The 72,089-nt window shown below is 38.7% G+C and overlaps 1 protein-coding gene across 1 annotated transcript; it reads left to right on the top strand.

Moving 5' to 3' along the window:
• Nucleotides 1–1,606: 1,606 nt before the first annotated feature.
• On the top strand, nucleotides 1,607–44,999 carry DKK2 (dickkopf WNT signaling pathway inhibitor 2). Its single transcript, XM_032686959.1, is given in 8 exon segments — nucleotides 1,607–2,154; nucleotides 2,156–2,375; nucleotides 40,360–40,510; nucleotides 41,185–41,224; nucleotides 41,226–41,332; nucleotides 41,866–41,975; nucleotides 41,977–41,994; nucleotides 41,996–44,999. Coding segments are annotated over 8 exon segments (801 nt in total). The 5' UTR covers nucleotides 1,607–2,122; the 3' UTR covers nucleotides 42,119–44,999.
• The last annotated feature ends 27,090 nt before the right edge of the window (nucleotides 45,000–72,089 follow it).

The following is a 72,089-nucleotide window of genomic DNA, read 5'->3' on the forward strand; positions in this document are numbered from 1 at the left end:
GTCACTTTTCTGTGAAATTGCAAATTTCTTTCTGATTTTAGTAACATTTCCTTACAAATGTCTTCAGGAATTATTGGGGGTGAAGTCAGAAAGGTAATTTTAATTTTTTAAGGCTGCACAAAGAAGAAAAGGAAATGTTGTGAAGAAGGAAAAAACCCAAGGTGGTGTACTTTCTGAAGCATTCCCTGCAGAGAGCTCTTAAGCCCCAGAAGGGCTTCTACTCACTGCAAGGGAGCAGCAACACTGGAGGCTGAAACAATGCCCGACTCCTTTCTGGGTTTTCTTGCCTTAGCAACTGCCTTTTGCACAGCAGTTGAGAGTAAATGAAATTTCAGGTGCACATTTCTTCTTCCACGCTTCTGCTGTGTGAAACTGTAGAGTAACTGGAAAGGACTGATAGATTAGAGGGGGGACCCTTCAGAGGAGGGGGGGAAAACTGAAAATTCTCCGTATTGTTCCCAGACAAGGTAATGTTCGTACACAAACCTGTAGGATAGCAAGAACGCTGCTTCCCTCACCATCTTTTGTTCTCTCCACACCCCTTTCGGATGTCCAGGGGAAAGATGAGGGTTTGTAGCTGCTCCACTGCAGTAACCAAGTGTCTCACGGTGATTTCTCTGCTCTGCACTAGATCTTTTGCAGGTAATAGGGAAAAGTTAGGATCTGGGTTTCCCACAGTTCTGCTAATTTTATACTCTGTGTTGCAGTTTACCTTCCTTTCTGAAATGCACCGTTTTGGATGCTGTAGCAAGGAGATGCCCTGAACCATGTGGGTGTAGTTCTAGCACTTGGGAGTTTTACAGCAGTCAGATGTGTGCTCATGCCAAGGAAATTGAGAAGATGAATGCAATGTAAGTGTCTCGGATTGATGGTGGCACTGTGGCACTGGGAAGGGTCAGGTGTGGGAGCAGTGCAGCGCAGCATTCGTGGCTGGGCACGCCCTTTACATGGGCAGCAGACTCTGCCGGCTCAGGCACCACAGTTGGGGGGATTTGCCTGACAGCCCATGCCTTCACAGGCAAAAACGGGCTTTGCACTTCCCAGCTGTCGGGGAGCTGGAGCATCTCGACAAACGTGTCAGTCTGGCAGCCCGACGCCGGGGAGGGAACTCGTGGGGACTGGTACGGCTGGGCTGAGCCCTCGCCCTGGGGCTGGGCACCGCAGCGGAGCGGAGCGAGCTGCGGCCGGGAGAGAGACCTCCGCCTCGGGGAGACCCACCGGGGAGACGGGGAGCCTGCCAGGCTGCGGGGAGAAGGGAGCACGGAGGAGACGAAAGTCGCTGTGCGGCGCGTCCCTCCTGGGGGGGGGAGGGGCACTCGCTGCTGGCGGCTGTAATAATAATAAGGGGACCAAGCAGAGACTGCAGAGACCACCGAGTGCGAGGGGGAGCAGCGCAGGAAGCCCAACGGGGGGTCTGCCTCTCGGACCGGGTTCCACCGCGAGTGGGGGCCAGTCTCGGGGCTTCCCCACGTCGTCGGATGCTCAGAAACCCCTCACGTCGCACCGACCGGGTTGGAGGAGGAGGAGGAGGAGACCGGGTGCTTTCACTCCTGCTGACTGCAGAGGCTGAGGCAAAAGAAAAAGGAGGAGGGGAAAAAAAGTAAAGAGGGGGGAGAGAGTGAAAGAAAACTAAGCCCAGCTTTTGCCGGTGCTGCTTGGATTGGATCTGGTTTGAGTTTCCTCTCTGCTGGCTTGTGCAGCAAGAGAGGAGGAGTGGGGGGAAGTAACTCCTCAGTCTTCCTCTGAAGCTTAAGCAAATGTGCTGTGCCTGCGCTGGCGGGGAGCTGCCCTGGGTGCAGTTGCCTCGCAGCCTATTGCTCTCAATTACTAAAGAATTGCCTGGACTTCTCGAGGACCTGGAGGAAAAAGACATCACTTCACAGACCTGATAGTTGCTCAGTGCCTGTAGACTTGAACATTTTGGTTTTTCCTAGGGGATCCTTTTAAAAATTATTTTTCTCCTCGTTTTTAGAACACCATTTCCTTGAGTGTGTGGCATTGAAATCCATTGCTTTGTTAACAACGTTGGGAGATATTTTTAAAAACTTTTTCCCATCTCTTCTATTTTCTTTGAAAAAAAAAAAGGCAAAAAAAGAAAGGATAATCATTTTGGGGGAGGGAGATGATCGTGCTGATGTGGAATAAGTGCTCCTGGTTCTCTTACTAGCCGCGGTCTGATCGTGGAGAGCTCCCAGCTAGACAGCTCCAGCTCCAAGGTGAACTCCATCAAGTCCACCCTGATGGGGGAGGCTCCAACTCAGGCAACCAACAGATCTGCAGGCATCCACCAGGGACTGATGCTTGCTAGCAGTAAGAAGGGCAAAATGCTAGAGCAGATGGGAAAACCTCCCAAGCACTATCACCGGCAAGGAGAGGTAGGACATCGTTTCGTTGCTCAAGTGTCTGTCCATCTGTGTGCTATATGCGAATGATTGCTAATTCCCCTCACATTGTTTCAGAGCTTTGAAGTGCTAAATTAATTACTTACTTCATTAGGGTTGTCTGGGACCATATCATCTCATAATTGGTGTTAAGAACTCTACAAGTGGGAGGTGGGAGGTTTTAAACCATTCATCTTTCTCTGCAGGGTTAATAACTGATGGAAGAAAGAGCAATCTAAAAAATTATATCTTCAGCATTTCTTTGTTTGACTCCTTCAAAGGGCTGCTAGAAGTAAAAAAAAGAAATTTCTTGTTAACTCTCAGATGGTAAATGAGTTGAATTGAACAGGTTAGGAAAATTTGAGCATGAAGTAAAAACTATTCATAGCAACGAAACAAACTTGGTTTTAAAAATCACACCTAGCAAATTGATCTGGTAAAAAAGCATGATGCCCCAGTGGTATAGTTTAAGGTACAGTTATTTGCTTAATATGACAGGAAACAAATTCTAGGTTTTTTCCCAGAATATACTCCATTGGTTGTGAGAGTTTTGTTTGGTAATGAGAGTTTGAATGTAAAGAAGAGAGAAAAGATTAGAGAAATTTATGGAAAAAAAAAAGACCCTGACTTGCTTGTGCAGTCTTCTTTTGTCTCTACCCTGCCTGAAAACTTGGAAGTCTGATAAAAAGTAGTCTTCATTCAGCTATCTTTGTGGTAAACTATAAAGCAGCATTTTAAGCTATCAGTCTTCTTCCCTCTCAAATCTGACTTGGATGGTATGCATGCTGTACATTGTGATGGTTTGAAGGAGGTAGACTTCTTCAGAAATACAGATTTTATACTATTGGGTATTATTAGGATCTCTAAATACAGCTGCTTTTCATAAGCAACAGTGTAGCAGCAAGGGAGCTGCCAACATTCAGCACTAAAAAGGCAAAATACTCAGTGCCTGAAGGGTCTGTATCTTGCTTACATTTTCCTTAAAGCAGAAGAGAAGCTGAAAATTCAAGTAATTAACTGAATTTGCTGAAGTGTTCACATCAGTTTCTAATAATTGAATGTTATCATCTGGTTTATGTGCAGGCGTAATAACAGTAGTGGTAGTTTGGTTTTTGTGTGTGAGAAATTTGCTTTTAAATCCTCCAAGCTTTCTTTCCCTAGCCACTCAATTGTTTTATAATTTACCCAGAATTTGGTTGCTCCTTACCTCTCAGCAAAGTTTAGTAACAGATGCTGTAATGAAGTTTCATATTACTAAAGTACTGTGCTTTTCTACTTCGCATTGTAACAATTACTCTGTTGAATCACCTTCAGGAAATAGAGGAGCCCAATACACCTTCTTATATTCTCCTTGGATTTTCTTTTGTTTTCTATGTATTCACAAAATGTCAATGTACAAGTCCTAGTTTCCCACTGAGTGCTATCAGTCTCATGAGTTGTGAGTGCTGTACAGCCTTTTGCCTTTTTGGGAGGTCTTGCCACCCTCCCCTATGTACATCATCCTCAGCATTTCAATGTGTATTCAGTGCAATGTAATCAGTAATCGATATAATTCACCCAGTTCCTGAAAAACAAGTTGTACTGCCCACCAGTGGCATTTGCAAGATTTGCCCTAACTGGCCAACCTGGACTGGGATTTGCTGGGGACTTCTGGTTACTGGCTTGAACTCACAAGGCACTCAAGTGAGAGACAGCACTGTAAGTATCTGTAGTGGTAGAAGAGATGTCATGCGTGTTAACATGTCGTGTTTGTAGCACAACCAAAGACCCTCAGAGAACTGGTGGCTTTGACTCCCAGGGAGCGAGGCCTGACCCCCATCAAGGGCTGTCAGCACTCATTTCCCTCTCTCCCTGAGACTCCATACCCGGATCCTGCATGGCCTCACACAGATGTATGTGAAAATGACTCAGATTTGATCCCAATAATTGTAGATGCTACTTTCGACATCCATCTGAAGCAACACAGTTAACATAGAATTGCAATAACAAGAAGAAAAGACAAGTAAAGACAAGAAAACAAAGTGAAAGAAAAGAAGAGAAAGAGAAAAGAGAGAAAAGAAGAGAAGGAAAAGAAAAGGAAAAAAAGAAAAGAAAAAAGAAAAAGAAAAAAAAAAAAAAAAAAAAAAAAAAAAAAAAAAAAAAAAAAAAAAAAAAAAAAGAAAGGGAAAAAAAGAAAAAAAAAAAAGAAAAAGAGAAAAAGAAAGAAAACAAAAGAGAAAAGAAAAAAGAAAAAGAAAGAGAAAGAAAAGAAGAAAGACAAGAAAGAAAGAAAAAAGAAAAAAGAAAAAGAAAGAAAAGAAGAAAAGAAAAGAAAAGAAAAGAAAAGAAAAGAAAAAAGAAAAGAAAAAGAAAAGAAAAGAAAAGAAAAAGAGTATCTTTTGTGATAATGTTTTCTCTTTGATGATACTTCCAGTTGCAGGGTTGGTAAGCCCCTGCATTTTTTAACAGCGGGTCATGTATATCAACCAATTGAGACATGACTTTTCATAATCTTTTTAAAGTACTCTCTTATTAAGTTAGTTATTGATTTGTTTAGATTATGGGACTTTGCACTGAAGTTTACCATGCCACTTGCAAAAGAACAGGCATATTCTTTTCTTTCTAAAATGATCTGTTGAATTAGTGAAATTTATAATTTCTCAAAAGTAAGAGTATCTTTTATAACTTGGCAACACTGAGTGGTGAGTTGAGTGTCTTGCTTACAAACTAGGAAATAGTTTTAGTAAGGACCAAGGATATACAAGTTAAAGGAAAATTAAAAAATTTTGCTGTTTTGACAGCTCTGATCTGTGCTTTCAAATCTGCACGTACATGTACTGAAAATCAGAGTGCTCTCACCAAAACTGATGAAAGGACCATCAGCCCGTAACCTATTTGCTTTTCAGTTACGTTAATTCTCAGGACTGGGACTAAGTTGGGAGTTTTAATCAGCAATAAATCAATGGATACAATAGTTCATGGCTTATCTACAGTGCTGATGTATTTCAGCTGGTAGTTACAGTGCTTCTGCCCAGAAAGGGAAGATCCAGCGCTCCTTTGTCGGGCAAAGTTCCAGTTCAAATTCATGACAATACATGAGCAAAGCATGCTTATCCGGCTTGCAGAGAGACTAGCAGGGCAAATGTGGATTTTAGTAAGACACTTTTATGTCTTTCTAAGGAATATTATTTATTTTCTGTTCTTATTCCCTTTACTGCCTTGGATCAGCAGTGAATGAGAAGCACTGATGTGCTAAATCGGTGAGATTCACTCTCTTCACTGTTCTTCACTGTCTCTCTGTTTTCCCCTTTCTGCAAACTGTTAATGTTTTCCCATTTCACAGAAAATCAGAAAGTATCTACAGCATTTGCACAAGGGAAAAATACGCTCAGAAATAGACTAACAGTGCATGTTAGTCTAGGTTACTTTGGGGGGGTTGTCAGTATTGTATACTGTCTGCCATGAATTTCCTTTCAAAGCTTGATTTAGAGAAATGGCTTCTAGGGACATCTAACACAGTAGTGTAGCTCTGGGAAATTGTTCTGGATATATCATCTCTCTAGATAATTATGATACAGTGAATAGGTTCATAATTGGCAATGAAGTTGAATTAATTTTTCTGCGTGTTAGCTGTAGCTTCCACTGTGTTTGGGTAATCTCTCCCATGTGAGTGCTCTAGCTCAATGACAGAGATGTAACTTGAAAGGAAAAATCCCACATACTGTAGCTGTGACTGAAAAGAATAGCCATTCCATAGATTCCTAGTTAATGGCTCTGTAGCCTCTTTAACTCACTTCACCATCTTTTTGACTTCTTGCCTCTGAATTATAGTCCCCTCTCTCCTCTGAGGCTTGTTCCCTCTGTCAGTGCTGGGCTTTACACTCCTTCACACTCACCCACCTTTGATGATCTAGTAGGCTGTGACCTACCAAACTTTATTTTTAACTGTTCTCCTTCTTCAATCTCTGGGTGCTATTATCTTTTGCCCTTTCCATGTCCTGGCCACAAGCCATCGCTTCAGCTCTTTCCCCAGCAAGATGTGTCTCTTATTCCCTTTGCTGCTGCATAGCTGTTTGGGTTTGTGCTTCTCATTGAAACTGTCCCTCCCCCTGTGCACATGATGGGAGCAGCAGCAATAAGGGGAAGAACTGTGACAGCCAGGAGAAGGGACCAGCACAACTGTGGGGCTGACTAAGAGATAACGTGGTCTGGAAAAGGGAGAGAGGAGTGAAAATTTGGGTCAAGTTTTAACATGGCAGAGGTATAAAAGATGGCTATCAGATAAGCCTTATTATTCCAAATACACTTGATTTAATGTTAAAAATGTATTTATTCTTTTTAAACTCCATTGCAGCTTGAGCTAAGAGGTTTGAGACCAGAGAAGCCAAACCAAAGAGGCATTAATTCAAATCACTAATTTGATACTGATCTCATACCTATTAACGCATGGACATACGTATGTTGCTTGGACAGGATGTAGTTACCCACAAGAACTTGCTAGAAAATGTTTGGATGATGCTTTTAGCAAGTAAAACAGCATGAGATGTAGTAATTGAATGCAGTGCCCTGACAATGTTACAATAAAATGTACCAAAGACAAAAAATGTAACCACAATATCTTAAATAGCTAGCAACCAAGACAGTATAAATTATTTCTCCATGGCATTAAAAATAAATTAATTACAATACCTAGAAATTACATCCAGCAATAGCTGCCTTTTTTTTTTTTTAATTAAAAAAATAAATACAGAATTGCTAATTCTGCAGAGGTCATCAGAGAATCTATTCTTTGCTCCTGCTGTTTGTTGTTAGGAATCTGGGAGACATACTAGTTTAGTGGCAGCAGTCTTGCTAAATAACTGAGTGACTGGTCTCTTAATTGCAAAAATGAGATGCAGAGTATTATTTCCTTCCTGGGTCATGCTTGGTGTCCCCTTCAAAGTGTTATTATTAATCGACTTCTTAATATAGAGCAAAGGCTCCGTTTAAAGTAGCTTTACTACAACTATTTCCTATTAACTTTGCAACAATGTTTAGAAATTTTCTACAACTCTCTTGTGCTGCTGGGTGTGCAAGTACTTCGGAAGAGTTAGTTTCTGTCTGGAAAGTCTGTCAGAGTTTAAGGGTGACACAAAAGATGATGAAGCATGATTACATTTTGCCCTCAGAAAAGTGAGTCTGATTAACTCATTATGTTTGATTAACTGATGCTTTGCAGATGCAAATATAGCACAAGTTTAATTTTGATTTTAATTATCTCAACACCGGATGTATCTTGCAAGCACTTCATCTCATGGTTTGTCAGCTGAGCCTTTGGTCCTTTAACAGTTGTACTTACAAATGCATCATCCTGGAAATGTCATTTAAGAGGAATTTAACTTTGCAAAGGAGGAGTCCCATGAAGCTTCTGCTTCTGTTTGCTTTTTGAGCACTGCTTTCCTCTCCGGGTTTTGTATATCTGTTAATTTTTTGATTATATCTAAATATGTCTTATATAGATGTAAAAATGTTAATTTGGAGAACACCTTCAAAGCAGAGAGCTCCCCTTCCACAGTCCCTATCAAGCTCTGCTATCCCCCAAATGCACACACTGGTGGTGGCTGGCAAGAGTCAGGGGGTGGCACTAGACTTGAATCCAGCAGGTCCTGCGTGGCCCACTATTGCCATGTGGCTTGTCACCATGTCCTGATGCTGTGGAGCTTCATGTCGGTTTTAGCACTGCAGTCATGAAATATTTGAAAATGTGAATTTTATACGACACTACAGAAATGGTGAAGAAAGCTAGAAGCCACCATTCTGCTATTCCTGCATTTGTAAAACTCCATGTGTATCAAGAATTCTAGGTTTTGGGTTTTATTTTAGTGACTGAGGATAATTCTTTTAAAATCTTCGTCTTTCATTACTGTGTTCTAGGCCGTGTTTCTAGTACCTTTAGGTTGAAACCAGCTTTTATTAGCTCCATATCCATGGGTATGAGAGATCAACCCAAAGGCCAAGAAGATCAGAAGGTTTGTTTCTTTTTCTTTTAAAATTAATTTTGCCTTCAAAAGTCTTAATTTTCATTCAAGAACATGAACCTTCATCTCTTCTTTTTTCATCAAGTATAGGATATGTAATGACAGTGTATGCCCCAAACCATCACTTTTCTTCAGTGAAATTTTTCCCTTTTGGATTGAAGGGCAGATTTATTTTAATGGAAAATTTCATGAACACTAGCAATTTTCAAATTGCAATGAAATTTATTATACTTCCAAGCTAATTGCAGAATCCTTTGCTCTGGAACGAGCTACATAAAGTAATGTCAGGGGGAGAGTGAGATGGCTTAAAAGTATACACATGTTCATACTAAATGACTAAAGCACAGCAATCTTCATAAAATAGTGAGTTTTGCTCATCTTAGTTACAGTTTTCTTGGAATCGGCCTTGAATCCATCTATGATTTATACACTTGTGTTCACAGGAACAAAACTTGAATTATGAAGATAAATGGATATAAACAGACAGTGGGAACATGGAGTCCACTCATTCAGCAGTTATTTTGTTCTTACTAACGGAAAGAGCAGGGCAGTGCTACAAAAAGAAAAAAAAAGCTTAAAAGTTGTTGGGTTTTCCCCCTCAGAGCACATAAGCACGCAGTTCAGCCCCTTGGGACTTTCTCAAAGCTTAGCTTTGATATGATTGAATTTTCATATGCATGGTAATGAATCTTTGAGACATGCATGTTTCACATGTGTAGTGCAAATGGCACTGGTTTACCATTTTTAGCCGTAAGCAAAGACAGACTGTTCTGCACATGCTCAGGAATGAGGTGTTGCTTCACTCTGCAAGCCCTCTGCCTCATTCTCTGTGCATCATGTAAGTGTGAACCAGGCTGTGCATGCTTTTAAAAGCATATTTATCGGTCCACTGAATGAGAGGACAGGGTTCAGTTCTACGTGTTTTGGCAGCTTGCCTTGAGTAAAGCAGTGACTTGCTGTCAGCATGATCTCTTCTCTGCAAGTCTAAAGTGACTATAGTGAAGATCTCCTAAAGAAATTGGGAACAAAATACATTTATGTTGCAGCAGGAAACTTTTATTCTTGGAATCTCGTTCTTAAATAGAACAGCATCAGGGGAAGTAATGAATCTGATGGGGAAAGAACTCCTTTACTTTTCCTTTTGCACAAAGCAAGGCAGCTTCCAGAACTGGGTTGGGGGGTTTTTTTGGTGGTTTTTTTTTTCTGTATGTTCCTACAGAAAATGATGCATCTCTTTGACAGTCTGAAAAGATACTGAACTGGACATTTTGTTGTAAAACAAGGTCTATGGAAGGAGGGGAGAGAACTGTATGTAAAGCACTAGCAGAAATGCAAAATGCTAAGCCTAAATAATGTAGTTGGCATTAACTTAGTTCAATTCATTTTCAGAAGTATCAGAAAGATTTAGGCTGTGTCAAAAATGAAAAAAAAAGGGCACTGACAGATGTGTTACCATCTTGTATTTGACCCTTTTGCTTTCATTTGACTTGATTTTGTTTTGGTTGTTGCTTTTGGTTTGGGTGGGGGGTTTTTTTGTTTGTTTGTTTGTTTTAACTGCAAAACTCTAGTGTTTCATGAAGTACGGCCACAGTATTCTGGATGGCCAGCATCAAGAGCCATGGGCTGGCACAGCATTTGTCTTTGCAGAGTGTCTCTTCAGTAACAGCTGAGTGAAAAATGGCCAAATGAAGCTTCTGTTGGCCTGGCCTGGCCTCTCAGGGCTGGTACATACTGCAGAGCTTGCCATATTTCTTTGATTATTTTCTTCAGCTTGAAAATGAGAAAGCAGAGCCTGCCTCCTATCCAGTTCATTGTGAATTTCCTGGGAGACTCAGGATGTTGTTTTCTATCCTAAAAACCAAAAAGTTTGTGTTTTGCTCTATCCTTTGGGGCTCCAGGTTGCCCAGGACACAGAGATTGAGCTGTGTCTTTTCCTGTGCGTACTGGCTGCTGGATACTTTCTTTTCAAACATCATCTCCCCTGTCATTCTTCAGGAAGGAGGGAAGGAGAGAGGAGATGTCAAATGGTCATGTTTTACCAGACCTATTATTCTTAAATTTCAGTTTCATCCACTCAGGTAGCAATAATGATACCATCTGAGTCACATAACCAATCATTATGTGTGAGCTGAACACTATGGGGTTGCCCAGCGAGACTGAATGTTGTGCTTCCAGACCCTTTCAGTTCCCGCTACTCCTCGAAGACTAAATTTACAATGTATATTATTCATAACCAAATCCTGTAGTGGGGAGAGAGTCAGTGTAGATCAGAACTGAAAAATGGAAATTTTGGGAACCAAGGAAGGACTGGGAACCAGGAGGTTGGCATCCTCTCTCCACACTTTCTCCAGGGTGGAGCTAAATGTTGTTGTTGCCTCATGTGTCATCTTACAGGTAAAGGGGAAAACTGCCTAGGCTTAAAAGTCTATTTATTATTTTGGTGGTAGTACTAAACTACTTAGCTGCATAAAATGTTTTGTAATTGCTTAAATAAATACAGAGTTTTAAAAATGCTCTTTAGGAATGCTTGTAAACGCCTGTGCTTGGTTTTGTCCCCATTGTTATCTTCCAGACATCCCACCCCTCGCCAAGAAAATAGTTTTTTAACAAGAAGAATCCTCTGGAAATTACTTTCTGAGGGGGTCCTGGCCACAGCAGCTGCAACAAATTGCAACTGAATTTCAGTCCCAATTGTTTTTTATTGCTAAAAGGATAAGTGACCAAGTGAATACTTGTATTATAGCTTCATGACAATTTATTAAGTATCAAATTGTAGTGTGTGATGTTGTCTAACCAGAAGATTAAGGTTTTCTCTGTGGAGGGAAATTCTCTCAGACTTTGTACCACTGCTTAAGCTGAAAGAGGCTGGGAAATTTTTGCCAATCCCAAACTGTTCTGTGGTTAGGCTGACTTAGGGTTTTTTCTGCTGAGGCCTTCGTGCTGGGGCCTGGTCAGCGATGCCAGCGCAAGCAGAGTTATAACCAGCACGAGGCAGACGAGAAGAGAAGTCACGGCACTGCAATCTAATGCGTGCTGATCCGCTCCCCCGCTGTGTAAACAAGACTACAGGGGGCATTTTCTGAGCAAGATGTTTTTGAGTAGCAGCATAGCTTCAGCATAGCTCAGATTGTGCTAACTGGGAAGCATTTTGGGGATGGTTTTCCAAAAAAGCAACACAGAGTCCAGGAGGGACAATAAAAGATGCAGCAAAATCTTGGGATGGTACAGCGCTTCCTTGTGCCTTTCAGCAGGATATGCCAGCTGGAAAGGGGTTGCGGGTCTGCTTGCCTTCCCCTCAACCTCTCTGCTCTAACTTTGAGGCCATTAGGGAGGTTGCCTCGTTCTCCAGGCATGCTGGCCTCACTGTCACTGCTGTATGTTTGGGATTCGGGTTTGGTTTTGTCCACTACAGTTGCAAGGATGATGCCTTCTCTTAAACACTGTCCTCTTAAGTTATCAGTGAAGGATAGATATGAGAATATTATTACAGGAACACATGTGCACTGCAGGTGTGAAGGGAACTCTTAAACTGTTTATGAGTGCACAAAGCCCCACGAACAAAGAAGGCAGAAAAAAATGTTGTCATTTTAAGGAAAAATATGTTTTAAGGCCCTGTTAAAAAATAAAGCCAAAAAGCACTAATAGCAAATGGGCTACAGATTGTCTGTGTAACAGGGATTAGCACTCTGAAAATCTTCCATTTTTCTTAACAGACGTACCACAGACAGCCCCAGTTAGCTGAGATACTACTCAACAACAGAGAGGGTATCTGCTTTCAGGCTCTTGTCGCAGAGAGTTACCCACAAAATCCTCCTCCATTACGAACAAACAGATGAGTAGGATAGCATTGTCTGAACTCTGTTTTAAAGGTTTGAGATGACTAGAAGTCAGGACATCTATTGTATGAATAGGTATGATAGTGGGGTGTGAGTCCTAGGTCTGGAGTGCAGCTGTCACTCTTGAGTTTGGTGAGACTGAGGTCTATTTTACAGCTAAAGGATCGGAACAGAAGGATCAAGGATGGCTAAAATGAGAGAAAACATATTATCTTCTGCAACAGCCATGTAATGATGTCTTGTTTGGAACAGCTTTCAAGTACATTGAGGGTAACATCCTTTATGGTCATGACAATTCAGTACTCCCCAAAAAGTGATGTAAATCACTCCCCTCCAGCACTGTTTTCCAGCAGATGCACCAAAAGAATTTGGCCACAGACACAAGTTCATGCTGTGAAATTCTACACTTCAGCTCCTTACTTTGTAAAATGTGCTGTTTCATTGCCCTTCTTATCCAAGAAGCGGCACACACTTCTGCACAGGAAGGTTTGGCCCTGTTTATAGATAGGATGAATTTGAAGTGTATTTATGTACCTAAGTCCTTAAATGTTTTCAGTGGGAATTAGGTTCTGCATGCATTTAGGGAGTGGGATCGTGGCCTTTTCCACACAGGAGAGAAATTCAGCTCAGAGGAAATTGTCTGTCTGAGACTCCTGCAGTGTGATGCATGCTCAGGGACAAGGACTTCTCTTTCAACACCTATATGACAGTGTGAGTTTGGCTGTCAGAATAATTGTTATAATTATTGTTACAGAAAACTTAAATCAGAAGAACTTATAGTGTTCCATCAACGATGAAATAATTGTATGAAAGGTCAGGGATGCATCTGTATCTAATGTACCGAAGACAGTTACTCTGGCCTTTCTGTATGGGTTTCAATCTTCATGAAGAGTAACCCTTTTCTTAAACCAGCATCTTTTTTTTTTTTTTTGGTGTAAAACTGGACAAGGATGCAGAGATGTTGCAAGCAGAGCTGTAGTGCTTGTCTTTAATGAGCCTCTTCCTGACCCACCCTATGTAAAGCAGTTGACACATCATGTGTTGTGCAGCTGGGACGGCTACTCTGGCACATGTATCTGATATATGAACGTTTTGACTTTGGCCTTTTGGAAGCACTGATCCCATGCTGTTCTCTGGAGCTGTGTTTAAGTAATTTCCCAGATACTGTGGATATAGTGGCGGTAGGAGCAAAAGCTGAAGTGGAATTCACCAGTTCAGATTTAGCTGATTCTGTGAAAACAGATTGCACAACAGAGACTGACACTCAGTTTCTGGATTTGATTCTTTCCTTGGTTTGACCTCCAAGTGCTCCTTCTGTCTGTTGGTCAGTATTTGGTTCTCAACTGGTAGAGTGAGTGTGTGTATGTGTATGTGTTTGGGGGGGGGGGGGTTATTTGGGATTTTTTGGGGGTTCTTGTTTTACTTTTACCATCTAGCCCTTTAAATTCCAATTTTACCCCTTGGCTGAAGGGCAAACCAGTTTCTGTGAGATAGCATCTGTAGAGCTTGAAGGGCTGCTTGAGTGGTGCAGGGCTAAAATTCAGCCAGGGTGATCCACACTGCTGAAACAGTAGGAGCAGGCAAGGCCAGCCACGAACACAGTTCATGTGCTGTCAGTGATACAACGCCTGTGTGTATTACTGTGGTACCAGGAGCTTGACTGCTCCTGATACTGTTGGCTTGACTTTGTACTTGTATACTTTAACCATTTGTTAGTAAAATATCACACTGCTTTTACTTTTGATCCCCTTCTGTCCTAAATGCCCCTAATGAGAGGCAATTAGTTGAAAAATCAGCTACTAGAAGACATTTTGTGAACATTTGCTTCTTCTGAAGTTCATTTTAAGAGTATTTCACCTGAGTATTTTTCAGAACAAAAAAAATCTCTAACACTTTTCTGTCACGATAAAACATGTGAGGCTGAGGCTTCCCTCTTCCTCCCAGCCTACCTCATAAAGTACCCTCTCAATACTCAGCCTTAATCATGTATGGAAGTACAATATCAAAGTTAAAGTTTCAAAACAACACACTCCTACCAGGCTAATCAGGGATCAAAATCAAATTACACCATTTCTGCTCTTCGAATACTTGTTCCAGTGGAGCTGCAGCTCAAATACAAAAACTTTAGGGAAACTGAATTGCCAAGAGATAACCCATTTCATAACTGATTAGAATAACTAGTAACTGATCAAAAATACTGCCAGGTTTCACAGTGCAGGGACGCTGTCAGCAAAGTTTCACAAATCTTTCAGGACTGATGCTGTTTAACTTATTCTCAAATGTTCTGGAAAATGAGGGACTAGTGAGGCATACCAAAATGTATTCAGAACTTAAGTAAGAACTTAAATGGTCCACAAAGAGTTGCAGTAAATGCCAGGATACTGAGCATCTGAGAAATAAATCCATGGGTAAAATTCCATTTCTAGAAGTATAAAGCAATGTACCTGGCATAATATGATGGCAGTTAAGCACATACAGCGATAACCTGTAAATTAGAGTCAATTTAGCCATCTTTAATGGTGAAGCAGCAACAGGAAGACAAAAATTTAAAATTAAAATATTAAGAAAATAAAGTTCAAGTGGAATATCAGGAACTGAAAACAAAACAGGGGTCATTTTTAAACTGGTTCTAATTTCATGGTGCTGAATAACTATCAAAAGATACAAAGGCAGTCGGGATTAAATGGAGAAGGACAGCATGGATGATCAGAATAGCAGAGCTACTTTAACACAGGAGAAAGTAAATAGTGTGCAAAGACTCATTGGAAAAGGGATGCCCAGTGGGAGAATAGGACAGAGAGATATAAAGTAACTAAGAGTCAGGAAAAGATGAATGGGGAGCAATCACTCAGTATTTGCTGTAGAAAAAAAAGAGCAGATGGTGTGAAATTATCAGCCAGCCAGGAACTACTTTTCATGTTGTATAGCTCATTGCCACATGATGTTATGGAAGTCATATGGAACTCTTCAAACAGAGATGAGACAGATGCAGAGATGAGAGATTGCACTGATAGGTACTAAACTTCCAGCTTCAGATGCATCTAAACTAAACACAGTGGTAAACCAGCCAACTTCAGATGTGTCTGAACTGCTGTTGACTGAAGCTGGGAGAATGCATCTCGGAGAAATCCTTCTGTACTTGCCTATGATCTTACTCCTTTGAGTATTTGCAACTAGCAGGATGCTGTCATATTCACTTTGCTCTCATACATTATAGTGACTTTTATGTACTTATTTAGTTTATCATTTTTATCGACATAGAAATCATTAACAATTTATATTTTATCAGTATCATAAATAGCCCAGCTTGTTAACTCAGCTGATCAGGAAACTTAAGCATATCTGGTTCAATGTAAGCATTTGTGTTGTCTTGTTTACCTCAGTTATGATGTGCATATACAAAATATTAGTCAGGCAAAAATTTAACTACTTAGCTGAACTCAACCCTTGGGTTGAGCATTGATTTTTATATTCTCTCCAATGCCCATGGACATCAATGTTAATATCCCATGAACTCCAGTGAGGCTTTGTTATCCAGAAAGACTTTTAGTCAAAATGTTAAATAGTCCAAAGAGATGCTGCAGCAAATGGAAAACATGACTATGTTGAAAAGGAAATGGAAAAATGAAGATATAGACAAAGAGGCTTAGAATAGATTACAAAGTATGTAGGATGCACAAGTCAGGGAGACTTTTCAAAGATTTTTACTACCATCTAGTCAGCTACAGAAGTAAATACCTTAAATTTTAAAAAAAGGGTCAGATTTTCAAGTCATTTATCATTCAGAATGAAGGTTTGGGTTTTGGGAGGTCTTTTTGCTTTCCTTTGTTATTTTCCTGAGTGTTTTCTTTGCTCATGAGTAAATTCTTCCCTCGCAAATTATCATTACACACAAGGCTGAGTATCTTTAAATGTTTGAAAAGTCGAATGTTTCCAAAGTTGTTATGGTTTTGATGGAAACTCTCATGTCAGGGAAGTATAGGGTCAGTGGGCTCTTTGTACAAATTGATACAGAAAGCTGAGGACAAAGAGCAACTCAGGATTACAGTCAAACAAACCAAGAATCTCTGATTTTGTCTTTCAAGTCTATTTGTCCAAAGATTTTAGAAGCCTAAAAAAAGTCGCAATGTTGTAAGTGTTGGCATGTGTGTGTGCGTTGTCTTTCCCTATGTGTGTGTGCACACGTGTGTCTTCCCCTGTTCGCCAGATCCTCCTCTGCATAAGGCACAAGTGGGAGTTTGCTGAGTGTAAAAAATATTGGTTTCCTCCACTGCTTTCCCCTAGCAGCAGTCTCTGGTTACCATCTCTCACTAAATGAATATCGATAGTATTAAAAAAACCCAGTTAAACCTCTCCTTTGATCTCCTCTTCCACCTGCAAACTCCAAACCAGTAAAAGCCATGGTTAACACACATGTTTAAAATACCTTGGCATTCAGATCTGGATTCCAACCACCTAGGTTCAGTAAAAAACTTGGCAGAGCCACTGCCTCTCCCCTGGGCTTGAGAGCAAGATGTGATGTCTTGTGACTTGAGTCACAAGTGAAGAGACTTGTCGCTTTATCACTAATGCAGTACAAGATTTTTGGCAGATGTGACCAAGTCCAGTCTGCTCCTTCCTTTAAAGATGTAGAAAGGAACTTGCTATCCTAAACTTGTCTGCTTGTTGAAATCTCTGATTTTGGCACCATTTTTGCTAGGAAAAAAGAACAAACCAACCAAACTAATTATGTATTTTTTCATTCTGCTGTTTTTGTGCATATAGCATATCGGTTATCAGAGCACACTGCTTTTACAGTATTTACAAGGGTGACAAATGCATTGTTGGTTGGTTAGTGGTTTTTTGTTTGGTTTTTTTTTTCAGGCTAATGTGAGGCTGTCAGGTCCCTTTCACAGTTTTAGGTATGTAGTCTGATATTTTTAAACTGAGCTTCCAGCAATACTTACAGTTTGTAGCTGGAAGGGCTGGGTGCTTAGTCACTTTTGAAAGTCAAGCCACTCCTCTAGATGTCTAGAGAAAGCCTGGGCCACAGCTCCACTCCATTGTCTGTGTCAGTTCTCATTTCAGTGTTTTCACAAATTAATCAAAAACTTCCAATAAAAAAATAATGTATCCCTTCTATACTGATGGGGTCATGAATGGAGACATTCCTAAGGCTTTTTCAGCCTGTGCACTGTCAGCTGCCCAAGCCAATTCTGTTCTGCATTACCTGGCAATAAAACATTGTTTTGCAACTTTCATCTTGATATCACAGCATTGCTGTTGCTGTTAGAAATGCACTGGTGAGATCAACGTGGATTTGGGTGGTGAAGATTGGTTTTGATTTTGCAATGCTATTTTTCTTGATAAAAAAAAAAAAGATCGTTTAGAAAATGTTTCTGTGAGACCTAATTAGAAATAAGAAGTACACACTAAAATTTGCTTGATTTGGAGCAGAATTCCACCTCTTCTTTCATGAAAGGCATCTAGCCAGGTCTATGTGATTCAGAAAGACTTTCTACATAGGCAAAAAAGAGTATTTTAAATTCAGTGTCATATTACCCTCATGTATTATTAATATTAAAGGATGCAGAAGCACAAGTTAAACTGAAATAGAAAGCTGAGTCTTTCAAACAGTCGTAAGTGCACAAAATATCAGAGAAAGAGTGGAATTGCCTTCTCAAGATGGTTCACTGTTTCGTGAGCATAAATTTACCTGAATATAATGAAACTTGCTTCAAGAACTGTATTTAATGGATGACTATCTCATTCAGAAGCATGAAGGGACCACTTAATTCACCCATGAGTGGAACCTATGACTTTAAGCATAATGTTTGATTGGCTCAGTCATCAGTTATGCTAAACTTCTATGGCATTGATTTCAAAAACTTGTCATTGTATGCTATCTGAATTTCCCCATTATGTAAAATGCTCTTCTCTGAAACAAATATATGATATTTTAAGGAATTCAAAACATTTGGAAAATGTCAACATAGACCACAGTCCAAACATTTACACAATGGGGAGTATTTTCAGAGAAGACAAACACAGAAGTTAAATGTCATGAAGCTTAGTAGGAAGTACACAGGTTGAATATGATACTGTTTAAATCGATGTTTCTTTAAACAGTAGTTTTTCTAAACTTGACTTGGGAATATTTGTTTTTAAAAGATGCATACTTGACATGTTTTCTACTTTTGGAACTCTTTTTTGACAAAAATATTCTGCTTCCAGGATTCCTGGAAATGTCAGAACGTAGGGAGTGCTTTTAGTGCTTAAAAGGAAACAGAAAAAAATGTAATGGAAACTGTAGTGTTTCATTGAGACTGCTCCATTTTCACATAAAAATTCTTGGAATAAAAAGCTGCTTTTTTCTTTCTAATTGTCTTATGGGGGAAAAAAAAGGTGGTATTTTCACAATTTGTACAGATTCTAAGCAGGAGAATATCACAATTTATTGTAGATGGGAAGAGTATTGGTTTTAGGAACCTTCATTTGCTCTTGAACCAGCAGGTTACTGCTGCATTTATTTATTCTTTTCAGCTTTCATGCTCTCTCATCCATCTCTTTTAGATATTATAATGAACTTGTAAGTGTATAGAAATTTAAGTTCCCAGAACTCTGAATTAGACTGGAACTCAATTCATCTGACAGACTTTTGAAACTGGGACTGTAATTACCAGTTCATTTAGATACTTAATGATCATTTAATCTCCCATCTGTATTTCTACTTGCTCACTCACTTTTTAGGCAGTAGAAGTCAGTCAATGTTCAGATCAGAAGAAAATGGAACCCCTCAAGCAGACAAACATTTTCCACCAATATTTTGAGGAAAACAAAAATCTAAATAAATAACCAGATTCACTAAACAGTAATTCCACAGGAAAAATAAATGTTCAGCAAAGTGATTTGAAAATTGGATCCAGATTCTACAAACTGAGAAGGGTGAACAACTCTTCATACACAGTGCAATGCAGTTTGTCTGCAAAGTATGCTGCCACAAGGTACTAATGTTCTGCTTATGGAGAAGTGCAATCTGAGCAAAAATTAAACAGTTAAACAACAAACTGTTGAAATTATGGTACCATGAATGTTACCCCTCATGAATTACATACAATTAATGTATATGTACCATCTACCAACTAGTTCAGAAAGATACAATTCAGCACAGATTCGTCTTTCAACACTTCATTTAGAAAATTAAGATTTCTATTCTTTGAAGAAAGGTAGTAAGACTATTGTGTCTGGAAGGCAACAAAAATGAGTCTTTTGATCAAACTACTGATCAAAGAAGATCAGACACTCAGGTCCGCGTTCATCTTTGTTCCAAAAAGATTGTTTGTCTTATTGTTGTTCCTTGGTAAAATTCATGATTACTGCTTTTATTTTCTTTTCATGAGGAAAAGAATTCACTTCTACTATGAAGCTAACTTTAGTAGTACTACTATCTTATTGAGGATGGAGGAGTGTAGGAGTGTAGGGACTTAATGGCCAGTTATCCTACTAAAATGCAGTGTTATAACTGCTGTCTCTTCAAACAGTAATGTCAATTTGAAATCCAAAATTCGTTTTCTGGAAAGAAAAATCACTGTAAGCTGTTATAACTTGGAAAACTCCTAAGTTGCACTGATTTTTTTCCACCTATGCAAGTTCTCTGAATTTGAAGGAAATTTCAGCAATACAATACTTTTAAGTTGTAGTATTTATAAAAGCTAAATCCAGTATCTTTGTGCTCCAGGCTAAGATGAATTTGTGCTTAAATGGACCTAGCAAGTAATCAGTCAGGCTGTGGAAAAAGATTCTAAAAAGGTAAAATACTTTCAGAATTTTAGCCAAGGATATAATTTTAGAGATGGTATAGTAAGGAGAATGTCTCTGGTTTTCCTACTGTAAGAGCATATCCTAATTTGATATGTTTTACATTAAATCTGACATATATCTGTATATATATGCATATATATACTAAGACCATTTATGGTACATAGATTAAGCAGGAAGGTTGTTTCTGTTGTTTTTACTAATATTCTGCTGTTATTAGAACTGCTTTTGCAAACTCTATTATCAGGGAAAGGGAAAACATAAAAAAGTTCAAGAAGTTTTGATAAAGACACAAACCTTCAGTTCTTCTTTGGGAAAAAAACCTTCAAGAAATTAGATCTCTAAACTAAATTATTGATAATTTAAGTTTCATTTTTCAGTCTTATTCACTGTTCAAAGCACAGCAACTTCCTTTTTCTAAACAGTTTTTGAAGATAAATTTGGAGTTGGAATTAAAGTAAAATTATTAAAAAAGAATTTCCTTTAAAAATGGCATTATGTGCTTTCTTATGTATTGTTTTCCAAAGTTTAAATTTAGTCAGTTCACAAACAGGATGAGAATTATTTTATCTTTAGGAGATAAAATCTTTCCTGGGATCAGGCTGTACACTTTTCTTGTTCACTCATTGACAATAATAATTTTTTGCGATTGTCTTTGCTCAAGAATTTTGCTTTTGATGTACTTGTTGGAGGAGATTTCAGTCATTTAGCTGGATTCAGGTTAATAGGAGTGACAAATGAGTCAAAATTTATTGTATTAAGGAAATTGAGAAAACAGGTGATTTTAGATGGATCTGATGGCACAATGTAACAAAATCCCTTACTTCAGTGAGCTGATTTCAGGTGGAGAGAAAAAACTTGTTTTTTCAGCACGATGCCGAGGAAAAAAAATAGTATTTGCCATCCTCTTTCCCCTAATACTGTTGCCTTTTGCTCTTTCTCCCATTAAGTCACTCCTCTAAGACTTTGGAAAACCAGAAGCAGTGAAAGAATTTCCTGAGGACTTTTGTATCAGATATGATTCCTATAGAGTTGCAGCTCATCACACTGCCTTTGTTTTAGGGGAAAGCTAACACAGGTGGCACTAAAGGTGGCTAAGATATATATTCTGCCCTAAAGGCCTGTTGAAGATAGCCTAGCATAAACTAATTTCAACTTGCAGGGACCACTTTGACTTTGACTAGGATCCCCCAAAAGAAATAACCTTAGTAATAATAAATGCAACATTGTCTTGTATAGCTGTGCAAGAAATCTGGATTGTTAATACAATCACTAATTTTCATACTACTTGACATAGGCCTGTGGAAATTGTGGAAATTACCAATTTCCACCAGCAGAAAATCTAGCCCTGCAAATAACTTTATATCTTTTAACTCCTATCATTCCCAAACTAAAACAGCACAAACCAAAACTGCATTAATTATTTATTGTATAAGTGTGTATCTTGGCATATCTAATATACAGTAGCTAGGGATGCCAGCCAACCTTCCACATCTCTTTTTGTAAAACTGTATGTCAGTTGAAACTGCCTTATGTGTTGTCTTTGTCCTATTCCTCAGCTTTTGAGCCAAATTTTAAAACATGGATATAATGCTTGCTTCCCTGTCTAGACAGATCTCTTAATTGGTGTTTCTGTCTCGTGTTTATCATGAGAACTCATTGGGAAATACAGTTGGTTATAGAATTATTTCTAAACCACTTCCTACTTGGTAAGGTAAGGATGGGATTGCTGAAATAAAGAAATGTCCATTTGACATGTGGCTTTGTGACTCACTGGGTAAAACTATTCGTGCCGTGTGACATCAGTAGGTTTTCAAACTACATCGAGATATTTATTGGCACTGCTGTTTTTGCGGCATGGAGTGAAGGATAAATAGTGTAAAGGAAGAGCTGCTTGACGTTCTTTTAGGAGAATTTAAATCCCATATTTTCCAACAATGTGAATGAGCATGCATTTGAATGCTAAACCAGAAAGGTTTATAGTGCATCTGGTACCTATTTGAATTTTTAAATGTCTAATTTCTGCTGTGGAAATGGAGGCCAGCTTGAGTTATTTATTGTGGGTGCAGAAGGAAATCATGACCCTTTGCAGGGACATGTTAGAATCCCTGCACCATTCAGCCAGTTTTCTCCTGTCACACCTACTTAAATTTTCAAAAAGAAGCTTTAATGTATTGAGTGTGCTCTGGATCATACTAGTTCCGAGCACTTACGACAGCTTTCAGAGATTGCTGGTGGCTCCCAGAAGATTGTAATTCTAGAAACAGGAGCCTGATGCTAAGCATCACCACCTGTTCTCCATTATTTTCCTTCAGAAGAAAACAATGCAAGTGTAAGATTACATACTAATGGAACTCATTTTCACTAAATAGGTACATTTGGTCACATGTAATTTGGTGGCCCATTAAAGGAAAAAAGGAAAACAGTACGCTGTTTTCAAAAGGGAGAAGCAAATAAAACTTAAATTAAGAGTTTCCTAACTAGGTTAACTAAACTAAATTCTTACATGGCAGGTATACCAATAGGCAATATGTAAGTATATACAACATTGCTTGTTGGAATAGCTCTGTTTTTAATTTGATTTGTTGACGTATCCTAAAAGACTTTGGACCTCATTCAGCTCTTTTTAAATCCACTACAGAGCTGCATTTGAACCTCTCTGACATTTGCACTAGATTTCTATTTCTACTTCGCTTAGAACAATACAGGTCTTGTCTCTAACCAAGGTTTCTCTGCTGCCTCTCGGTAGAAAAAATTATAAGCAGATATAACATGGTTATAATGATACTGGCAAATTATGTACTTGCTGTCATATTCTGTTATCATTTGCCATACACCAGAATGGTCCCATGTTATATCTCTCCTATATTCATATAATTCAGCTAGATAAGCGAATGTTATTTAAAATGAACTTATCAATGCTTTTCTTATATTTTTCAAGCATGGAAATATATGTATGTCTCCCTCCCTTGAAATCCTGAGCATGTCAGCATTCATATAGAACCTGTGACAGCCTGGCTGGCTCGCAGTGCTCACCAGTCCTGGTTTTGGATGCAGACCAGTCTCTAAACTGTACCCCTGTATCTGCTTCTTAGCACTTTTTGTTGCCGTTTCTCCTTTTGTTAGTATCTTATTCCCAAGACCATTCTAAAAACAGACTTTTTTTTTTAAGAATTTTTTTCCTACTTGTGATGCTTGGAGATTCTTCGAGAATCCATGTTAGACTGCTGGTAGCATTTCAGTAGTCCTCAAACTCTTCAGCAAAAAGCGGTGGGGTTTTCGAGACAACATATGTTTTCTGAAGCATGTTAGTTCCTGTTTTATTCATGGGAAGGCATCCAGCAGGGACCTGTGGAGGAGCAACGCTCTGCACTGAAGTTAGATCTGACAGTAGGTGAAAGCTCTGGCACTCTCCTCAGCTGGGTCTTGACTATAAACCTCTGGGTGTTTTCTGTTTCAGCACAAGCAGCCTTATATTGAAAATACAAAGCTCCTTCCTTTAGGACAAAACCTTCAATCAATAATCCTATCAGGATCAAAAGGGCCACGTGTGAAGGACATTCTGTAGCTACTTAAGGTCGTTTTCTGGAGTAAGTTTCATGGCTGTATGGAGCAGCCTAAACCTAAGCACTGTCTCAGCCATAACTACCAATGGAGAAAGGCTTAGGATCAAAAAGTAGTCTGGTTTATTCTCTCAGATGTTTTGTTCTGCAGTATTGAACTGGAGTCTTAACTCTGAAATTGGAACAGGTTTTGCTCAGAGGAAGCAGATTTATGGAGTGCTCTACAGCTGCTTTTTCTGAATGCAGTAATGGTCTAATGAAATATATTCATAGACTTGGTTTATCTGCGAAAGCAGATTATTTAAACTTTGAAAGTGTTTCATTTCAGTCATACAAAATGGATTTTTGAGGACATTGTCAGACAATGACATTACTCGGTATACAGATGAGTGGAGTGGATGTGGTGCTTCAGAAAAATTGACAGACATGGTCTTAGCTTTTCCATGAATAAATCTGACCATTTACATGCCTCTTTTCAAAAGTTTGTCCAAGTTGCTCTAAAATAACTGAAAGTGAATGCTTCCAACTAACACAAAATTTACATTTCAATAGTTTTATGCTGTCAGGTATTGATGACCTGTTCTTGAAATCTTGACTCATGTTCTAAGTTTGTAATGCGTAAATCTATTTTGAAGCCCAGTGAAACCATGGGATCACTGTGAGGACTACTCACATTAGGAAGAGATTACAAGATCACGGCTTTTTAGCCTTTGATTTACCAAGTAACTTTAAATATTCGTTCTGTTTTGTCTGGGAAAGCCCCTTTGTTGACCAGACACAAAATTTCCATTCATTTGCATCAGGTTTTTTCTCACAGAGCAGATAACAGCAGTGCTGGATTGAACATCTAAAAGAGCTCTCTTGCAGGGCAGGAGTCTGCACCCAACCCGATGAGTGCTGTACAAATAGCTTTGCTGTTATTCATGTAGCTTGCTAATAAAAACAACGATCTGGGAGAGTCATGAACAGAGTTCTGCCTAATGGAGTCTCATTTAAACAGCAGTTTGCTGCTTCTTTTGAACTTTTCAAGTCTTTCTTGAGTTACACTTGATAGGAATGATAAGGGTACTGCTGCACGTTCCTTAGCAAATCTGTAACACACAGGTTGTTTTTCCATTTAGATGTGTGTGTATTTATGTGAAAGATGGGCCTAGGAAGAATCTCAGTTCCAGACCAGACCAATGTGCTTAGACTTGAAGACTCTAAGATCATTAGCTTGGATTTTTGGTGTATTGTAAACAACTGTGGCTTAGCCATGAGTAAAAAGCAGCTGACACTGAAAAGAAACAAGGAAAGAAAGTCAGCAAAGTTTTGTATAAATAGCTGGAAGAGGTGCTGGGGAGGATCCAGGCATTTGTATTTTGCTCCTAGCATACAGTCCCTACTGGCCATCACTCTACAAACAGCTGGGTTTAAGTGGTGTGACAGATTGTTGCTCTGCTGCTAATGCTGATATTTGTCAGTGCCTTCAATCTCCCTTCACTGAGTTTTATAGTGAGGACTTAAAAATACAGGAGAGAAATAGGTCAGTGATTGTAAGGTATGCGTAGACCAACTTTGTCATCTGTTTAACAAATGGACAAGCATGTGTCTTCTTCCTTATTTTTCCTGGGCTCATGATCAAGCATGTAAGTCTTGTTGATACAAGATGAAGTAAATAAGGAAAGATTTGAAAAGGGGTATTTTAGAGCAGAATTTATGTTCTCTCAGAATGTGCTAGAAAAATGTTGAAATAGCAATGCAGTTGGATTTCATGTTCAAGAAATATTCTGAAGTATACATAGGCCTAACTGATGGACAGTACACTTGTATGACAGTCTACTGAGGGACTTATCAGTATCCCTGCTCATACTCTTTCACACAGTCAGCCTGTAGGTTTCAGCATGATTATATTGGTTTAACTGAGAAAAAAAATCTCTTCTATTGAATAAACCTGGATAAATATATTAGATTAAATCTTTGTAAATACACTATGTGCTATCTAAAACTTGAGTGAAGTATTAAGTAATTCATATACGCTATTGTTGCAGCTCAAGATAGCCTGACACCCTCAAACCAAGAATTTGACTGATCATTTAATGATACTGATGTAAATTATGTTTTTCCTTTATGACAAATCTTACCTCTCTGCAATATATATCCTAGCTGTTAACTCTTTAAGGTAGAGCACTGTCTTGCCTTCAGGCCATGTCCTGAAGTGTCATGTTTAAAGGAGTTTTTACTGATTACAGTGAGAACAGTTCACCCAAACGATCAATTACGGCTTTTCAGGAATAAAACGGTGTTTGCTATGCACCATACCATGTATGTCCAGAGTAGATTAATTTGTAACGCGTAACTCTAGCAGGCCTCAGAGAGTCCAGGCTTTCAAGCGGCCTTTATGAGAGTGTTCAGAGCAGCAGTTTCCACAGTGGGGAATGCCTTCTCCCACAGGCATTGAGAGTGGACGGACTCATTCCTCCTTCGTTTAGGCTTTGCCACACTCAGCATGTGGAGCTCTAACACCTGTAAAGCAGGCTGCAGTAGACTGATAGCCTCTGCGCCACTGATACCAGGGAAACTGAATACCAATGAAATGGCATTTCACATTTCAAGGGAGGGGCAGTCTACCCTGGACAGGGGTCAGAAGTGAAGTTGTAGCAGCAAAGCACTACAAGGTCATGTAGTCTCTCTCTCTTCCCCCTATGCATGTAGGAAGGCCAGCAAGAGACTGGCCTTGGAAATTATGGAAAAGCTGATGTTCACCCCTCTCCATTGTATTCTGGTGGTCATTTTCCATGACTCACAGGAAGTTAATTCCTGAGTTAACGAGGCAGTAAGTAGCAACAAGGCTGTGCCCCAGTGCTTCAGTTTAGAGAGCTCCTCTTAGCAGGCAATGTGCCTATCCTATCCCAATGATGCTTTGAATTGGCTTCAAGGAAAATGCATCAAATTTAGGAAACACTAACACTAAAGTGCTTGCTTAGTTCTTTATGGGCCGATTTTCCTACGTGGGAGAAACTTCTGAAGACAATGGGAATTGTACCTTTTTTGAGACTGAGTGGCTGTGGGAAAGGTATTATTCTTTGGTCTGGTTTGGTTTGGTTTGGTTTGTCACAGGTTTTTCCCTTGTGTTTTCACAAAATGCAAACACTCAGGTGAATTTAGACACTTGGATATGCAAAGAGCTGGCTGGTTTTGCAGCTCTTTCAGCAGAGCAGGTGTGTACACCACCAGACAAACTATTGTTTCAGTGCAGTGGGTGAGAGAACTCTCAAGTCAAAGTGCTCTTCAGAGCACAGTGCTAAAGGCTATGGCACAAAGGGCACCTTCTAGGGAAATATGCTGTCGCTCGTTTTACTGTGAAGTATTCTGAATAGTCTTGTCTCCTGGAGAATTAGAAAGAGCAGGAAACTGTCTAACTTCTATGTGTTTACTTTCATTACTTTTCTGTGATGAAGTACTTTTAATTTGTATCAGTCTAGTCTCCTTTTCTGCCTACTTGCCCTGTGACTAGGAAAATAATCTGTTGCCTAAGAGGTGAACCATGCTTTGTGAACAGTAAACTGTCATCATCATCATCACCATGACGAGGCTTCGTGAACGAAGATTGGGGAGGGCTCTACCCACGTTTGTTGCAAGCACGTTGGTGGCTAAAAAGGCCAATACGAGATAGACATATCCGATTGCAAAAGGCACAGCAGAAAGACTCCTTAGGTGGTATATTCTGCAAGGCACGATTCTTTCTGCGTTGTCTTTTCTCCTCGAGAGTGATCCCGCGTGCTTTCTCAAAAGCATCAGCAGCGTTATAGATGGTGTGTCTCCAGGCCTCCCGATTGGAGGCCAGAGTAGACCAGTTATGTTGATCAATGTGGCCAAGGCTGAGATGTTGTTTCAGGGAGTCCTTGTATCTTTTCTTCAGGGCTCCTCTCGTGTGGCAGCCGGTGGCAAGTTCACCATAAAGCAAGATCTTAGGGAGGCGGTGGTCTTTCATCTTGGAGACGTGCCCTGCCCAGCACAGCTGTGTTCTCATTAACATGGGCTTGATACTTGTGACTGCTGCTCATTCTAGAACAGATGTATTGGTCACATAATCTGACCAGTGGATGTTTAGGATTGTACGGAGGCAGTAAACTATAGTAAACTATAAAAGATATGATTATGTCATCAGAAGCATAAACACATGAATAACACAAATCATCTGAATAACTCCATTGCTGCTCGTTGAACTATCCAAGACTTAGTTCTAAATGATTTTATCTGTCTAATTCAAATTTCCTTTCTTTTCTTTTTTTTTCCTTTTTTTTTCTCCCCCGGAGTGTCATGTGAAGTATAGAGAAAACAATAAATTGCATCTCCTTCACATCTTCCAACAAACACTCTACCAAAAAGCTAAGGAAGGAAATCTTCCTTTGCCATAATCACATAGCCATGGTCAATGGATGGTTTCAGCATTAAGTTTAAAGAGTGCTCTGCACATACCTGTACTCTAAGAATTTTTGGCAGACTAAGGTTGTAAAATATGCTTTAGGAAATCAAGTTATTTATATAAAATATGCTTTCACAGGTATCTCTTGAAAGTAGGACTACATTTTTTCCTACTTGGCTGGTAAAATGGCCACCTTGATTTGTGTTTGTTTCTCTGTGTAGAGGAGATTATTGTAACAGACACAGTCAATTACAATTAGCACATCTGAAAGGAAGGGTAAAAATTCAGAAAAAAAAGAAAAATCATATAGATAAATGGATGAGGGCTCAAGAAAACTACCTGTGTACTGTGTACTTCTTATGTAGCCTTGTCATAGCCAAGCCATTTAAACTCCACTGCCTTTTGTCCATCTCTTTAAAGGAAGGAATAAAGAAAAAAAGAAAAGGCAGACAAAACCAATTAAATAAAACCTTAAAATGTTTTCTGCCCTTGTTGGTCTCTTGCTTAGGTAGGCTATCAAGCAATAAAGAACTGATCATGTACAATTTTAAGAAAGCATAACACCTAACCTAACCTGGGCAAGGTTATAGTGCAAGTAACACTGACAAGAGTAGTTCAGATACAGGTTGACTCTATGCTTGCAGTCTGAGGCATCCAAACGCAAAAAAGCTTGCTAATGAAGCATGAAGTCTCATGGTAATTCTGCATGAGACTCCAACTCATGCAGAATGAAAGTTGTCAAGAAGGTGGTGCAATATTACCATGGTTCCTGTTTCTTTGGCTTTCCTAACAAGTATCAGATATACACGGAAGTTTTCATTACAATAAAGTTGCGTGAACTGAAAAGTAGTATCAGGTTGCTGCATCTGGCTTAGCTTTAGAAGTGGAAATATAGTAATGGGATAAATGAAAGGGCCACCCCTATAAAGTGTGGGTAACCAGTATAAGGAAAAAACCCGCATTTAGTGGATATTTATTCTGAAGGCTGTTACAAAGAAATTGCTCGCAGTCTGATGTAGTTCCAACACAGAGGATTAAACTTCTTAATGGCTTTTTGTTGACCAACATCCAAGACATCTAGGAACAAAGAAGAGATTCCATAGCTCCACATAAAGAATATTATTTTCAGACAAGGAGAGAATGCTTGAAAACATAAGTTGAAAAGATAGGATAAAATGTAGCAGTGAAGAGGATAAATACAAGTCTTAGCTGAAGAATAGCTTATTTTGAGGGTGGAGAACAGATTTACAGTTAATTCATTGTTAAATGCCGGAATTCTAGGTAATTGTATGCTGACAATGACTAGAATAGAACAAGGTCCATTTTGGCTTAATTCAGAAATTGCGTAAGATTATTCCGCTTTGAAGTTTTTGGGGGTTTTTTGGGTGCCTTTATCAAGAAGTGACTGTCCCCTACAGTGAGTCTGAAATTTTTTCCCCTCTCTTTTTTTTTTCATTTTATGACATTACGTGGCTTTTTCTACATTTTTTTTCTGAAATCCTACCATTCTGTTTCTTCTGTGTTATGGTCACTACCACTAAAGTAAGTCTTGCTTGAAAATGGAAAGGGGCCCATAAGATCGAGAAGAGGGTGTAGTTGGAGTACGTCTGGAATGAAAGATGGTCCCTCAGTGACTATTGCAGACTGAAAGTAAGAGCAGTCTCTACTAACTCAGGGCTGCAGACATAAATGCAGTCTGAAGCCACCCTGTTCTTGCCTCCTGGATTGCATGTGCTCAGCTCTCTCTTTTGAGAATTGGGATCTGGGTTTGTTTGAATTAATAGTGAAGTCATTACACTATGTAAATATGTTAGTGTTCATCTGGTTTTACTCACAAGTTATTCTTGCCTTGCTGTGCTGCTCCTCTTTTCTTGTTTGTGCAAAATTAACCAGAAGCATTTTAAAAGAAAAAGGAAAAAAGGGTAAATAGTGTTGAAACCTTGATTGCTACGTTTTTACCACAGGCTGAAGTTTGGTAGGCAGCTCTAACTTAATAATTTAATAAGAGTACAATGACATTTTTAATCAAACTCTTAGTGGTCCTTTCTCTTTCTGTCATCTTTGGCCTTCTTTGAGTAAACTGTGATAATTTGCCTTAATAGCCCAGTATTAAAATTTTTTATTTTACTCTTATTGACGAGTCAACTGAGCAGCAATATGAGTCTAAGCACTTTGTGGAGATTGCCTGTGCCCTCAGGGCGTTGTGAACAAGTGGTTTTCCAGGACAGCTGTGTTTTTGCAGGTAGTCCCACTGCATAAGCTCCTCATACAAGCATAACTGGTCTTAGAACACGTCAAGATGAGGAGCCGTGCTCTCATATTGTAGTTCTTCCTGTTGTTACAAAAAGGAAAGCCCCAAGTTACATTATTGACTCGTCCTGTTTCTCGGTCTCACTCATGCAGATCATTGTAAAAACTGAAGATCTATGAACATTTTTTTTGCTCTTTTTCCTTAAAACTCGTGGCTTCTGCTGCCATGTCTCTGAATGCTCTGAGGTGCATGAGACTGGAGAGTGGGAGCTGGTGCAGATGTCCCAAAGTTGTTTGTTTGTTCTGATGTTAAATCTGGAGTGACTGATTTTTGATATCTGAGGTGCTTGGGAGTTCAAAGGACTCGGGCCCTCTCAGTTCCCTTCACAATGGAGCAGTCATAGCCATCACGTTGCAGAGGAGATCATGCAGAGCAGGAAAACAGGGAAGATGTTTGGAATATCAGATTACAATGGTGGTTTCTGATGCATAGAGAAAGAACTGGGATTGAAAGAGGCATATGAGCCAGGTGTTCTCACATAAATGACCATCAGGAAGGATACAATAATGCTGACATTTGGTAACAATGTTAGATTGCAGTCGGCAGTCTGCTGAGGTGGAGACTGCAGTTCATCCTTCTCAAACATACGGCATCTGACACGAATTCATGTTTTCAAGGCTGTCCTTTTAAATATGAGGACCAGAGAAAGTGCATTTTGAAAAATGGTGTCCTAAATGCTTTGTATTCTGCAGTACAAACTATATTTTACAAGGAATACATAAGAGGCATTTCCAGGGTGAGGATTGCAGATGCTGCACAAATGTTTATAATCTGAGAGCATTCTCTCCCCATGCAGTGTAGAAGACAAAGGAGAGTTTTTGCACTGAATTCAATAAGACAGATTTTCTCCCTCGGTTTTATATATTTTGTGAATGTTTAAAAGCAAAGGCAGTTTACTTGCTTAGTAGGTATACTAAAGAAGGTAAAGCCGCCATCTCATTTTTCTGGCTGTGAATATATGCTTACAGAGATGGCTCTCAATGAAAGCTCTACCTTGAAAGTGTGTCATCATGTGGGGATGTTCAGCCCTGGGTGTTAAACAATAACTTGGTGTCAGTTCCCAGCAACGTTATTCTACACCCAATCACAATATCTGAGTATCTACTGCTAGTTTAATGCCTGGCACTTTTGGAGCCACAGGATCTGCTAGCTGTTTTCATCTGGATAGTATTCCTATAATAATAAAAAACTCCACACTTCTAGAGCTAATAAATCCATAAAGAAAATTCTTTTTGGCAACCCACTGTTCATCCCTTGCAGTAAACATGTTGATCAAAAAGCCAGAAGAATCTCACTCTGGAAAAGATAATAAATAGCCAATTAGAGACAAAACTAAAAAGCAAAACCATCAGAAAGGGGTGGGGAAAAGGCAAACATAAAAGGACAAGAACAGTCTGCTGAAAAGGCTGGACATAGAACAAAGTGCATGTTAGCAAGACTTTATTCTTTGAGCATGACGTAAAATCAAGATCTAGAGGCTTCCTGTCACATTGATCTAGTACTACATTGTGGATTTCAAAGATGAACTAACATCATTTTGGCGGTCTGTTGTAATGCTGCTGCTGGTAGTTCACCAGACAATATGAATCATACACATTGAGACAAAGTCTGCCAAATTTGGGATCAAACTGACTGTTCCCCAAATTTTTGTACCTTCTTTAATTATGTGTTCTGTAAGGCACCAATTCTCTGGAACAGGAAGCTGCCTTCAAAATCAAGCGGTGTAAGTGGCTCATGGTCTCTCCAAATGTTGAGAAGAAAACATTGCTATGTATTCTCATGGCCATGACATGAGGTAGAGAGGTAAAAGCACCTGTGTATGTACACTGTACATGGGACAGGAAACATAACATGCTTCCTTTGAGATGGCAGGATTCAGCAGAGTGATGCCAATATGGATCTAAAGTTGATAATTTGCCTTAAAGATGGGGTATAGGAAGATTCATAGCTGTGCTGCCTTGGGGACAACAGTGTATATGTGGTGTTCTGGAGACTGATGCAGTTCTGTGATATAAACACATACATCTGTGTCTATTTTGGGCATAGTGTACTGGCCTTTAAATTATTTGGAAATATAACTCCTTTCAGGTTTTACATAGATGAGGAATTAAAGGTGAATTGAAGGTGAATGAAGTTGAACAAACAGTAAGGTGAATTACTTAAAATTTTACCTTCATATCACATGTAAAATGCACTAAATTAAGACAAATTTAATCGAGATAATAGTATCTACCCAGGAATTTAATTGATCCACTTGCAGTCTTTCACATTACCTTCCTCCATATGTCCTTCAGAAGCCAAGGCCAGCTTTAAACAGATACTACCTCCTCCCAGTAGGACACAAAATGTAGGTAGTTCTGAAAGAAAAGGTGTGAAATTGTAAGCTGTTGAATAAGAGGTTCTGCTCTAGACCTAAAATGTTTGTTGAAATCCATCACGTGGGCTAGGAGATCACACAGTGTAGGAGTAAGATTTAATTCAGGAAAAGTCTTTGAAGGTTTTTTTCTGTTGCACTGGAAGAATTGCCACTCACACTGACTAACACTACATGAAACAGGTCAATAGACCTCCCCTGTTTATTTGAAAGTGTTTGACTCTCCTTCTACCAGATGCAGCTACACACTCCCCCTGAACACAGTTCCCTGCACCACTGCCTAGCTGGATGTTGTTTTTCCATGCCATTATTGTTGGGACAAGAAAACCTGAGACAGGACCCAAGGGAGCCCTGCAGCCTGTTGGTTCAGAAGGACCTCAATGAAGTTTGTTTTCTGGTTGTTAAGATCCAAGTTTTCTTTGGCTCTAGCAAATCATGAGAGCAGGACTACTGCATGTTTTAGAAATGTTCTTCCCCTGGTGGTCTAGCAGTGGATTGAAAATTACTTTGAAACATGCATATTTATTGTTTAATAATGCAGGCTTCTGGGGCCATTATCCACACAGTTTAAGTAATGATCTTTGGAAGCTGTGGTATATGTATCCATGATGTAGCACTCTGGGAATCAGACCTCATGGAACAGCAGTGTTGTTTTAAGTTGAAGAGTTAAAAATAAATTATCTGTAGAAGAAAATGCCTGTGCTTAATCCAGAGGCTGAAGATGATGCTTTTCTCTCTGGATCTGGCAGAGAAGTGGGCCATAGGTGTATTATTTTAACAAGAAGAAGGTTTGGTGAGAAAAATTGAATCCTTAAACTTGTTATGAAAGAAGTAAATCTGTTTCATTGCAACTACTGTAAGTTTTGCTTTCAGGAATGGTCTGTGCCACAGCAGTCACTGAGAGTTGAGAGTTTCTGATTTCTCAGTCTGAGACAGGATCCATGTCTGGAGCTGTCTGAGAGCACAGCATGATTTCCTCTGTGGGATAAATTAACCATGGCTTTCTGCTTGTGCACAGTGAGATCCCTCACTATCATCTATGCCTATGTTGAGCTAAGAATAGAAAAAAGCAACATCAGCAGTGCTGTGGGAAAACTACATTGCTCCAGATGGCTGCTGATAAACTCTTTTCTCATTTGGGATTAATAAAAAACAGTAGTAAATAACAGTCATTTCTCATCCTCATCTTAACCTACATGTTTGCTAAGTAGCTAGGAAAAAGTTAGGCTGAAGTTTGTCAGTTATATGTGAATTTGTCTGGATACACCTAAGAAGCTATTAGTAAGTAGCTTGATTGCCTTGCAGGGAAGGAAAAAAACCCACAACCCACGAAGAGCTGGGAGTTTGTTTGTTTCATCTGCTCTTTTATTAAAAAGCTTTGAATTCCCCTCTTATCCCCTCCATTTTGCTTTATCACATTCATGTGGTTCTGAATGAAGAGTTCTTATTTCCATTTTTACAAGGGTTTGTGTCCTGTGAGATCACATTAGGTTTTCTCTTTGACTTTGATAGGCAGGATCTTCACTCTGTCTCCGAAGAGGCAAGTGGGACATCTTACATGTGATGTATTCATTTAGCTCTATAGGCCACATGTTGCATGCAACTCAGAATCAGGCCCAGCTGGGGAGCCAAACAATTACTTGCATTCTTTGTAGTTAGTTTTGACAGCAGGCTATTTAGTTACAGCATGTGTTTGCATTTCCTAATTTATTGGCATGCTTTTATTTGGGATTACTAATTCTTTAGAGAAAGAGAAAAGCAAAAGAAAACATGGCACCCCTGTGGCTATTTCATATGTTTGCTCTATGGGGACCAAGTCCTTCCTCAGAAAGATAATTCTGTCCAAAGCAGGACAGGAAGGAGAGACTCTCACCACGATTGAGCTGGCTGGTTGCTTCATTGTGTCTGATGGCAGTGGAATATTAAGCAATATGCCCAGGACTAAAGGACAAACAAGATCTATGTTTCATCTCTTAAGTGGAGGTTGGAAACTCTGTCATCTTGCCTACAGTTCAGGACAGTTTTGATCGTCTAGCTAGCATATTGGCTGTAAAGAGGTCAGCTTCAACCGCCTTTACAGTCATTAATTTAAAATTTACATTTAGTATAATTAATTGAAATGTTTTTTTGAGTAATAGACTGAGTTGCAGTTGCATTTGTGGTAAGCTGTCTCATAGGCATGGTATGAGACAGCTTACCACAAAAAAAGATTTTGTAGATGTGATATAAAAGATTTTAACAGCAGAAAAAGGCATTTTTGTTGTATGTGGTAGCATAACCTAGTGACACAGGTATTGACACAGGATATTAATAACTAGGGATAGTATGTACAAGGCTGAGTAGTAGCCTAAATTAGATTTCTAACTCACTGGTACAAGTGAGTAGGTAGGAAGCGAGACCATTCCTGGGCTAACATATGTCCGTTTTCTTGAGTCACTTGTCCCACCTTTGCGTTACAGCTACTGCCTCTTTGCCAAGTGAGAGAGGATGATGGATTGACCTGGTAGCTTTGTAGAGCTCTGATTTTCTGGCTGTACAAGTGCTTGTGGTTTTCTCCTGTTCTTCAGCTCAGTCCTCAGTATCATCACAGGATGATTGTATGGACCAAAGCTGGTGGAGTGTCCAATAGAGTAAGTGCAGTGATACTGTCATTTTGTGGTACAAGAGACTTCAACTCTCTTACTGAGTGCTGCTCTGCATCCACAGTAAAAGGGTAATGCACAAACTCCATGCTGTGTCTTCTGCTGGGAGTGGTAGCAGCCATGATCTCCTACCAGGATGGACTCTGCACTTGGACTGTATGATGTGTTTAAAAAAAAAGCAAGTTAAATGCTTCTGGGGGAGTCACTTCTGGTATCTGTTCCACCAAAACACTTATTTAGGCACAGCTCCTTCCTCTCAATGTTCAAGGTGGTTCTGAAGCCAGCAGTGTCTAGGACTGTATGTGCTAGGTAAGTGATAACACAGCCTAGGTAAAAATGCCAGTGGCTCTTGCTGCCTTTCACTGACATAGTTTGCTACTACAGCATGGAGTAGCTTCAGCGTAAAAGTGAAACTTCATACTATGAACAAATGAGATCCTGGTCACTAAGACACTGGCCAGGAATACTGTCTTCAAATATTTGCTGAAGGCTATGCTGAAATTCAAAGCCTTATCTCCCAAAGCTCAGTAAAGTATGTCTACCATCAGTCTCCTCACCCTTCAGCACATTACGTCTGTCTTACTCTCCCCCTCAAGTGCTTCTTCATTATATTTTATAGTGCCAGACAGAGAGACTCAAACTGTTTGACTTAGCACAATAGTCTAACCACTTAGTATTGCTACAGCTTTCAGTGAAACTCTGTGGTTCATATGTGTGATAGCAAATGACTCTAGCAAAAATATCAAGAAAACCTCATTGCACTGAAAAAAGGTACTAAATGAGATCACCGCCATCAAAAGGGGAAGACAAACACAGACATAAACCTCACTGTTGCATGCTTCTGAAATCGTGGGAATGGCATTATCTACTTAATCACAAAATCAATACAGTCAGTTCCTTATTCAGCCTTCCTGCAAAGTTAAAGAGAAGATCTTCAGTAGCCTGGAAGGACTTGTTCAACTGTAAAAATCCTCAACTTTCCTCTCCTCTGTCAGCTACATCATTTTCCTTGAGTATTTCTATCATGCACTCTTGGAATTTTGAATATAGATTCAGGAAGGGAAGGAAGTGAGATTTATGTTCTCCTTCTCAAAAAGAAAAGTTTAACTTTTCCATTTTGCTGTGACCTGACTGACAAAGGTTAGTCTTGGTGGACTGATATAGGCAACATCTTGGCACAGCATGAGCAGCACCCACTTCAATACCTAGTCTGAATCCTCCAATATTGAAAAAAACACAGTACATCTTTGCTGTACGCTTTTTGGATAAGCATTCTGTATCTCTTATACAAGGATACAGAAGTAATTGGAATGCTTGAGGAAAAAACATGTCAGTAAACAACGCTCTTGATCAGACAACACATTCTGAAAATGTGACTCATTATCACAGGCAAATCTAGTTTATGTCATGCTATGGGTGACTTGATTGCCTGTAATCTGGGTTAAAAAAATTAATTAAGGCTGTTTAAATGCAGCTTCAGGGAGTGCTACATATTTTATCTCAGTTTCATCTGGTTTCCCATGATATCAAAGCTGTGTTTAGAGGATAGAGATTTACAACCAGAAAATGATATGTATAGCTGAAGTATGTGAAGGAATGATGTGCCTTATAAAATTAGTTATCATTGCTGGGGAAATAGAGCTGGTTTACAGCTTGCTTTTTCCCTCTCCATCTGGGACTGATCTGCGTCTTTGTGTTCTATATAGGAAATGTTCTCTGCAATTCTCTAAATGTAAAGACTATGTTCCAAGCACTGTGTAGGAGATTTTGAAAACCTTGACTTATGCATAGACAATTGTTGACATGTACATTTTTACAAGAATGTTGTCTTTATCTTTATATTTAAAAAACAAGTATACCTAGATTGGCTCAGCAACTGCCAACAATGGGAAAATTATGGGTGCATTTTCCCTTCTCTTAGTCAAGCCAATGGACACACTATATTATTTTATTTTTGTGTTTCAGTAATGAATGCTACACAGTAATAGAATTTACTTTGCTGGGAGCAGAAATTATTCCAATGAATGTTGGAATGTAGGAAAGAGACACAAGGCTATGTAGGTATTTTTGTTTCAAGCTCCCTGTGATTGTTAGCTAGGCTAGCAACGGATGGTGGTTTTGGTAGATCAAGGCAGTTGATGGCATCAGGCATTTGCAAGATGGTTTTCAGGTAGCTGGCTGGCACCTGATCTTTTGGGGTTTTGAATGGACTTGCTAGTTGTCTGAGCTACATGCAAAACAATTTTTTTTTTTATGTGCTGCGGTAATTTGCCTTAGGCAGGTCAGTATTTTGATTTATTTTTTAATTTAAAAGGTATCATCTTTATTTAGGAGTGGGCTCTAGATTTAGAATAAAGGTTGGGTTGTGTTGCTTTTCATAGCAATTTTTAGTATCAAGTTGTCTTTTGTTACTTTTACCATTCTTAAAGCCAGAGCTTAGAGTTGACAATTAGATGCATATCTTAAAATATCTTCTGCACGTCACTCAGCTTAAAAGCCAAAAGTAAAACAATTGCTAGATATGGTATGTGAGAGTATTCATTAGCACCATTAAGGATCAGGGAACTCTTTTTTAAAAAGCTATTTGAGGAACCAAAATAAAACCGCAAGTAGGCTTCTTGCTGACAAGTTGCAGGTGTATACCACATGACCATATTGGAAAAAAGATGTGGTTATGAAGGTCTTGATGACAGACAAGGGTCTAAACTGCCTTCATCTCCAGGTTTTAGCTAGTCCATCTGTTTTTTATTTGTATTTTCCCCAGTTAGCAGAGTTAGTATTTTCCAAGCTCAATATGACCATGCACAAGTCTATATAAAATCCTTTTTTTTTGCATTCTAAGATACTTACGTTTGTAAGGTATCTTTTAAATAAGGGAAGTTTACTTTTATGGTAACTGTATTATAAATTGTGAGTCAGTTTTATTTATTTCTTTCTGGAAAAATTAGGGAAAGGAGTGATGAGATTGAGGGAAGAGTGCTCTAGTTCTGCTTTGCTAGAATAGGTAGAATCTGCTTTTGCCTTAAGAGTACCAAAAAGGTGAGAGCTTGTCTTTTATTGATACTCCTAGCTTACGAGATCTGGCCTTCTTCGATGTTCATCCTCTTGAGGATGTTTGTTCTTAAGGGAGAAAGATTTACACATACTTCAGATCACTCCAAACAGCTGCACCCTGGAATATTTCTCAAAGACACATATTCAGAGGGCAGGAGTAATGAGGCAACAGCACTTGGGAAATATCCAGCCAGGAATTTTGGTACTGTAAAGTAAATTTTGACAAAGAAAGCAACTCATGAAGTCGCATGGGAAATGGCTTGGTTTGCCCTTCCACTACTGACACTAGAGAAACTTGTTTGGTTTTCTTATCAAACCTCTTGTTTCTTCTGTGATTCTCAACGGAATGGCGCGAAGATAGAGAAACAAGAGTTTCTCCATCTGAAAGAACAATTTTCAAAGCAAATTCTCAATGGCCTCAAAGTTTTTCTTTTCTGAGAGCAATAAAATCAAACCTTGATTTAAGATATTGTTATTAGAAAAGTAATCACCCTACACTGAAAATTAATCAGTTGAGCTTTTTGTTTGGGGTGAACAATTAATAGCAAGAATTTTTGGAAACAGTAAAAGCAATAGTTTGACTTATTTAAAATACTGGATAAAATTAGTTGAAAAAGCGTAAACATAATTTTCCAAGAAGCGCTCAAAATTTATGTCATCTTTTTTATCCAAACAAATTCTTCAAGTATAATTTTGAGGAATGGAAAAAAAAATCTATGATTAATGTAACAGACAGTCAAATTAGATTCAGACAGGATAGTTATAGCTGTGTGGGAGTCAGCAGAAGGGATTCTGGAATGTGGCAGTGTGTGTTGTCACATCTCCTTCAAGCATCATGTCTTTCCCTTTTGTAGGAACAAACTTTTCTTTCTCTGTCTTTGTGGAGAATGCAGTACTTTTACCTCTTGGGGTTTTTGTTGTTGTTGTTGGTTTTGGGGTTTTTTGTTTTGGTTTTTTGGGGGGTTTTGTTTTGGGGTTTTTTTGGGGGCGTTAGGTTTGTTTTGGTTTGTTTTTTGGGGTTTTTTTTGGTGGGTTTTCTTTTTTGGAGGTTTGGGGTTTTGTTTTCTTTTTTTTTTTGGGGGTGGTGGTGGTTTCTTTTGTTTGTTTTTTTGTGTTGAGTCAGTTTTCCTGTAAGTTAAAGCTGGTTTTGGTGAATATGGAAGAATTGTATACACGTGTATCTGCTTGTAGGGAATTACACATACAAGGCATTTTGTGCTCTATAAGATATTCCATGCTGCATACCATAGAGTGTTGTGTAGCAGGTGGCAAGGACTACAGTAAGACCATAAGCAAAGTAAAGGTTATCAAAGAGAAAGGCTGACCAGCGATGTTTGTTCACTTCCAAGGAGTCCCACTGCTGTAGGCCAGTGGTGAATAGTGCAGTTGCAAAGACATTTGTACCAATGTGATGCAGATATTCACTGTGACAACAGTGAACTTATTATCAATCAATGTGTTTAAAAACTGTCAAAGGAAAAATGCCTCTTTGGAGTTTAAAACAAAATGTTACCTAGTGGAGGGTGTGTTTCAGTATATTTACTGACTTTTATGGCTCTATTGATTTTTCACTGTGGAGTTTGAAGCTGTTGTCCATGAATCAGAGGCCTGAATCCACAAAAATATAAGATCTCATGTGCCAACATATGTTAGAGGCAAGGAGAGATGAAACCACACATGAGCTGGTTGTATCTCCCTTATTTTTTAAGCTGTTGACCAGCAGTAGTGTGAGCTTAAAGATTGCTCTGTGGCTGCAGAGGGGCATCCCTAGCTGTGTCTCCCAGCTCCCATGAATTGTTATCTCAACTATCAGTTTCTTTCTTTGTTTGCAGGTTTGTTTGGTGGCAGTTTGTTTTCTTGTTTTTTGTTTGCTCGGTTGTTTTTTGCAGAGTTTTTTGGTTGTTTTTTGGTTGTTTGGCTGGTTGGTTTTTTATGGGCTGTATGGGTTTTTATGCTCGAAGGACTGCTTGACTGTAAATCTTTCTTTTACCCACCAGGCCTATCCTTGTACTAATGACAAGGAATGTGAAGTTGGGCGATACTGTCACAGTCCTCATCAAGCAACATCTGCATGCATGGTGTGCCGGAGGAAGAAGAAGCGCTGCCACAGAGATGGCATGTGCTGCCCTGGGAACCGCTGCAACAATGGTATATCAGTCGTTTCTTGGGTTTCCTTTGTAAAAGCAGCATTTTGATAGCATCTATTTCTCCACGTGTTCCCAGCAACAGTATTTCAGTATTTTTTTTTTCTGGGTGACACCGCTTCTTTTTCTAAACCAAGAAAAATTTTCTACTTCATTCCACAGCACCTAATTTTTTTTAATAGTATTTCTATGTTTAGGGCTTGTGTACTACCAGACTTTTTCACATTTTGTGGTGGGGAAACCCAAAAATGCTCCTGCTGTCGAAAATCACAGCTCTACATTCAATGTGGTTTGATTCACTGGAAGACTGCACAGAAGTTATATTTTAAGGAAGAAAAGGAGACTTGATGAACCCTTGATCTACCCTTCCTGGGGAGGGTTATAACCATACTGTTTGCATTTGCACACTCTCCTCTGGAGAGTGGAGAGAGGTGTCTACAAGGAAGTCTCAAGGTGCTCAGACCATAAAGCCAGAGTGACAGCGAGACTGTCTGACAGTGAATGAAGCGGAGCTGTGGTAAAGTTAAGTGCCAGGAATCAGAGACAAATGTGTGATTAGAGCTGAGCATCCCTGAGGCCAAGTCCTAATGCTTTCATGGTCCTGATCCTGGTCAGTGTATGTCTCTGTGTTGCTTTTCCTCTTATTCAGATCTTTGAGTGATCACCTTTTCCTTGCAGGTATTTGCATACCAGTAACTGAAAGCATCCTTACACCCCATCCCTGCTCTAGAAGGGCCACGCAACAAGAAGAATGGTCATTATACTAGCAAAGATTTGGGATGGCACAACCTAGGGAGGCCGCGCTCCAAGCTGTCACACATAAAAGGTAAGACCACATTTGGACTACACTGCTTTGTTCCTTCATGTCAGGAATCATGCTATTGCTCCTAAGATACAGCAATGTAAACCAGAAATAAGCAGTAATTTCACAGGGAGTGAATGTCTGTGTCAGAATTCACAGCATGACTCAGAAAGTGATGTAATGTCATCCGACAGTTCCTGTGATCGAACACAGCATCTGCTTTCTTCTCTGTATCAGATGTGGACTGACAATCCATTTTATCAGTTGTGCAAGACTGCACACATCGTCCTCTTGTAACAGCCATGTAATTGAACACTTGTAGTTCTGCTTACAATCCGTAGCTGAATTTCTCCTTACTAGGTCTTATGGTAGGTCTCAGTAGTTCCTCCCTGGAACCTTCTTAATTTAATATCTTCTCTTGTGCTTAGATCCTTTGAATAGCCACAATGGAAATACCAACCTCTCCTTTTTCTGAGTTTCATTTGCATCAGTCTGCACTCCATCTGTACTTTCTTGTTTTCCCATGAAATAGTAAAATAGTTTGGTTGCTCTTTTAGGACACGAAGGCGATCCCTGCCTACGGTCATCAGACTGTATAGAGGGGACATGCTGTGCTCGCCATTTCTGGACCAAAATTTGCAAGCCTGTGTTGCATCAGGGGGAGGTTGTGCACCAAACAGCGCAAGAAAGGGGTCCCATGGACTGGAGATTTTCCAACGATGTGACTGTGCCAAGGGGCTGTCATGTAAAGTATGGAAAGATGCGACCTCCTCTTCTAAATCAAGACTTCATGTGTGTCAGAAAATCTGAATGAGGATTGGGAAGACAGTAATAAGTGATTGTGGCTTTATGTGTTTAATGCATTATGGCATGGTGGAAAAAGAGGGACTGCAAATGGAAGTGGAATGGCTAAAGTAGAATAAGAGTAAAAGTCACAGCAAATGCATTTCTTTTCGAGCTGGTGGTAGACGCAAGTGTAGCTGGATTTCATCTCCTGTCCAGTTCTTCTGTAAATAACTTCTACAGTTTGTGGGAAATGCTAGTATGCAACAAGTAGAGTGGAAATGAATGTCACTTACCTTGCTGTATTGTCCCGTGATGTTTCAGGGTTCAGTGCTAGGGCTAGAGTGGGTTTCCAGTGCAGTCATGACTGCTAAATGAATCGTATACATTGTACTCCGTAGGAAGCAGTGCATGCCAGGAAGACTCATCCTTCAACACATGATTAGGCACATTGCAGGTGTAAGAAATTGAAATAAAGTTACTGTGAATGTCCACATGCCCTTGTCATTCAGGGCTGACACTTCAGCAGAGAAAGCACTCCTGCAGGACAAGAGTGCTATGTTTGCATGCCCTTATGAAGGAGGTAAAAACTTGCCATCTCAAAATTTCAAGAAAGTAGCAGTTTCTCTAAGAGGAGGCATTTAAATGGGGGTTTTGTTTCCTATACATGGGTAAATTGAAACTCTTTATGTAGTGAATGTCATAATATGACAATCACTTGTATTTGCCTCAGTTTACTGCTAATATACGTTGAGTTGAACAGATGAAGATAATATGTGTGCACGCGGAATCCAGAATTATATATAGGCAGTTCCTCATTAGTCCTAAATATACTTTCCTTGCCTAAGCATTCCTGCATTATAGACATTTCCAAAGGAAATAGCAGAGTGTTGAAGTGCCTAACATGAAGAGCTATGAAGTTCTTTCTTGTTGTTGTTATACTAGATGATACGACATTTGTTGAGGTGTTCAGAGCATACTGCTACAAACTCAAATTTTTACATTGTATTAGTAGCAACAGGCTACTGATGGCACTCTGCCGCAGTATAATGGATTTGTTTCTTAGAAACAGCAAAGAAAATGGCGCTGGGTCTTGTGAGCATCTCCTCTCCTGCAGAAAAGGAAGTGAGAAGAAGGTATGATCACAATGACTTGCTAAACATCATGTGATGTCACAGCATACCAGCCTCCAGCATGTATTCAACCTGAACTTTGATGTCCTCTCATTCTGGAGTGTTCTGCAGGAATGATGGAAGTACATAGACTGTAGAAAACAGCTGCCAACCCTATATTGTTTGTGTACTGCTTAAAAAATGACAGCCTCTGTCCCTTGCCTTGTCTCCCAGGTCTTTTCAACCTTTTTAGTTTTACTTATTTGCAAGTATTCCTTTGTATAGACTTTTGTTAAGAGAACAATATTACTTTAAAGAAGCCTGAATCTGTAATTGATCTACTGCTAAGTTGTAATTACCCCTTTATAATTATCCATTTTCATATTCTGTAACACAACGGACTTTTCTGTTTATTCAGTTCTGAACAATATGGGTAGACCAGTATTCAGTTTAACTTTGAAAACCATGTCACCATTACCTGATATCTTTTGGCACCAGTGGGATGCTTTAAAGCTATAGCTTAGCTACACCACCAGATTCAACCTTCCTAATTAGAACACAGATCTCAGCTACATTACCCTTATCTTCCATAAGAGTCTGAATAGAAGAGTATTTCACACACCACTTTCCCCTCCTGGAGTAGTTTTTATTGACCTAGAGGGATGTTCAGAGACAGGGGCTTCTGTTTTTTAAGTCTCAGTCAGAGCTTTATCTTGGAGTCCTATCATTGCAACTCTGCTTATTTTGGAGTTTTTTCAATGTAACTGGAACAGGAATAAGGCTCAGAAATTTCAAGATACTAAAAAAGTCCAGGAACCAATTTTACAAGTTTTATTTACACTGACACAGCACATACTCAGCAGAGGAACTTTAGAGCTCTCATATTCACTAGATATAAAAGAAAATGAAACCCAGTCTGAGCAGGGGGGTTGCAGAAATGGGGTCTCAGAAATTTTTAGCTCCTTCTAACATTGCCTATCCCTATTTTGCTCTTGCAGAACATAGTTATTTGGGATAATTTATTTACAGGAAATGTTTAATGAGATGTATTTTCTTATAGAGATATTTCTTACACAAGCTTTGTAGCAAAATATATTTGCAGCCCTGTTGACTTTAATGTAGAAAAATGTATAATAAGATAAATATATTAAATGTTCTTTCCCATTCCTCCCCAAATATTTTACCCATGTTCTTTTCCTTTCCTGCTTGCTTAAAAAGAACATTCTTTCTGGAAAAACATGCAAATCAGTTGAAAAAAACCCCCAACATATATTTTAGCTATACAAGTAAAAGCATCTGATTGTTCTTGTGTCTCAGAGCACTATATGGGCTGAGTTTTGGTTAAAACACATGAAGGTGATCTTAAAAATCCTTGTTCATAATTTCTACAAAACTGGCTTAAGTGACAACTGTCTAATATGCTTCTCTGGGGTCCAGTTCACACCAAACACTCAGAATATGTTTGAAAATAATGCACCTGTTTGCATAATGTAAAATCAACCAGGTTAAATAGGAAAGACGTCAAGACGTTTCCTGGATAGTGATACATACCAGAGGGACTCATGATAGATAAAGGTGATATTTGAGTTACACAGCATTTTGCTATAGGCTACAGCATGCAAATGTGCTGCTGCAAAATTTATAACTGTCAATTCCGAAAGGGCAAATTACAGCATTCAGCTCTAATAACATGAAACACTCCATGTGACACAACTGAAAATACTGTTACTAAACCATCCAAGTTTTTGATCCCAGAAAACTCCTGCAGAGCGCAATAAATATTGCAAAAATAATGGTTGTGGTTATTGAGCAATTGTCTTGATATCTTTGTTACTTATTTCTGGTAACCCTTTACTCAAACAGATGCACATTTGGAGGATGGAATGGTCTCCTAATCACACTAGTGTTTCTATAAAATGAAAAGCTACTGTTATTTGCAATATTTGATGGGTAGGCCTTTGAAAATTCTAACACTTAGTATGAACATAATAAGGTTGTGAGCATTTTCAGGAGCCAATGACTTCAACAGAGACTGCCAAGCCTTCAGAGATTTAATTTGGAACAAAAAACAATAGGCATAGGCAGTTCCTTGCACACACCACAATACTGAGCCACATAGCTGAACTGAGTAGTATGCAAGCAGTTTTGTAAGACTGAAGTTTGATTGTTTAGAAGCCATTCAGTTACTGTTTTGTGAAAATATACATCAGTTTGAGAATAAAAGAGCAGCTAAAATTTGGGGATAATTGCTCTCACTCACTATGTCACTCATCACAGGGAATTAAGAATGACTTTGGCTCAGTAACATTTCAGAAATCTGCTGTCATGACACAAGTACAGAAGATGTTGTTGCTGAACAATTCAAATACTTTCCTATTAGCCTAGAAATAGCCTCAGCAATGCAACATCTCTGGAAATACTTATTAGCTTTCCTAAAATAATGGAATTTCTACTCTATAACAGCGTATATTTGATTTACAGTTATAAAGTGGGCATGTATCTATTACTGTTCTGTTTGCTTTGTCTCATATTGTTTGCGACCTTTAGTATTTATGACTTTTAATATTTTTTAATGAAAACAATTAAAATTGATTTATCTGCTTACTTCTATACAATACTTTTAACATCTAACATCTGACACCTAAAAACAATTCACCGGAATTCAAGCCATCTTCTGCATATTCTGATTTTCCTACTCATTGTCTCAACAACAGCAGAAAGCTCTCATCAAACACCATAAAATATCTTGGGCAGAGGCTGAGAAAAGACATTCCTAAACTGCTCCTTGTCATCAACCTCTCTGCTTTTGCTTAAGAGCTTTGCATCATCACCCCCACTTGGAAAAGTAAATCCTATCAAAGAAAATTGGTTATTTCTCATCTCTTCCAGTTTCCTTTCCTTCTAGGAAACCCATTTAAAAAGATATCCTGAAGGTCAAAGCTAGCAGAAACTCATATAACAGAGACTCTAAGCTGAGGCTTTAGGAGTCTTAAGATCATCCTCTAAATTTCAAAACTTAAATGCTAAGAGAGTTATGTAATATCAAGACCACATTTACAAAAAAACAAGAAACCTAGTTCTTTGGATTGTCCAGTCACATGCTGAAAATAACTGTCCACAGTGGAGAAGAAAAAAACAAACTCTTCCTCCTCATCCAAGCACCTAACCTGTAATCCCTGACAAACTGAATGCAGTTGTTTTGGGCTTCTTTTGGACTAGGCACAGTTTCACTGCACACAAAGGCATCATTAATTTTGTTTTTAAATCACAGTAATAATAAAGTAATGGTTTCTTACCTAGCTTGCCACTCTGAGGTATGGCACCTTTCTTTTGCTACATTAGATGGGAGTGAAGGAACAGAGTTAGTCTCAAGCTCTTGTTTAAACCCTAACACTTCATTGAGATGAATGGAAATTTCAGCTCAAGTGCCTTATCAGCTAAAACAGTTTTCCACTTGCTCACCACTACAAAAGAGTGCTTACAGTACGACAGAGACCCCATATCCATTCTTACCTTTTGTTTCAACTTCACCGTGACTGCTATCAATTACTGATGTGCAGCAAATGTTGGCTGCAGTCCCCCTCTTACTGTGTGGAAGCACAGATTTCAGATGGGATTATTCCATTAACAATTTCTGAATCAAAATGAATACACAGCATTGTCTGCCTCACATTACAACAGTTTCAAATTTTGGTCCATGAACCCCCGTGTTCAGAGATCTTAAACTAGGAAGCATGTCAGTAAGTTGGAAAAAAATTAGGAGTTTTCAAATCAAAAAGGCCAGAAAAGTACTGTAAAAAAAACCCCAAACCCAAAAAACACCTGAAAACCTCATACTCTTCATAAGGTAAGCCTGTTATAGGCTCTGGGAAATTATTCCATCTTTTTGGTAAGAAGGTGAATCAAGCAGCAGGTTATCTGGGAAGACACACTGCAACACAAGCAAGCTACTAGAAGTTCTTCATTGTCTTTTCCCGGGAAAGTAGAACTGCTGCTTCTGTGTCTGCACATTTTTCATCTATAATAAGAATACTTTAACGTGTATCTTGCCATCACACTTGATATCACACTAACTGCAGAAATTCTTATTATCTGCTGTTTTTCAAACCGCTGAAAAACACATGACTTCACTATACTGGTATTACAAACTGCTCCTAAAGCAATGTGGTAATTTAAATTCCGTGTCCCATATGGGCAAGACAACAAGCTGTAGATGGACCTTCCAGTTACTCTTTTTTTTTAATAACTGATGCATGATGGTCATATGCTAAACTCATTTGTCAGTCTAGTTTTTTTATCCATTGCCTAGAAAATGCAGCAACTTAACCTTGGACTGATGGAAGGATACTTCGGGACTGTGAATTAAAACGAGCCTGTTAGGAAAGTGAGGACAGGTGCTGGCTTTGGCCAGTTAAGGAGGGTGGAAGAATTGATTGTGGGAAGGAAGGATCTAGACAGAACCACTAATTAGGAAGGTGATAAGAACAGGGCACTTTGTCAAATCAATTCAAAGCCCACAACCTTTCACCTGAAGCACACCGGTCTGAGTACAGCCATGACCAAGGGGACTCTGTCTTGTCCTGATGATGTGATGGCAAAAATGCCCCACACACATGGTGATCAACAGTCTTGGACCTATTCCCAGAGAAGTAGAGTTCTCAACTTTGGTCCAACTGGCAATCTTAGTTTTTGCTATAATGAGACCCAAGGCGGAAATGAGCTGGAGAGGTGCATTCTTTCTTTCCTCCTGACAAGTGCCTCTCAAAGGAGCTGCTCTCACACTGCTGTGGCCATGTGAGTTGAGCCATCTGCTCAAGCCATACCGAACTAAGAAAGGGGACACAACCAAACCATCTCACAGCACATCAGGAGGGGTCTCCTTAGGAAAGGAAGAGGCCATGTACACCTTCAGGTTTATAAAAACACCCCCAGGAGCACAGTCTGTCCCACATGGAAAGGTGGAGTGATTTTGTTCGTAACCAATGCAAGGCAGCCCTTAAAGAGATGTGATAGATAGGCTGAGTGGTACAGTCCACTGCACTGTTCACTTCTCCTGGGACAGAAGAGCAAGTGCCTGCTGCATGTAGAAGAGCTTATGGGCATGTGGTCTCCCTACTCAGACAAAGGGACACAACTCCGACCCTGACAGACCCATATGGGTGTGATTGTTCATGAGCCCATGAAGGTTGGGCAACTTGGACCTGTTGACCAATGCCATGACAGCAGTTTGGTGCCCTGCATGCCAGGCTCATTCATGTGGTTATTAAGAGCCTTTCATCTACCAAGTCAGGAGAAGTAAATAAGTTCAAAATAAGCTTTGTAATAGGGGAACTCATTGCAGTATGAACTAGAACAAGATCTAAAAGGAAAACAACACTTGTCACCCACAAATGAAACTATCACATCACTTCCTCCCTGCAGGGCAAGATTTCTGGTCAAGGTGAGTTTCATGGAAGTTTTTTTTCCTTAAATTCCATTATTTTTAGTTTTGAAAGTTGCTTTGGCTCAGGACAGTTTTTTTCTCTGCTCTTTGATTGATTTTGCAGTGGAAAGGGAAGGAAGTGTTTAGACACACGAACTGAGAAGGTTGATGCTGTGGTGGAAGGACCTTCAGGTATTTTCTAGGAAATCACGCTATCCTTTTGTTTGCTGATATTTACTGCATCAGCGGAATATGAGGTCAATGACTCATAACAGAGTTTATCTGTAAACATCCCCTTACTCTTTGCAGCCAATCTATAGTCTATTACCTTCACTGACTTCAAACAATCCTTAAAGGACTAAAGGGACAAAATCTAGTTCACTGCAAATCCTGAGGTAATTCACCCGTTTTTTTACCCAGACAAAAATATCATGTGGCAATTAATTTTTTTGTTATTTTTTGATCAGCTGTGCCATCATGTGTTTGTTTATATCACTCTTTCCACTGAAGAAAACCTAAAAAACATATTCTCTTTTAGTTGTTTTTAAAAGGTCCATTTCTCTCAAAAAAAAAAAAGTGCAGCCTTAAGGACCATGTTTCTATATCATTTAAAAAATATTCAGCATCTTTTGAAATGTCCAAACATTGTCATCATATTTCTAACAAAAACCAAAAGTATAGTTCTACTTGTATTAGTTTTGTACCTCAGAGCCCTGTTCACTGTTTTCCAAATACATCTGAGCTAAGAAAATCAATGACAAAATGAAAAATATGTATTTAGTGACACAAATTGTGAAGCAATATTTTGGAATTGGTTTGATTGGTGAAGGGAAAGATATTCACTTTAACATAATATGTAAAAATGTTTTTGGAATTTCCTAGACAATAAAGAGGGATGAAGAAATATTTTTACACTGCTTAGCTGTTCTAAAGCAAGGTACGTTCCTAGCCAGTATTTAAAATACAGATCTGACAATGCAATATCTATATTTTGAGCTTAATAAAAAAGCTTGCATATTTAAATTAGTTTAATCTTATATAACAAATGTCAAGGGCTAGGTTCCTACTGTGTTTTTTTCCTGTATATGTAATAAATTGAACTAATCTTCTTGCCTTTGAATGAGATCACATTTAAAATGGTTATAATGATTTAATTGAATTTATAATTCTAGAAAAATAAACAAATTTCACAGTATTTATTTCTACATGATAAGTGCTTGGCAGAGACAAAACACTTAATTTAGGAAAATTAAGAAGTCCTAAGCTGCCAGTCCTGAAATGGGGGACATTTTTGATTTTTCATTTGTCCAAGATGTCTAATGAGGTCCAATTAAGTGAGACTTTCAGGAAACTTTAGTAATTTTCCTGGCTTTTTAGTTGAACTTTTCAACAATTTTCATTAAAAATTTTTTTATTATGACTGCTGTAATTGTTACATTGCTGCTGCAACCCTTGCACCTGTCATATCATTAGCAGACATAGAATAGAATTTAAATCCTATTTATAAACTTCTAACAACCTGGATATAAAAAGCATCTATTTACTTTTGTCACACTTATAAATCCTGCATACTATGCTGCACTTTTTACTCAAGTTCCAGATATGCTCCACATGCTTAAAAGCCTTGGGCTTTCTCACTCAGGTTGGGAAAACAGCTTTTCAAGGACTTAGTCTGGAGGAAAGGAGAGAGTGGGAGTCCTGGCTGCAACAGCCTGTTCCCCCAGCCCTCAGCATTGCACGCCAGGGTCTTGGACAACCACTGTCTTTGTCAATGTCAAAGAAGGTTCCACAGAGTGACCTGCTCTGACTCAAGCCACATGAGCTCTGCAAAAGAAACTGCATGGATTCAACAACCAGGCACTGACACCAGCAGAGCAGCTGTAGAAAAAACTAAAGCAGGAACTGCTTGTACTGAAAAGATTTTTTTTTATTCTGACAGGACTTCAGCTGTCCTTGACAACTGACATTTGCTCCAAGCTCGTTCTGCTCTCATCTCAGTCCCTTCACCTGTGCTCCGCAGTTGCCCTTCTTATCTTCCTCTCTTCCCATATTATTTCCTATTGATTTCCCCTTTTCCTTGTCTTTCTAATCCCTTCTGCCACAAAGGGAGAATTAACATGTCATTTATCATCACAATATTGATAGCTATGTAATATTCCTCTCCCTCCCCTTCCCATTTTGTCTATTCATATACTGCTCTTCATGGCAGGAAGATTGCCTCTTACCCTGCTGTTTGTATACGGTCCAGAAGACTCTACCTGGCTTTGGTTGGTCCCACACAAATAACACGACCGGTAAAACCTCTGCAAGAAGAAAACAAGGAAACTTCCTCACCAGGACTTTTGACAGTGATCTTTTCTCAATCTGAACTCTGACAGAAAGTACCATGGTATCACCATACAGAAAATTCATATCTTTAGACTGAAATGGTAGAGCTGCCTATACTCCCAGAACAGGTTATAATTCTTTGCTCATGGCCTAATAAAATGCTTCCATTTCTGATGTTTACTCCTTTCCTCTTCAAATTTCTCTGCTCTACTCAAATAATACAGCTACAATGTTTGGTTTCTTATAAACCTAAAAATTAAAACACAACTCAGACTTTCATTTGACCCAAATTCCTGCATGTTGTTTTTCTATGTTGTTTTTAAACTGCAGAATTACACCAAGATTCAGATAATCCTTGTAACATAATGAAAAATTAGACAGCATGAAAAGAGTGCAGCATTCTGGAAACCTGTGAAACTTCCTTCGACAAAGCTATAAAACAAACTTCCAGCAGTGTTTACCAGGTTTTCTTACGTTCTTACCCATTAGTTTTCTCAACAGGCACTTACGGCTTTTCAGAGCTTCTATTTTCACTGACCATCATTCTTCTGCATGGTCCTACACAGCAATGGCTGAGATACCTGTATTGGCACATCTCAGTGCAGATCCATTACTCAGTCACTGTACCTTTCCTAAGCCATGACTGAAATATGCAGCAGACCATCTGATTCCTCAGTCTTCAGGATTCTTGACTTGCCCTTCCCTGAACCTCTGCATTTACCCTCCTATGGACACCGTCCCTTTCTTATTACCTGCAATAGCCACAAGCTCTGTGGGTTTTATGCTCTTGGCCAGGCTTCAAGTTTCAGCGCTTCCCTTGCTTCTCACCCTCCACATACTAATCAGGAGTTCCCTAGTGGGGTCTGGGATGTAGATGCCTGTTTAACTTCTGTCCTCAGCATTTCAAAACCATTAGTCAGGGCCTGGACTGTGGCCATCAGAATATGAGTACTGTAAGGTAGACAGAAACTCCCACATTCTCCTCACCCCGTGCATCTGGAAGACAAATAATGAGTCCCACGGTGTATTGTTTATTCTCATCCCATATTAATTTTATTTATAATGATAAGCAAATAGTGCTTTTCTGGCTATTAGGTTGAGTACAATGAGGTACTATGAAGCATGGAGATGGGTACCCTGAGATGGGAGGATGGCTAACCTATGCCTTCACACACTTCACCATATTCTGAACTATCTCCAATTCGTAAGCCTGGTCATTATCACTCTAATGAGTTACCTGTGACAGTTTGTATTACCTGCAAAACAATCCAGAACAACCTGTAGTTCGAGCAATCTTCCATGAGTTAAGCTTCACTAAATCCCCAGGTGATCGTGTGTCTAGCTGCATTGCTATAAATATACATCTATGCTGTTAAGTAGCCCAACTGTTAAACTCATCTGCAAGTACCGTGCCTTCAGCTCATCACTGCTAATTCATTCAGGCTTCCTTCTTCTTCATTTTAGATAATGTCAGGTTGCTTCTCCCTTGTGTGAGATACTACTATGCTTAGGAATTCCCAACTTGTGGGAAGGACAGGAGACAAAGGGAAGACAATAGTCAGAGAAAATCTGAAGACAATCTGCAGCTCTCCTGCCAGGTCTCAGGCTGGGACGATTGGGGTCTATTGGTTTGCTGAAATTTTCTTTGGCAACAGCTCTCTCTAAGGTGTCCTTTATATTCTCTGATCATACCATATCATTTCACTTTTATATGTGCAAGACACGATGTTTTTCTTCATTTAATTTGTCCCTTTGCTTATCAATATTAACTTTTACTGAAGGCCTGCTTTTTACTCTGCATTGTGCTCACATTTAGACTACATAAATTGTGTAAAATATGTTATATTTTAATAAACTATATTAAATATAGACAATTCAAACTACATGAATTTTAATAAATATCCATAACAAAGTTTTAGGGTCTCTATACTCTATCTGTTTATCTAGCCAAACCTGCCCAGCCTCTTTATCATAATGACAAAACCTAGTCCTCAACAGGTGCCTGTGAGACTTCAGTGCACGTAAATCGATTTGTTTTCATCAATATAATACCTAATCAAGTTCTGGTACACATTAATGGCAGTCTTCATCACCAAAAAAAAAAAAAAAATCAGTTAGCATGTGAAAATGGAAACACGCTTTTCTAACAACCATATTAAAGAAGACCAATTTACAGAGTAGAAACAGCTATTTGCATGGTCAATAACGATGTAACAAATCATGTATTTTCTGCTGTATGTTACAAACAAATACCTCCTTTTCTTCCTTTATGATAAAGGACAAGGCTCTTACCCCAAATGGGTAAGAGAGGTGAAGGAATTATACGGGAGCACACATTTTTTTTCGATGTTATGCTTATATTGTTTTTAATGTTATAATCTTCATCATTCACTGGTAAAGGGGAAAAAAGTGTATAGAATGAAATAGTATTTTTGACATCATCTATCGTTATTACAAAGCTTACAAATCATAAAAATCTTGAATCTTGTGCCAATACAACATGCTAAAAACTGGCTTTGATTGCAATGGAAATCAATCCTTTCTTAGGCTAATATCTCTTTATAGATTACAACTTGGGAGTTGTAAGGACTTAAAGATCACAGTTGCCTGCCTAAAACAGTGTTTAGACCATAGAAGGACTTTGCCATGAGATAAGCACAGAATAGAGAGACCAAATGGCACTAAATCCAGGCCTGGTGGAAGCGAGGTCTAGCTAGCACATCCTGGGTAATGCATCCAGACAAAAATTCCCACTGTGGCAAATTGTGCAAAGAAGCAACTGCTCATATGCATATCACTGGTAAAAAAATAAAGATCACCCCAAGTTATGGGACAGATGACATCTGTGACCACCAATGACCACTGAAGCGCCACCACCCCAAATATGCCTCCATGGACTGTAAGTTAAATCACCATAGAGGGAACTTGAGATAAGAGAAAGGTCTGAGTATTAGCTCAGGCCTAGGGGGAGGTAAACAGAGTGGGAGAGATGAATGTACCACTGATAATGGTAGAATTTATGGGCCACAAGGAAAGCCAGCTCAGCAACTGCTTTGAAATCAGCTTGAACTGGGTAAAAGGTAATTCTGATGGGGGAAATCGTGACCGCCAACTCACAACCCACCCGATGAACGAAACCCAATGAGTCACAAGAAGAGAAAGACTGAACATGGGACTAATTAACATTAGAAGCAAGGGAATAATTTAACCAATAGAATAAGAGAACTGTGTAGCCAATGAGCACGAATTCCTTTGTTTGCAAAACTGTATAAATAGGGAAAGTTTCAAATGATCTAGGGATCCCCACCACTGAGAAGCCCAGGATGAAGAAGGACCAACGGGACCCTGCTGGATCCACTGGTGGTGACTATCTTCTGCTTGATCTCTCTCTCTCTCTCTCTCTCTCTCTCTCTTTCCCTCCCCACCCCCTTTTCTATTTCTTTCTATCTCTCTACATTATATTTACTGTTAAATAAAATCCATATTATTGAGTTCTGCATATGGTCTCATTTGTGCTTTAATGCAGGCAGAGGCATCTCTCACTAATTGGATCTTAATGGGGGTAGAGAATTTTTATGGAAAAATCAAAGAAACAAGAATTAAAAGGAGCAGAGAAATGAAACTATATCTAACATTTCGACAAGATGCAAGATAAAGACTTATGCCTCAAGATCTAAACTACTGTCACATCTCACTCCCTAGATAAAACATGCAATCCCTTCCCACCCCAAGACAGGTACGAACATAAGACCACAGATGAAAACAGTTTTACTGGGAGAGTTTCACACAGAAAATAGTTGTACAAAAAGAGGCTTGAATGACACAAAGAGAGTTCCTTGGTGCTTGACAAACTGAAAGTGGACAGCACAGTAAGAAGTTAAGCTAGAAAGAGAGTAAATTAAAAAATCAGAAAGCAGTTACTGGCAGTCAGCAGGGAAGAGCAAGTAAATGCTCTCTGAGGATGTCCACCACAAGCCCCTTGAAGTAAACAGGAGGTTAAATTAATCTTTGTGTAACTGAAGCATAGACTGAAGCCAAATAATTTTGCTCTTAGCTTCAGCACTGTCAGGATTTCCTCTTACTTGAATGCATCATGAGCCTAACAACAATTTAGCCTTGGTGCTAACTGCTTAGTCCACATGAGGGAATGTCATCCAGAATCAGATGTAATACAGAGCTACGCTGATTTATGACATGTGTAGATCCACCAGTTTCAGAAACAAACCTTCAGCTCAGAAATAGTAGAGGAATCCATGCTTCTTACAAAGCATCTAAACCAAGCATTTACACTAGGAAGCTGGGCTACTGGCAGCCCTGGAAGAAAGCTAAGTTCTTAATTCAGGTGGTCTGAATCATCACCTGGCAGGTTCCTCCCACTCTGTAGGAAGCATCAACACTGAGCCTTGGCAGCCCCTTCTGCCATGTCCTTGGAAGGCTCTCTGCCCAGACACGGAGGTAGCAGAGCATTGCACAGATCCTCAGGTTTTACTGAATTCCTTTGCTTTTTCTCCGAACATTACTTTCTTGCTCTCACACAATAAAATTAAAACATATTAATGAAGAAACCTACTTAATTATTATGAATAAAATTGCAGTCAGCTGTCAATTATACAGTTCGAGCGTTACATAGCTTGTGCACTGAGCACAGAACAGCTCTGGCACAAGTGTTTCATTGGATTTCGTCCCCTAAGGAACAGATTCACTCTCTCTCTCTACTCTCTACAAACGGATATAATAATGAAATAAACTATCCTGGGCCAGAAAATGCAGATGTGCTGCTCTGCGTGCTATTGACACCCAGCGCTGTGTCCAGTGAGAATGAAGCCAGAAACATCCACCACACCCAAGCCATCTCTGAAGAATCAGACAATTATGCCCTTCCTCCATTAGATAAAAAAACCTAAGAATTACGGGTTTTATTAAATGCTTTCTCCATTTTTTTTCTTTCTTCCCTGTCATCTCATTTAGCTGAATGAAGGCTCCACCAAAGACAGCTTCTAACAAAAAACATTTCTTCTCAGAAACATTTAACATTTTTTCCAAGAATCACACTTAGGCTACTGCATGGTCCATCTTCTGTTTTGCACACTGCTCTTCTTGGAGTAAAACAAGAAACAACGATTGTGGGGAAAGGAATGTTAGAGCAATAAAAAGGGAAGAAGTGGCTTCCAAACAGAAAAATAATTTCTTGAAGTACAAGTCCAGCCACTCCTCTTTGTTCCCTCTCCCTCTCTACCTGCTTCTATCTCATGCACACACAAACATTGTATTTTGGATAAATGACCAAGTTTTGCAAAGAATAAAGAGCAGTTATTCTTACTGACAGTACTATATGGAGCCAGTAACTAGGAGTAACTGGGGTTAGATCCTTTGGGAAAAAGGTCAGCAGAATTCCAGGGTGTTTTTTCTGTCAGCACTAAGCAATCTATAGGGAGTAAAAATTTATCATTATACTGGACTCATGCTTGAACCTATCAACTTTTTCTTCCAGGAACTTTGGTCCATATATAAATATAGACTAAATATATTCTTGCATGCTGAAATATTTGGCTTTTGTTTTTCCACAGGCATTCAAATACAGTCATAAGAGAATGAACATGAGGAAGTACATAGGGACATACGACCAAGAGTGCATAAAACACAAATCTGTGGTCTAAGGAAGTAATTTTTTTTCATGTATGACAAAGTATGAACCTGATTTTACTGAGAAATTGTATTTACTCATTTTACATTTGCATGCAGCATTATAAAATTAATCTAAGATTCTTTATAAAATGAATATAATTTTTCAATCATATGATTTTGTGAAAACAGATTTTATGGAGTCACATGGGACAAAAAAAAAATCAAAACTCTAACTGTGCACATGGTCAAGGAACTAAAAATTACACACAGGGCTTCATTGGTAATAAAATAATGTAACAATAATGTTAGCCTGTTCTTCCCTTTTGATGGAAAGGTAGCAGAAGAGACATAATCTGAACTTTTGCTGAAACACTCAGAAAACCACCACAATAACCCTGTACTGGTTTTGGCTGGGCTGGAGTTAATTTTCTTCACAGTATATGGCACTGTGTTTTGGATTTGTGCTGAACATAGGGTTGATAATATAGAGATGATTTTGTTCCTGCTGAGCAGGGCTTACACAGAGCCAAGGCCTTTTCTGTTTTTTGTACTGCCACGCTGGCAAGGAGATGCTTGGGAGGTTGGGAGGAGGCACAGCCAGGACAGATAACCCAAACTGAGCAAAGGAATATTCCAGACCATATGACATCATGCTCAGTATATAAAGTGGGGGGAGAAGAAGGGAGGAACATTTGGAGTGATGGTGTTTGTCTTCCCAAGTCACCGTTCTGTGTGATGGGACTCTGTTCTCCTGCAGGAGATGGCTGAACACCTGCCTGCCCATGGGAAGCAGTGAATTCATTCCTTGTTTTGCTTTGCTTGTGTGCATGGCTTTCGCTTTCTCTATTAAACTGACTTTATCTCAACCCATGAGGTTCTGACCTTTTACTATTCCAATTCTCTCCCTGATCCCTCTGGTGAGGGAGTGAGCAAGCAGGCATGTAGTGTTTGGTTGCTGACTGGGGTTAAACTATCACAAACCCATACATTCCCATGGCATAAGGCAACCAGTTCCTCTGTGTACAACTGCCCCTCAAATTTACTTTCTAACTACTTTTTCCCCCAAAATTATAAAACAAAAGCCCAGAGAAGAGGAGACTGAGGGGAGACCCCATTGCAGTCTCCAGCATCCTCACGGGGGGAAGCAGAGGGGCAGGTACTAATCTCTTTGCTCTCATGACCAGAACTTGAGGAAATGGTACGAAGCTGCTGGGGGAGGTTTAGGTTGGATATCAGGAAAAAGTTTTTCACCCAGAGGGTGGCTGAGCACTGCAACAGGTTCCCCATGGAAACACCAAAGAGGTCGCAGCACTAAGCCTGTCTTAAGTTCAAGAAGCATTTGGACAATACTCTCAGGTACATGGTATGATTTTGGGGGTCAAGGGGTGACTCTGCACAGGGCCAAGATTTTGACTCAACAATCCTCATGGGTCCCTTCCAACTCAGCATGTTCTGTGATTCTGTGACTGAGTTGCTGGAAATATGGAAACTCACAGATAGCTAATACATCCTCTTCCGTTTTAAAACCAAATCAATAGCCACAAACTTTGTCAAGTTTCCAAGCACTCATTCTAAACCGTGGGCTGGTCATGTACTTTGGTATCAATCCAGTAAAGCACTTTACGCACGTACTTAACTTTAAGCATATGAGCAGTCCCATTGATTTCAGTGGGACTTCTCACAGGTTTGATGTTAAGCAAGGGCAAAAGTGACTTACCTGGACCAGTGCCATAGACTGGGAATCTCGCACCACTGAGACCACATATTTTCATATATGAAGTGCCTGTCCCACTTTGTGTGAATGGATACTTAAAGATAATGGTAACAATCACAAGAAACTCTGCTATTTCAGGTACAGTAGGGAACGGAAGATTTTGTCAGACAGAAGAGAAGACAAACCTCCATCTAAACTGGTACAACACCCACTATCAGGTGTTGTGTCTGTGTTTCCTAGGACAACGAAAATAATATTATTGTGTTTCCACAGCAACACGAATGTATATGTCATGATGCAAAATATTTTCACAGTATGCAAGGGAAAAAAATGTCCTATACAAAGTAACATAACATATGAAAGATCCCTATCCAACTCAAGTACAGTTTTTCCTCCCAGTAACCTGCATAAAATCAATCTAGAATTTACATTTTTCTGTTCCTGCACTGTGCCCCGTGTACTTTCACACATCTACTTCATGTCAATCAAGCAACCCACAATTTGCTGGGTTTTGAACACAGGTGCTTTGCATTGCATGGTTAGTCACAGCCAGAAACTGTCTTCTTCCTCTGCTTACACATGTAAATTAAAATGCTTTTCTGACCCACTCATTACTTTTTATTCGGTAAACCTGGAACACTACAGAATGTACAAAAGATAGCACTGTGGGCAAAAATTTAAGCTTGATACTTTAGGCACAATTATCATCGACTTGGTCTTGGCTGTCAGACTTAGCCCTAAAGAATTCAGTGCTGCTTACATGCAGACTAGCACTGTGACTCATGAACAAGTAATCAGCAAAGTGTGAGGAGTGCAGCATACACCAGCTGTGCTAAGCTTCCTCCCTATGCCAAAATCAACCCCCCATGGTGTGCAGTAGACTCAGTCCCAGGCTGGATTTGTTGGACTCATTAGAACCACCTTACAGGGATGACTTACATGGACAAAGGCTATGTTATGCATATACAAGAACTCCTAAATATATCAGATACAGGAAAGTTGCTGTCCCATGTACCACAGGCACCTAAATTTTTGTTCACGGTGACTCTGACGGACACATAATACCATTATCCACCATACATGGAAAACCACAACTGAAACTGTCACTCAGTCCTTGGCAGAGGTGCCAGTAACTGAGAGGGCTGGAGCTGGAAGAACTGGTTTTCCCTACAAAACCACTGAGCTGAATGATGACTTTATTACTCTAAAATCTGAGATCAAGTGTGAGTGGCATGTAACTGAACCAAATTTACCTCTGCTTTCATAAAGTTATAGCCAGCATCTTGCTAGAAGGAGTAAATTCCTCATAGATGTGTTCTTGATTACTATGAAATGTCAGCCTCAGGTTACAGAAAAATTGAAATAGAACTGGTGGGACAACATAGCAAAGGTTGTCTGGCTGAACCGTTTGTGAAATATAATAATTTCATTTTTGATGAGAATAGAGTGATCAGGGTCACAGATACAAGTATTTACAAGTGCAAGCTATTATCCTAAGAACTCTAGGATTTAGCTAGGGAAAAATACATTTACTGGAATGAACACTGACAAGTAAAATATTTAATCCCTAAAGTTTTATTTCCCCCAAACATAAAATAATATTACCTTGAATGGTCCATAAATAACATTAATGGAGAGATTTTGAATGGTAAATCTCTAATGATATACGAGAGAGGACTTAAATAGGTTTAACTGGGCTCTTTCTCAAACTTGGCAACTGTGTTACAAATGGTTTTGGGTTTTTTTTAAGCAGCATTATAATCTGTTATCTGTTTGGATCAAATCCTAAAAAAGCTTTTAGTTCCAAATTTGCAAACACCACCAATGCAGAAGCAACTACAGGAAAAGTATTTTTACTGCCCTACCAAGTTTAGAGAAAACATTATTTTAGTGTTCTGTGCTGTGATGTAAGCTCTCTACAGATGTCAGTGGATGGTTGTGCAAACCCTCAGTTGTGCTTCAACATAATGTACTCAAAGGAAAGCTTCAAAACAAAGTTCTGCTTACAGAGCTTCTAGTCAAGTCTACATCCATAGCCCAAATGCATTAAATGCTGCTTTTCTAAAATTAATGTTCTAATACAGTGTTACTCGAAAAAGTTTGAGATAGTTAGGCTTTATTGATCATGTTTTTACAAGTTAAATACGAGAAGCAGAAAGATGGATAAGCTAATTTGTTCAAATTAGCATAGGAATGCTTTCCTCCCCCCCTCAGCTGAGGCCCTTCTAGTCCTCAAGTCCTCTATGCCTCAAGCAAAACTAGCAATACTGGGACATAAACCACAGATCAAAATTTAAGCTCATGTGAATTGACAATATTCCCCCAACATGATAATTCTAAGCAAAATAAAAATTCCATCAATGATGAGTCATCAACAAAGGTTCAGTTCAAGATCAGAAACAGGCCTAAGACTGTTGTTGGAGTGGGAATAGAGACCAAAGCACTGTCTTAGAAAGACTGCAATCGATTCATGTGAGAAAGACTTTAGCCACTCACACTCACAGCAAAATTGTGCATTAATCTAACCTTCTCTAGTTTCTGCGCTGAAAAACTTTAAACACAATAAAATAATAGTTAAATGTACTGAACTGATGACATATGTGTGCCATATAAAACTGCATCTAATGTAATTTAGACAAACAATTCTGAAAAACCATGTTGCATATAAATAACAAATCTAAATCTCTCTAACAAACAACCATTTAAGCACATACAAGAAGAGAATTGTTCGAGAGTATATATTATAGAGGGAAAATTTGATAACATGTCACAAAAAATATTAAAATAAACCAAATTATTTAGCTTTGTATTTAGTATATGTCATCTTGGTTAAAATGCCGTATACAGGATTTTACTAGGTTAACTTTGAGATGTCTTACTTTCAGCATTAGTAAGAAACAGTATTAAAAAATTCAGTGAGATTTCTACTCTGCTATAAAATTTCTGAGCTACCTAGATTTTATGCTTGACAAATATTTCTACACAGTGCATACAAATTAAGAAAAGAGTCCACTTTCAGAAACTCCTTTTCTCCTACTTCTTATAATTTACACTTCCAGAGTAACTTTCTTTCATCTTTAGCAGTTTTTGTACCTGAATATTTTTTCCAAAAGGCTTCCACCTTGTAACTCCCCAAACTGTGCATTAATCTCTTTGTAGGTCTGTGTGTTGTAGCAGTTTTTACATATAAAACAGCAATTATATGAACAGATCTAATATATCCATGGAAAATGTGCAGTAAGGAAGGTGCTGATTTAAGAATGCCTGAGAATATAAATCTATCCGAATTGACTCAAAAAAGTAAGCAATAAAGATTTGTATAAAAATAATCCTATATTTTGTGTTTGTATTGAATGCCTTTTTTTAGCCAAAAATTTCTGAACTATTGAGATTTTGCCTAAGAATTGAGAGGCTTGAAAGTTTTGTATTTGAATAGACATTGTTGTGAAATAAATACAAAATAAGAACTGTGCGGATTTATAAACACAATTTTATATTTTAAAATAGAAATCAAAAAATATTTACACTCGTGATAGTGAGCATCTTGAAAGACTGGACTGTTTGTTCTTTGCTATTTTTATCAAGCTTCATAACACCTTGTTTAGGGTGCTAAGTACCAATTGTGACATAATGAATTTGCAGAAACCACACAGATAAACTAGTTTAAATTGTTTCCTACAGGCCATATTTTCAGTGAGATACTGAAATAAAAGGGGTTTTGACTACTTCAAATTATAATCAACTGTAGTATGTGGTTTTAGTGCAAATAAGAATGGATATTACATTAAGCAAAAATTATGCCTTTCAAAATTCCAGGAAAGAGTTATACATTTAGAATTTAATTGTGCATTTGCACAGTCAGGAAAACATAGAATTTCTATACAAATCAAACTCCTGGGCAAGGTATTCTGTAACAATAATGACAATAGTCAGTTTAAATGAGATCACCTTGTACTTTTACTCTCTCCCTCAATTAATAATATTTATTTCTTTTCTATTTCAGTGTAATTAATCATCTAGGTGAGCTAAACTCTGTCATCAATGAAATCAGCTCTAGGGAAGAAAAAGTATTTTCAGTGGAACCTTTTCTCCGGATGCTTACACTCACAAAAATCAAGAATTACACCTCTGAATAGACTTACCTGGGTACACAATTAGCATGCAAAAAGAATTCAAAGCCAGTGGCTGAACAGACTTTTTGCACAAAAGCTATCACTGTCTTTTATTTTTTCACATCATGAAATGAAATTTACAAGGTTTGTTTTTCTCTAATGGCAACCATAAAATAGAATACATTCAATGTCATTTTTTTCTTATATTTAACCGTGGTATGGAAGAAAAACAATACTGAGCCTAAATGACATCTGTTTGCGATCATAGAATTTCATATTCATATATAATCTTCACTGCACAAGACTTCATCAGTTGCTGTGCCTCGTATAATAAGGACAATGATCACTAAGAGAGTTTTAACTCCCCTCCCAAAATCAAAAGCAGCTCTCAGAAGTCAAATTAGAGGTATTGGAAATAAGGTACTGCAAGTTCTTTACTAAAAAGAAACACCTTTTATTTAAGTTTTAAATACTCTTATAACTTCGCTATCTACTTTTCACTTTACAGAAAGTTTTGTATTTTCTATGCATTCACTAAAATTCTTCCATTGATCTTGCAGCACATAATTATTGCTTTGCTTTCTGATAAAGAAAAGCATTAAGTATTTTCAGAAAATTTAAGTGTCTAAACCAAAAATGCAGGCATATGTCCAATCACTCAAAAAAAAAAAAGATGTCTGCAAAGTCACTCACGTAAAAGAGAGGGAGTTATATATGGTAACATTGAATGGAGTATTTGAGAAGGAATTAAAGAGAATGAGATCATGCATCTTTTAGACAGGTTATGAGGAATGCAGACGGGAAAAGAGAGCAGGCAGCACACTACGTTGAATGAAAGACTCGTAGAGCTACAGAAAAAAAAGTCACCTACCATATTTCTCCTTCAATTGAGGAAACTATGCATCCTATATTTGTTTTAGGTCATCAATTTTGCTTCAAAGGTCAATCTATTAAGCAAATATTTTCTCCAACTTAGAAACACTTGTATTTTTTACTAACTCGAAATGACGTTTCTAAAATTATTATGCTCATGTTCTGACATTTTCATCTTCAGTCCCTTTGGCAGAAAATTTTGATTCTTTAATTAGCTGTTCAAAGCAGTGACCTTACAGCTAAGTACAATACACTTATTTTTGTTACCATTTCAATTAAAGTACTTAAACAGAAGGAAATTATGAAAAAAACCTATACCTATATGCTACCATTCCATCCTTTTTGAACCACACTAAATTATTACCCCACAAGTTCCATGAATGATGTTTGCATGACTCCCTGCAATAATAAGTGATATGATCAAAGCAGTTCCAAACCCTTTTGCAGAACAATTAAAGTCTTGGTTATAACTCGGGGAGCGGGGGGAGGGACAGGGAAAGACAAACAAAACCGAAGAAACACTTTGTTTGGTGTGTAATTTTTGATCAAATTTATGAGACACTGTTATAATCCTAATGTTAATACCTCTCTTCATGGAAGGTCCCATTGAAGTCACTTTTCATCGAATAAAGAAAACTCTTCTGCCAGAGGAAATATATCTGAATACAGTTTCTATGTTTCTTCCAGTTCAAAGACATGTTCAATGTGTGCTGAAGGTTCAGTTTTGCAACACCTTGAGCCTGATTCAGTTGGAACTAAATTCAGTGGAACTGTACCTCTTCCTTCAGTTAACTGTTGGATCATATCCCAACACAAGACAAACTATTCCCTATAATTAATACTTGGGAAATGGAGCAATAGAACACTCTCAGTGACACGTAACATTTATAGAAAGGATTGAAATGCTTTCAAGATGTAAGAAGTAAAATTAAAACAATGAAGCTTCAAACAGGAACAAAGATACTGTGGAGCAAATACATCATATAAATATATCAGATAAAACCTTATTTTTATTTATTTCTTTTGATTAATCAGAAATACTGATCTGGTATCCCATAAGATTAAAGTTTCCTTACATCTAACTATGGCAATAAATCATCTGTATTTTTAGCACTTTTAAAAGTGTTGAGTTCCCTCTGACTCAGTCATAGAAGTTCAGAATTTTCCTACATGTAAATTAAGATCTTGTCATTTCCAGATTCCTTCAGGAATCTTTTCTCATAGGTCAGATTAAGATGTTTCTAGTGTGCCAGAATCATCATCTTGTTCTGTTTGTTTGTTTAAATGAGGATTCCTGTAGGAATTCTGTAATATGTCAGGATATGAAAACTTTATTTCTGTCCTTTGACTGGAGTAGGGCAGCTTGAAAATTCCTAAATTCAAACAAAACTAGCACTTCTCTTCCTGCAGGGATTCCTGCAGTTCCTGTATTCCTTGATTTCACTTCATTTTTAAGCTGTTACAGATACTGTTTTATGAACTGATATATCTTCACAACTATTTTACAGGCATTTTGTGCTTCAGAATAATTTGAAGATTGAATCTGCCTCTTTCACTCAGGCTCAGAGGTTTATAACATCTTCTTGTATATCTCTTTGTTTAGTTACTCAAATATATTTTTGAACTATTTAACTGGAAAAAAACCCAAACACCACACCTCACAATAGACTAGAGTGTGACCTAACTCACACCGTATAAATCATTGATAATGATACAAAAACCCTCAATATAAATTCAATTAGATAACAATGGTCTCTCTCCATATACTTTGATACAGTTACTCCATTTGTTTTTCTAAGGCTTGCCTGTTAGCTGATGGTTCAAATCATACTTTGCCTTGTCATTCAAGAAATCAGCTCACCTCCTTTACTTGCTTTTTTCCCCCTCTCCATTTTCATTCATCTGTCAGCCTATTAAGCACACTACAATTACTGTTATCTTTTGAGTGTACTGATAAAGCAGAGCCTGGAGCCCACACTGAGTGCATGAGTGGGAGAAGGAGGGCTGATATTCCCGAGTGAGCCATATTCAGTGGAAATGGTCTACTCAATCTGCTGATTTTTGATGTTGGTAGAAAAGCTACAACGTAAGTGATGTGCTTTACTCCAAATGTGAACTTCTTCTCCCAGCTCAGAACCAAAGACTTCACCTCTGATGTGAAACAGTGATAAAAAAGAGAAAAGAAAGAGGAAAGGAAAAAGAAAAGAGAAAAAGGTGGAAGCTGGGGAAAGAAAGAAGGAAAGAGGGAAGAAGAAAACAAAAAGAAATTAAAAAGGAGAAAAGGAAAAAAATTTTTAAAAACATGGAAAGAAACGAAAAAGAAAAACAAAAGCAAACAAAGGAGAGGAGGGAGAAAAAAAGGGGTGTTCACAGCATTCAGCTTTGTCTCCCAATCTGAAGCAGCTCCAGATTTGGACACAGGGTCACAGTTGCTCCAGGAGTGTTTCTCTCCCTATCTAATCACCATGTCTCAGATAAACACTTGCATTTAAAGGGATGAATCTCCCTTTGAGAAGTTGTAAGAATCTTTCCAATTACACCAACAGAATCCCGATCAGCACCATTATGAGGAAAACTACTAGAATTGTTAAAAACATCCTAAATTCTGTCTCTTAATGAAAGTCCTCTAAATTAGGTATATTTGCTGCCTTGCAAAGGACTTGCTCAAACCTGTATAAATCAGCACAGTCCTTGGCTCACACTATTTTAATAAGACCCGTGTGTATTAAACCAGATTATATGACACATGTTAAGGTTCATGTTTGATATCAAATTAAGTATGTGGATGATTTATGGAAAAGAGTTCACCTCTCTTTCCCCATGTGAGGTTTAAGACTAATCTTCAACCAGCTCTTCCAACACTTTCTGCATTTAGGCCTTCCCCACTTGAAACCTTCAATGTTGTTCTTATTATCACAAGAGACCGATACCCAGCCTAGCATCTGTTATTATTCCCTTACCTTCTCTCCCTGGGAGAAGTATGAACCTAGCATATATCACCGTGATTAGTGGGTGCCGCTAAATTTCTAGAAAAAAAGCAGCATTGCTTTCCTCATAGAAGGATTTGATTGCACTATTACTCTATGCTCTAATGTGCTGCTTGGCTATAAAGGGAATCGTTGAGTAGTTTCTTAAGAAAAAACAAACCAAAACAACACAGCAATAAACCCCCCACAAATTCTATAAAATAAAGGATCACCCACCATTAGATCTTACCCAAAAGGATCAGCATAACAATCGATAATGACAGACATCTGGCTGGAATAACTCTGGGAGGCAAAATTGTGAGTTACACCTCTCTCTAGCCACCAAGATGCTCTGCACTAGCATCTATTATCAAAAGCAAAGGCAGGTGATGCTATACATCGTTCACCTCCTCTTGTCATTTCCACTGTCAGAGAAGCTTCACAGATCACCAGGGATATTAACAGAAATTATGTCCTCAGAATGAAATAGGAATTCACTACTTCAGCAGATAACCCCTGGGCTGCCTGTTCTACTCTTTCCATGCAATCAGTGCCATGCTTTGAAGTGCATTAACCCATTGTAACCCTAAAAAACTCATTCCTATTTGTTATTTTTCAGGTGTTCCAATAATCTAATTCCTGGTGCCTCTTATAGCCCTGGCTCTTTCTCCACCCCCTCATTTCTTCCTTTTGGAATGTTTGCCCCAGTTCTTTTTATTTAAAATATATATATATATATATATATATGTATATCTGTAGGCATTTAGTCAATAACATAATGAAATCTGATCTTGTTTCAACAACATATGCACATTTGTTTTTCCACTGTTTACCATTTTCCTTGAGAAGGGAAACCAGCCTGGTGAAGACCCTGTTGCAAAATTTCCTTCTTCCTTGGAACATAGTATAAATGGGTACAGACAGATATGCCACAAATTCCTATAGGCAATGATCCTATTCAAAGAAAATAGTTTCAAAACAGAAAATACTTTTGAATACAAATAGAAATGTATTCATATATATATATATAGGCTTGTATGATGAATTTCAATCAATGCAGAGACCTGACATTAATTAACCACGTGTTGTTAGTTTCAACAGACCCTGTCCTCAGTGACTGACAGCAAACTCTAGTCCTACTTATTTGTCTGAGTTACTAACAGGCCAAAAAAGATGTTCCCGTAAGATTTACTGCCTGAATATCCAGGCTGCACTGAAACCTTGGTATTTACACTGGATTTCAGTATATGCATATCACAAGGTTCATATCCCTCTTTTACAGATGTTCTTAGAAAATAATCTGACAAGGGTTAAGTTCCTTGCATGCTGAGACCACGTGCTGTCCTGTAGACAAATATTCTTTATTACTCTCCTCTATTATGTACATAGGATTTTCCTTCTTCTGCAAAGACGATAAATTCTTACGGTCACAGACTATTTTTTCGTGCTGCATTTTGCTGTACTTCAAGCAATGGGAACACACTGAGTAACAAAGGTGAACTGACTAATCAAACTACTAATAAATTGGAAATTCAAATTACTTGACTAAAACACTTAGAAAAACCTAATGAAAATGATGAAAATGCTGTGACAGCAAAAGACCTTTCTCTGTTCTATATGTACATAAACTGCTTCTCTCCTCAATGCACCTCAGGGACTTGCATCCTTTATCCAGTATCTTAGAATGAATTGGTCACAGACTGATTATATATAAATTGTTTACTCCATGAGATATCAGTAGTGTTTCAGCCTATGGGACCACTTAAGTAGAATCCTGAACTTTTCTGTTTATCTACTCTACAACTTCTATAAATATGTTAGCTAGAGAGAAGTTAGAAACAGCCCAACAAAATTTAAGGAACATTCATTAGGTAATTTTTGCTCGCATATCTCCATTAAAAGCAGATGCACAGTCAAATACCTTTTCTGGTCCTGACTTTCATTTGACAGATAAAGCCATTTTAGAACAATGCTCTGTTACTGATAGCAATTTTATTCTATATGTTTTACTGATAAGACCTTAAACAGAGAATGACAGTGTATATTACAGGCAATATATCCAAAGAATTACAGATGACATTTTATCTGTTCACAGAACGCTGTGCACATTTCCTTAAACTATCTTTGAGAATCTAGTCGTCATCATCTAAATATTTTTCAAAATCTTATTTTAATGAAACACATTTAGAAGCTTGTTTTAATGAAACACATTTTACCTTCACATGCACTGAAACGAAGGAAGCACTTGCTGTACTGAATACTCCCCTTAAAGGAATCAAAGGCAGAAGACAGTTTCATCACAAAAACGGTAAAACCACCTGCACTTCCAGTTGTCTATCTCATCCCTCCTTCATTTCCTCTGCCTGACAGCAGGCCACTTTATATGCCCCCCAGATGAAAAATAAAGGTACACTGTTTTTATCCTTTGAGATCAGGACTTAATTTTGCATACACTCTTATGAACTGGACTTTCAAAGCCTGATTGGGTAGTGGAAGTTTGCCTTTTGCACTGATGCCCTTCTAGAAAACTGGGTAGCTATAGGAGTTTAAAATTTTTGAAGCATAGTCGCAGCTATGATGAAACCTATCATCAGAAGCTATCTCCTTCTGTCATGGTTTAGGAACGGTAACCCCCAACTTAGTGTTCCTGCTGAAAAACTTCAAGCCACGCACCACTTGCTCCTCACTCCCCTCTGTGGCAGGCTGGAGAGGAGAACTGGAGGCACAAAAAGCAAAGATCATGGGTTGAGATAAGAGCAGTTTACTGGAAACAGCAATGAAATAAGAAAACGAACAGTAACAGCAACAATATTAATAACAAAGTGTACAAGAGAGGGGAGCGATTCACATGCAAATGCTCACGCTGCAGAGCCCAACAATACCTGACCACTCACTTCTCTCTTTGTGACTGAGACCCCTTCTCCCACCTCCAGAAAATGACATGAGATGGTATAGAATAACGTCTGGGTTCTAGCCATGGCCCCTCCTGGCTACCGCAAAAATTGCCCCTGTCCTGGCTGGAACCAAGACGCCTTTCAAGCCTGTCAGCTGTAGAAGAGTTGCTGACCACATGTCCTCCATGAGAGGTGCAACAGCGAGGAAGGTGACTGTCCTTGTCAGTTGGGAACCTCACACTTACATTCTCAACCAATATACAAATGCAAGAAAGACAAGTGTGACAGCAGGTTCTAACTCTGCAAATGCTTTAGCACATGGCTAAATAAACAAAGGCAACTCAAATTTTTGCAGATCCGAGCAGATTACAGCCAAAATGCGATCACAATCTACCTACGAGCAGTGTGCAGAGGACCAAGCCTACCACAGTGTGAACAACATGCAGCCACTTAATTTCTTCCAGCTCATACCCAAAATACAGATATGACTTGGAGGACACACATTTTCTCTCCTTATATAGAGTCTGATTAATCTGAAGTAACAACAACATGTTTGAAACTTTTTTTTTCCAGTAGAATTCCTTCCTGTTTCATTTGCAATTTCTTACACTTGCAGACTGGAAAATTCTAAATGAAAATGGAAAAAGGATTCAAAAGATAAAAATAATAAAAATATTTCCAAACAAGCCCACTGTCAGACAGAAAATTTTGTAAACACTATACTAAAAAGCTTTTTACAAACACTGTAAAGTCCTCACTTTCATTCTTACTGTACTAAAATGTCCCCAATGAATGGATCTACTAAAAGATAAAACTTAATAAAAAATTAAGAGATACAAGGATTACAAATATGAACTGTACAGAATGCAATAAGATGACACATCTTACATTGCTCAGTCAGGACTTGAAAAAAGAGTGCACAACGTTATCGTCAATTTAAATGGAAACAAGATCAGACCAACATGCAGAACTTTTACAGATCCCACCCTCTGAAGAAATTTCTCAGGAAATTATTTCCTTCCAAGGCAGAAAAACAGTCTCTGATAAACTGTATACAGCACATCTCAATTTGGGACAGTTCCCTGACATAATCTTTGTCTCCAGTCACTAAATATAAAAGATGGATAGATCTAATTTATGAAGGTCACTCTATTAATTATACCCATACTTTAAAATATGCACCTATTAGTTTTTACAGCAACAATACTATAGCTCCACCCAACCTTCAATATAAAGTCTTCAGTTTCCCTTATTGTAGGTCCAGAGGACCTAATCAAACTCCAGGAAAGAAAGTTATCAAATGATTTCTGTAAAGAATTTAAAAAAACCCCCGAAACATCCAAAAGCTCACTGCTGAACACACCAAATGAACTAAATAATGGGAAACACATTTACAATGTCCTTTAATGGTAAGCCTATCCAATTTGTGATTTAAGAGGTCAAACTGTTGGTTATTTTTGCATTCCTGGTAATTTAAGAAGAAACAGACTGGGAAATGTGTACTCACAGGCCTTATAAAACTGCCTTCCTTATTTTGAATAATAGACATCCATTGTAAAAAGCTTACTAGTGGAAAAGCCCCCCTCCATGTTTCCACGCTTTGGCTGGAGAGCCCGCTGCCCATGAGGCTCACAACGAAGAATGAGTGTTTAAAAAGACAAAAGCAATCGGCCACAAAAAATCCTGCCACCCATGTGTCTGGAAAATATGAATTGCTGCAAGAGTTGGGACAACAAGAATTGCTGACACCAGATGGTTACGTTCCCTGCAAGAGTACTGCACCACGATCTCGTGCTGAGAATGAGGGCTTTTCTCAAGGGCCTGAGGCTAAGACTAATAATTGGGCAAGCAAGAGAAAGGAAAGGACAAGATGGAAAGACATCTACAGCTCTTGGCTGGGTCAGCTCCAAAGACTTCCACCCTCATTGCACCAGCACAGGCTCCAGCCAGCCCACCCACAGAAACCATCAGCCTGGTTTTACCTGGGCTTACAATTATTTTATAAGACTTGAGAGCTGTTACATTGACGTCAGTGGATTGCACCCTTCTATGTGAAAAAAAAGCAAATTGAGGCAAGTCACAACACATCTATAAAATAAATTCAATTTTTAAAGTGTATGAAATGCTTGATTTCTTTCCCTACTCAAGGACTACAAAAATAATGCAGACAAAAAACAAGCACACATGCTTCATTCTAAAAAGGTAGTTGCACACCTAAAAATGCTTGCACAAACCACTGAGCACTTCTTAAGGAATGGAAGTTGACTGGGAAAATCAAAGAGCAATTAACAGATTTTACTTACCTTTCCATTTTCAGTTTAGTGCTTATTCTATGTATCATTGTCAGCAAGCATTTAATAATTTCACAATTTGGTTACACAGCATTGCCACTCAATAATTAGTGCTAGCTGGAACATTCCAAATTAAATTTCATTTAGTCACAGCCAAATTGGATCTTGCTCATTTGAGGTTTTATATTACAGCATGAGTGGAATATAATAGGCTATTCAAGTTAGGACAGTAACATGAGGTGTGGAACAGTGAATTTCAGCTTCATTCACTGCCTGATTATGCACTGCCTGCGTTGATCCAGCTTCAGAAGAAGTCATCTGCCTGAAGTTAGCCAGGAGAAGCAGCAGCAGAAAATGGAGCTATGTTCACTATGTATCTAAACAGCTATACATTTTAAGTCAGTTTTGTTCTTCAAAAAATCAAGTCAATGGATTCTGTGTCCCTCTTTAAGTCATTTGCAGGACAAGTATCATGATCATTTTAATTAATTGGTTGACAAAACTGAAATTTGACACAAGTTCATAATCATCCAAACTCTGAAATCAGATTAACAACTGTCCATGAGACCTAAGCCAAAAGATAGCCTATGTTTTCTCCTGCTTGGAGCAAGAGGAGAAGCAAATAGCATTACATCCTTAATTCAAGCAAATGCTAAAGCTG

Source organism: Chiroxiphia lanceolata, chromosome 4 (genome assembly GCF_009829145.1).
Source record: "Chiroxiphia lanceolata isolate bChiLan1 chromosome 4, bChiLan1.pri, whole genome shotgun sequence".
Taxonomy (NCBI): domain Eukaryota; kingdom Metazoa; phylum Chordata; class Aves; order Passeriformes; family Pipridae; genus Chiroxiphia; species Chiroxiphia lanceolata.